At 45.7% G+C, this 60,948-nt stretch overlaps 1 long non-coding RNA gene across 2 annotated transcripts; it reads left to right on the plus strand.

Moving 5' to 3' along the window:
* The first annotated feature begins 20,665 nt into the window (after window positions 1-20,665).
* LOC139233627 (uncharacterized) lies at window positions 20,666-57,206 on the plus strand. Of its 2 annotated transcripts, none has more exons than XR_011588189.1 (3): window positions 20,666-20,800; window positions 48,754-48,900; window positions 56,582-57,206. It is a non-coding gene; the product is annotated as an uncharacterized lncRNA (long non-coding RNA). The 2 variants fall into 2 exon arrangements; XR_011588188.1 differs by lacking the exon at window positions 20,666-20,800 and adding an exon at window positions 25,111-25,242.
* The last annotated feature ends 3,742 nt before the right edge of the window (window positions 57,207-60,948 follow it).

Raw genomic sequence — 60,948 nt, forward strand, 5'->3', positions numbered from 1 at the left:
ATCACGGTCCGGAAGCCAGGGATTTCAAATCATCCGTATAGAATGATCATCATCATCATAGGCAGTCCCTCGAAATCGAGGAAGACTTGCTTCCACTCTAAAAGTGAGTTCTTAGGTGACGGAACAGTCCAATACGGGAATTACAGTCTCTGTCACAGGCGGGACAGACAGTGGTTGAGGGAAGGGGAGGGTGGGACAGGTTTGCCGCATGCTCCTTCCGCTGCCTGCGCTTGGTTTCTGCATGCTCTCGGCGACGAGACTCAAGGTGCTCAGCTCCCTCCCGGATGCAATTCCTCCACTTAGCGCAGTCTTTAGCCAGGGACTCCCAGGTGTCGGTGGGGATGTTGCATTTTATCAAGGAGGCTTTGAAGGTGTCCTTGAAACGTTTCCTCTGCCCACCTGGGGCTCGCTAGCCGTGTAGGAGTTCCGAGTAGAGTGCTTGCTTTGGGAGTCTTGTGTCAGGCATGCAGACAATGTGGCCCGCCAAACGGTGCTGGTCGTGTGTGGTCAGTACTTCGATGCTGGGGATGTTGGCCTGATCGTGAACACTAACGTTGGTGCGTCTGTCCTCCCAGGGGATTTGCAGGATCTTGCGGAGACATCGTTGAAGGAATTTCTCCAGCGCTTTGAGGTGTCTACTGTATATGGTCCACATCTCTGAGCCATACAGGAGGGCGGGTATCACTACAGCCCTGTAGACCATGAGCTTGGTGCCAGATTTGAGGGCCTGATCTTCAGTGTCAAAGGTATAGAATGATACAGCACAGAAGGTGACCATTCGGCCCATCGTGCCTGTGCCGTATTATTTCAGCCTTTCGATTTGCTCTCCGCACAGCTATATTTATGGTGCTTGCAATCAACGTGGAATAATTTGTTAGTTGCTGGAGCTACTTTCCCCAAGTCCTGGGAAACCCGGCTGCCAACCGTTAAATTTAAATCAGGCTCCCAATTGCACTGTGGGAGCCGGATTTAAATATTATAATGAGGTGCCCACCCCGTGAGAGCGGGGCACAGTCACGCCACTCAAACCGCCGCCGTGAAAATGGTGGCAGACGCATACATGTGGGCTGGAGCCGTGTTTCGCTACTTTAAATTATTAACCTCTTCCCCGCCGCCTCCTGACCCTGTCCCGCCCGTTGTGGGTGGGGGAAGGGCACGGTTAACATCGACCCCTGCGACTTTACAGTCAGAGAAATCAACAAGTTTATTTCTAATACACAGGTAGTCACTCTGCTCTCACCCAATATTGGTGCTGCACAGCCAACCTCAAGATTTATAAGTATCAAGGGCATCTTTCTCAGACCAAACCTACTGCAAAGAAGAGGATATTTCAGCAATGTTTTGACTGTACATCTGGAAACTAATCATTGTGCATTATCTCCCAATTACTAGCATGAATTCCTTCCCCATTGCCAGTCATATTTTACCCGCAAGAGTCTACAGAGAATAAATACTGGGAGTTCATTTACGTTCCGTGCTTGGACTAACATTTGTCTTTGCGTCAACTTTGGTCTTTTCTGCCGTTAGCTGAATAATTTCTTCACTATAGCAGCGGAGCCAATATCCGACTGTAAAGCAAACTGTTGTTGATGGATGAGTCGACACTCGATCTTCTAGTATCTCATATGATTGCAGCAGCCACAAAAATGTGGTACAACTCCTATACAGATAGTGTCTGTCTCCTGTACAGACGTATAATGACATCCATTTGATACCCACGTGATTAGTTTATACATTCCAACTATCGTTATGCGCTGGGTCAGCGAAAGTGGTTTGCTTGTCTGATGAATAAAATTGTCATTTTCAACGTGCTTTAAAACACACGAGGCAGTCTTTTATTCTTGATATGATCTACATGATGAGAAAAAGCAGCTGTGTTTGGGCGGAGACGACTTTACAGAATTGCTTAATGTCTGTTTGAGAATCAGTAGATTGTTGAGAGTGTCGGTTCATTGCACATTTCTGTAGGGCGGGGAAACTACTCTGGCCGATACACTGCCTCTCGTTCAGGCCATGCATCTTCTTCAGTGAGGTGATGGAAATAAAGCTGTCTATTGAGTCACAGCTCCTCACAAGCTACACGCCAGGATGAAGTTACTGGGCTATATCATGTTGGACACCTCTCCTCGACTGCACTATGTAACCTGGCCCATTTCAACGGTTTCCACTGTCAAACACAGCAATTTAAATAAAACACTTGTATTGCATAAACATTCAATATCATCATAGGCAGTCCCTCGGAATCGAGGAAGACTTGCTTCCACTCCTGAAGTGAGTTCTTTGGTGGCTGAACAGTCCAATACGAGAGCCACAGACTCTGTCACAGGTGGGACAGATAGTAGTTGAGGGAAAGGGAGGGTGGGACAGGCTAGCCGCACGCTCTTTCCGCTGTCTGCGCTTGATTTCTGCATGCTCTCGGCTTTGGGACTCGAGGTGCTCAGCGCCCTCTCGAATGCACTTCCTCCACTTAGGGCGGTCTTGGGACAGGGACTCCCAGGTATCAGTGGGGATGTTGCACTTTATCAGGGAGGCTTTGAGGGTGTCCTTGACACTACAGCACAGGTTAACACTACAGCACAGGTTAACAACAGGGATACTGCCTTCCTACAGAAGCCACACATTGGTACTGGTATTGGTACACATCCTACAGCCTGATGGCTTAAGCCATCATATGCTCCTGAACCAGTATCAGGGAGAAGACAGGCTTGGGGAATGACAGATTGAAGACAGAAAGAGAAAAAGAGATGAGAGACACAGCCAGAGAGAGCAAGAGAGACAGATAGCAAAACAGAGAGGGAGAGAGGTACACTTACAACCAACCAAATAACAGCCACACTGGATTTACATCCAGAAGACATTACCTACAAATGACAGCACCCACCAAAACCGCGCCCTCTACCACCTAAAAGGACAAGGGCACCAGGCGCATGGGAACACCACCACCTGCAAGTTCCCCTCCGAGTCACACGCCATCCTGACTTGGAAATATATCGCCGTCCCTTCATCGTCGCTGGGTCAAAATCCTGGAGTTCCCTCCCTCACAGCACTGTGGGAGCACCTTCACCACACGAACTGTAGCGGTTCAAGGCGGCGGCTCACCACCACCTTCTCAAGGGCAATTAGGGATGGGCAATAAATGCCGGCTTTGTCAGTGACGCCCATATCCCAAGAACAAATAAATAAAAGCTACCACCTCTCTGTCCAGCCAGCCTAGACTTTGACAGGGAATTACTTCAGTAAGGTGCCTCTCTCTCATTGTTAACCTGATGCACATCACTCTGGTAACTGGCAGAAAAATCAACCCCGTTACAGGAACAGAAAGAACTTGCATTTTTATCGCACCTTTACAGCCAATGAAGTATTTTTCAAGTACTGGCTAACACCAATTTAACCACTGTTGCTCAGGGACACTGATGTAAATTGTAGGGTCTCAAATGTTGCCCTAATTGCACAGATCGGAAATCAAAGCTAGAGCCTTGCAATGCATATGGCTCAATACTGTGTTAAGAAAGACTTGCACTTAGATAGCACCTTTCACGACCAATGGATGTCTCAAGGCACTTTACAGCCGATGAAGTACGTTTTTGAGTATAGTCACTGTTGTAATGTGGTAAATGCGGCAGCCAACTTGCGCACAACAAGCTCCCACAAACAGCAATGTGATAATGAGCAGATAATCTGTTTTTGTTATGTTGATTGAGGGGTAAATATTACCCATTAATAAACCATTGAGGAAGGTCTGATGGCTTCTCTCACCAGGAAAAATCATTGTGAATTCACAAGAACAAATTGGAGGAAAAATAATACCGGTGTTATAGTTTGCAACTTGGGCAGAGAATTATTATATCTGTTTTCAAAAACGCAAATAAGATTTGTCATAAATCCGTTAATGTACCACCCAGGATTTAACCTCACTTGACCTTGATGCTGCCACTCGAGTGACCCAGTTCTGAACCTCCCATGGGCAGTGTGTGGTTGCAGAATCTCAGATCAGCGGCATTAATAACACGAGACGTACATTTATTTTCATGTTTCCGTTCTTGGGAAGAAAGTTCAAGCACTGAAGAAGCATCAGTGCAGCTGCAACATGTTAGTGGCCACTTAATATAAATAAAATCCACTGCCTCTTCAAAACCTTGGCTCCCTCCCACCTCTGCGAGCTATTTCCATTGTAAATTACTGTGTCAGAAAACAGAAATAGTTGCAAAAGTGACAGAGATCACCCCCCATATGCACATACTTTCTGCTACAATTCCAAACATTATAATCAATAACATATCAGCGTATGTGGGACAAGGAAATGCATAAATAAATCTACAACACAAAACGCCTCAAATTCATCATTCTGAGATCTGGGAGATACAGATTGAAGTTAAGAAGAATGTAAACACAACTTGGCAGTGTAACGTGAATTACTGAGCGTGCCCACTGTAATGTATTTGCTTCATGGGTTCTTTGTTTAAGAATTCATAGCAACACAACAACAACTTTTATTTATATAGTGCCTTTAACGTAGTAAATCGTCCCCAGGCGCTTCACAGTGGTGTTACAAGACAAAACAGATAAATTTGACACCGAGCCACAAAAGAAGAAACTAAGGCAGATGACCAAAAGCTTGGTCAAAGAGGTAGGTTTTAGGGAGCGTCTTAAAGGAGGAAAGAGAGATAGAGAGGCGGGGAGGTTTAGGGAGAGAGTTCCAGAGCTTAGGGCCCAAACAGCTGAAGACACGGCCACCGATGGTTGAGCAATTATAATGAGGGATATTTAAGAGGGCAGAATTTGAGGAGCGCAGACATTTTGTGGGGTTGTGAGGCTGAAAAAGAATACAGAGATAGGGAGGGGCGAGGCCATGGAGTGATTTGTAAACAAGGATGAGAATTTTGAAATCGAGGCGTTGTTTAACTGGGAGCCAATGTAGGTCAGAAACACATTGCTATTAAGAACGAGTTGGTTTATTAACAAAGGTTTAACAATCACACTGCACATTACCAGTTCATTCATTAGGGTCACAACTGCATACCTCATCGCGGATGATCTAGACTCAATTGACTGGGGTTTTATTGAGTCTTGTGAACATCACGTGACTGGCTAAGCCTCTACAACTATTTTAAGTTGTGATCAGTAATCAAGTGCCCCCTAATTAAAGGGTGGGGGGGGGCACACTCCAAAAAATGTTCAAGTGCTCCCTTGTTTTTTTTTTGAGGGCACTAAAACACAAATTATACAAGTGTCCCCTGGCTAATATTGGGGGGGGGGGGGGGGGTGGGGCACTAAAACCGGCACAATAAACAAATGAAACTTTAGACAAAAAAAACATCAAATTAAAATTTGGTTGCCGGGGGTGACAATGCACTCCAGTCCCTCCGGTGCCCACCTCTCGCGGAAGGCCGTGAGCGTACCGGTGGACACCGCATACTCCATCTCCAAGGGCACCCTGGCTCGGATGTAACCGCGGAAGCGAGGCAGGCAGTCGAGCTGAACGACCCCCTCGACCGCCCGCTGCCTGGACCGGCTGATGGCCCCCTTGGCCGTACCCAGGAGCAATCCTACGAGGAGGCCTTCTGACCTGCCCGCACCCCTCCACACAGGGTGCTCAAAGATCAGGAGTGTGCAACAGCTCTACAACTCTTTTGTTGTGAACAAAAATAAACAATTAAATCAAGTGTCCCCTGATCTGGGGGACACTCCAAACATTTTTCCAGGCCCTTTTTTTGCTTTTTTTGTAGTTTTTTTGGGGGCACTAAAACCATAATTTACAAGTGCCCCCTATAATAGGGGAGGGGCAACAGCTCTACAAACCTGTGAGCATAATCACATGTGCATTTATTACAGCTGGGAATGGAATATTTGTCCACTTTGTAGCCACCAATAGGATTGGATAAGCCTAAATTTGATTTTTGGTTCTTTACTCCCATTCCTCAAAACATCCCACCCATCATAGGACAATTATTACAAGAACATAAAAAAATCTTTCTCGAGGTGTGGGCGTCACTGGCATTTATAGCCCGTCTCTAGTTCCCATGAGAAGGTGGCGGTGAGCCACCTTCTTGAATCGCTGCAGTCTTATTGCTCATGGTGCTCTTGCAATACTGTTAAGTAGGGAGTTCCAGGTTAGCAGTTTTATCCAACTGAGTGGCTTGCTAGGTCACTTCAGAGGGTATTTTTAACAAATTTATTCCGGAATGTAGACGTCGCTGGCAAAGCCAGCATTTATTGCCCATCTCTATTTGCCCTTGAGAAGGTGGTGGTGAGCTGCCTTCTTGAACAGCTGCAGTGTGTGTGGTGAAGGAACTCCCACAGTGCTGTTAGGGAGGGAGTTCCAGGATTTTGACCCAGCGACGATGAAGGAACGGTGATATATTACCAACTCAGGATGGTATGTCACTTGGAGGGGAACTTGCAGGTGATGGTGCTCCCAAGTCAACCATGTTGGTGTTGCACTGGGTCACATGTATGCCAGCCCAGGTAAGGACGGCAGGTTTTCTTCCTTGAAGGACATTAGTGAACCTGTTGTGTTTTTAACGACAATCCGGCAGCTTCATGGTCACTGTTACACAAGGACATCGAACAAGGTAAGACTTTTCAGGCTTGCACAGTGGCTCAGTGGGTAGATGCATTGCCTGGTAAGGCACTGAGAAGGACTCGTGTTCCATCCCTAAATTGTGCTGAGTCAGCGATGGGGAAGTTGGCCTCAGGACTCAGGCCTGGGAGGGTGAAAAGTCGAGGATTCCTATTTCTGATTGTTACTGAGCCATCGCTCTCAGAAAGTGTACTGAATTGAACCCTGAGCAACGGCAGGACTGACTTCACACTGCACCTCACAGTTGAATCACCAGCTAACAATCACAGTCTGGGCCACTTGGCATCGGAGGGCTGATGGGACCTGTCCGGTCATACCCCAGTATGAATCAGCACCTTCAGGCGAAAAGAAGACAAAATGTAAAATGATCTCAGCCCATTTAGGACTGAGATGAGGAGAAATTTATTCACTCAGAGGATTGTGAATCTTCTGAATACTCTACCTCGGAGGGCTGTGGATATGGAGTTGTTGAGTATATTTAAGACTGAGATCTTGGGCACTCAGGGAATCAAGGGATATGGGGATCGTGAGGGAAGGTGGAGTTGATGCAGATGTTCAACCATGATCTTATTGAATGGCGGAGCAGGCTCGAGGGGCCGTATGGCCTGCTCCTGCTCCGATTTCTTATGTTCCTATGTTCATTCAGCTGATCGTAGCTCTTGTTGTGGCTCTTCTTGTGTTATCCAAACAATGCATTTCAAAATCCAGCTCCAAGCTTAGAGGATTACTCCTGCTATACTTGTAAGACATTTCATCCCTCAAACTCTCCAAGGTAAAGTCATGCCCAATTCAAGGCCATTTTGTTTTTGCACTGGGATCTAGATTGAAATTATCCAAACACCAACCTTTCCATCACAGAAAACAGGCTTTATTCTAACTTGGTTGGTTTCAAACCCAGGTTCTGGAGGTGAAAGGACTGTCTATCAACTTCTTGCCCTGTCTACATCGTTGCATTTGGAATCAACCTGGAGACCATAAGAACAAAAGAACATAAGAATTAGGAGCAGGAGTAGGCCATTCGGCCCCTCGAGCCTGCTCCGCCATTCAATTAGATCACGGCTGAACTTCTACCTGAACTCCACTTTTCTGCACTCTCCTCACATCCCTTTATTCCTTTAATATCCAAGGGGTATTATCTGTTGAGGCTGTTGGTTTTCCTTTGGTGTTCCTGCAGCTGCCTTAGTCCTAAACACCAACAAACGGTGCGGTGACCTGTTGGTGTATCTGCGATCAGTGACATTAATAAAAGCCTCTGCACAGGGTTTATTGTACCCTTACCAAGGAAACTCAACTGGAGCAGGAGTGAAAACTGATACAGCTGGAATATATCACAGCCCATGTTATGTAAATAAAATCTTTGGCCTTTTCTAAACTTGCCTTTTCTCTGTGATAATTATCTGCATTATTAATTGTTGTGTCAGATAAAGAAAATGCCATAAAGATGATAAAGATCACTCACACTTCAATTGAACACAAAAGCTTTCCCAAGAGTTGGCCATTTGTAGAGAGCCAATATGGGAGCTACCATCACAGGTATGAAAGGATGCAGTAATCCAGTGGCTATGGTGCTGGAGCACTAACCTGGATAGTCCAAAGTTCAAATCCTCCCCCTCTCTCCGCCCCCCCCCTCCCCCTCCATGACAAGTAGGGAAACTGAATTCAATAAATCTGCAAAGGCAAGAGTTTTGTTGTTAAAAACCCAACTGCATCATGAACTTCCTTTAAGGGAGAACATCAGCAAATCTCACCTGGTCTGGTTTACGAACATACGAACAATGACGGACACGTAAAACCCCTCTGGTCCATCGATCCTGTCCCACACAATTCTGATACCTTGTGTATCTCAATATATACACTCTCCACCCTACCTAAAACCAGATCCACACTATATGGTTGACTCATAATGCCTTCAGGAGAAACTATGAACAAGCAATAAATGCTGCCTTGCTGGTGTCGCCCACGTTCTTGGAACAAATATTTAAAAAAATCTGTGCTGCATGTTCAATTTTCTTCCTTCCCCCACAGGGCATTGATATTTGATGGGTTTTGTTCCCCAGGTGCCAGCAGCCTTTCAATGTCTCATCTAGCTAACCACTCTTAGCGCCTGAGCCTCATTGGCGTGTGTCAGCAGGGTATTCAATTATGCTATAGGGACACGAGAGCCAAGAGTGATCTTCTCCTGACGTCTACACCAGTGCACATTTCAGTACTGGTTAGCAGTCAGCTGTGGGAATACTGGCTGACTTCTTCCCTCCCTAGCCCAAGGGTATTGCGGCCAGCTGCAGCATTCCCTCCTGCTACTCCGGCTCAGATCAGCAAACTAAGTTCGCGCTGGGGATTAACCCAGGGACCTTCCTGGGCTGTACGAAACAATACCACAACAAGCAGTGTACTTACCCACAAGCAGTTAGTGGAGAATGGCCATTTTTTTTTAAAGAAGGTGGATCATTGCACGTTTCAAACAGTGAGTGCAGAGACTGAGGGCAAGAATTTCCATTCTGCCTACTGGATTACCGCCCGCTTCCCGCTCGTTTTTGCCTGCAATGCAAATTACCGCCAGGCACCGCCCGTTTGCTGCCCGTTTTAGTCCCGAATATCGCCAGCGGTAATTTCGGGCCACGATTATCGCCGGCGTCGCTGCACACCACCCTCCCACGGTTCTCGCCCAAAAATGAAGAAAATTCCCCTCCAGCGCTAATTCCCCTAATTATGCCGTTTTTACCGCCCGCTATCGCTGAGGATATGTACTGCCCATTTTTTAGGTACTTACCATGCCTTGTCCCAGCATTATGCCTCCATTTTGTTTCCTTTTTTCTATTGGGGGGGTGAGGGGAAGGCTGTGTAAAGTTGCCAGCGGGCTGGAATGTATATTTTTTTATGATTTTCATTGATTTAGAGTGATTTCTGGAGTGACTTTAATTCTTTTGTGGACATCTGCACATACTTGTGTGCTTAAAAAGAAATGGGGCCTGTAGTTTCTCAGCCGATATTGCTGACCCTTACAATAATTGTTCCTCATTTTCCAGAAGTGAGTGAGACACAGTGCAAGAATGGTTTAGTTCAATACATTTTTTTTTAATAAAAGTTGTAAGTTGAATTAAACTTTAGCAATGTAATAAAATAAATAAAATAATAACTAATTGTTGCGAATTAAAATTTTACAAAACAAAATTAACAACAACCACCCTGCACCCTCCCACGATTCTACCTGCGGCCACCTTTCCCAATGCCTTTCCTCCCCAATCCCCCCAATCCTTGGCCCTGCCCTCCACCCCTCCTCCCGCTATCAATACCCCTGGCCCTCCCCACGTCGGGACCAGTACATCGTGCACCAGAGCACCTTGACCGTGACTGCTGAAGGGGGCGGGAGGAAACAATGGCAGCGCCAAGTGTAGGGGCTCTGGAGAAGCTGGGGGTGCTGAGGATCCATCTTCAAAGTCGGAAGAAAGTACTTCCTCCTGACGATCAGGTGCTGTCACCATGGGAGGTATGGCACCTTGGGGTGTAGTGCCATATCCCACGACCATCGATTGCCGCATAGCATTGGCACTGGCAGTCTGGGTGTTGTCCCTCACTGCCACAATTAGCTCCGCCATGTCCTTCGATTGACGGGCTGCTAAAGCCACGATGTTTGCAGACAACCCCGCAATGGCCTGGAGGAGCTCTCGGCTCAAGTCGATGCTCATCCTAGACAGTCCCGCCATGTCCGGGTTCACATCTGCCTATCCCGCAGCGTTCCCACTTTGCCGGATCAGCCGCCGCGGATTCAGCACGAGGGTCGGTGTGGGCCGCTGCATGCCGCTTCCTCGGACCGGAATCCAGGAAAGTTGGATTCCGACAAGAAACCGGTGGCCGCAGGTAGAAAGGTCCCTTGAAGCCCCGCTACCCCTCCCTCCTCCTCCACCACCACCGTCACAAAGTTTTGAGGAGTGTTCTCCTCCTGCTCCTCAACCATCTCTTCCACCACCGTCTCTTCGAGCCTCATTCCCCCCAGTGACTCTTCTCTGGGGCCCCACCTGTGCAACTGTAAAAACATAACATTAATGGTTGGCAACAGAGGAGGGGAAAGATCAGAGGTAACATGAGAGCAATTCACTTTACACAGGCTTATGTGGAGAACAAACATATATTACCGAGAATCATTACTTGAAACTATCATAAGCAAAGTAGACAGAAACTACATGACATAACAAAACTTGAGTCCCAAACAGTATGTTGCTTTCCAAGTGGTAGAGTGTGATCAATCAAAAATTCATGTCACAACTAACAACATTTCGTGTTCACAGCATTACATTACAGTCTACATTATATTGACATAACATTGAATTACATGACCGCAGTACAGCCCAGGGATTATGCAGACTTACACTCCGCGATAACCGGTTCAGCACCAACACACGTGGCAGTGCGATCATGTGCTCCCGTCAGGGCTACAGCGCGCTCCTCTAGGTCTGACAGTTCAGCCCTCTTCGGCGGACCTCCGCCGTTTTGCGGGGCTCCGCCCTATTGCCGGGTAATTTTTTTCTGCAAAGGTGACAAAAAATATGTGTAAACTAATTTCACAGCTACTATTACGGAACACACACATATATAGGTAGACATCCCCAATTAACCGTCCTCAGTCCTTTCGTCAACGAGTGCACCACTTAAGTTCTGTTAGCACGCAAGTGTTGCATGATGAATAATGAAAACACAGAGGACTGACACAATGAGATCGATGATGGGTAATAAAAAATAACACCAAGCTTTACAATAAAACATGGCACTACATTAAGAGTAACTAGCCAGTGCACGATAAAAGTTATTACTTGCTCTCGCCGACCCAACGGTGTCATTCCACCGTTTGCGGCACTGGTTCGGCCCCCACACCACGGGCGCGACGACAACACCGCCTCAGCGATCTCTCGCCATAACCTCTGGTACACATTTAGTGCAGGTTTTCCTCACCCAGCCCGTGTTCATTTCTCCCAGCAAGCCTCCAATTCTTGCACTGCTCTCTGCGCATTCGCAGGGTCACCTTTGACCCTGAAATCGCGGGAGAATACCCGCGCATGCGTAGAGACCAAAAAAACGCTCGTTTCTAGGGGGGGGCTGCTTGCCTTTAGTAAGGCAAACAGATCGCTGACTTTCAGGCACTTTGCCACCGCCTGCTCCAGCCCGCTACCGCAGCACACCGCCACCGCCGAGAATCGATCATCAAAAAATCACGGGAGCGCGTAGCAGCGGCATTCCGGCAGTTCAAAAGACGCAACCGCCGGAATACCGCTAAGAACTGGGTGGGAGCGATCCGATGGGAAATTCTAGCCCAGAGAGACCTACGGCCTGATCATTAAAAAAGCATCCCCATTATGTAGCCAGCCATCTCGATTAGTTCCAACAGTGAGTGAATGATTCTGATTGTAACCTGCATTTGAAGGGGTTGACTTTCATCTATGTTATGCCCCAGATACAGACCTACTTGAGGCTTAACCTTTCCCACATTACAACAGTAACGACACTCCAAAAAGTACTTTATTGGCTGCAAAGCGCTTTGAGATATCCGGTGGTTGTGAAAGGTGCTATATAATTCCAAGTCTTTCCTTTTTTCTTAACCAAGCACCAAGCTGCTCACTGCCCACTTGCTCCCCTCTGAGGGTTTGGTTGGGCCGAAGTCCACATGTGAAACAGGGTGGAGTTTCATCGAAATACGGAAAGGAGGGTGAGGACCTCTCGGACATAGTTTCCGGGCATGCAGGTCATCCAGTGTAAATAACATTCAGAAAACTAGGTGTCCAGGGTTGTTAGAGACTGAGAGACCAGGAGCCTTTGCCGCCGAGATTGGGAGCTCCCTCCCTCTCCCGCCCAGTTTGACGGCGTACGTCGCTCGTTTGCCGCCGGCGCAACTTTTAAATTATTTTTCATCAATTTCCCGCTCAACGTGCTGCCTGGTCTCTCGGTGGCCTTTTTTGGCAGCATTTGGCCTTCACCAAGTTCGGCCCCATAGAGTTACTGAATCGAGAAACACAACATCACCCAGAGATTTGCTGCATTCTGTCTCTGAATGGCTTTGGGACACACAAGATTACCGCAGTACTCGGGTAGCGAGGGGATAAGGAACAAAGACCAACTGGAACAGGACAAATCACACCATCAAATCTATAGACGTTGGTGGAAACGGAAGAGCTTATTCTGCTCACCTGCATTACTTGTCTTCATTTGAACTCTGTTAGGCACAGGTCTTTAGTATAGGGCTGGCCTCGCCCCTACATCCTACGCTCAGAATTCGGGAAGGTGCCGAACACAATGGGCTCAATTTTGCCCAAGCCCATTTTTTGGCGTATTGCCAGAGTTCCGCCCGTTTTTCTAGGCCAGAAATGCGGCAAAAATATTTGTCGAAAGTTTCCCCATTGTATTTTTCAAATTTGGCGCCGCGCATCGTATCCAGTCGCCTCAGGGGATGGAGTTTGCCGTCTGCACCGAATAAACAATGCCGCACCTTCTGCGCATGCGCGGGGGGGGGGAAAGTACATTTTTGACATGATCCCAATGGGTGCGCATGCGCAGTACAGCTCCCGGTCTGCAATCGGTCATTTTTAAAGAGCCAGTTGTGTGTCTGAGAATGTTGAGGGCTGTGTGAGAGCATTGGAAAAATTGGAGCTGCAATAGAAGATGCAACGCAGTGCAAGGACCAAGAATTTATTACAGGATGAAGTGGAGGCACTAGTTTCTGTGATTGAGGCCAGATGGCAGTTGCTGGACACCACCAGAGGTCATATAAAAGTTCCACCCAAAGAAATGAAGAAACGCTAGACCAAGTTGCAGAAGATTACTGTGTAATAGTGACCACCATGAGATCTGGAGGCCAGTGTAAAAATAAATGGCAGGACCTTGGTCAAGTAGTTAGTGTAAATAATATTTTCATTTATTCAATGAAATTGCAATTGTAAATGTGACCAGCTGTATATGTCCCACCCATCTGAAAGACACCCTCTCTAAAAAGTTGCATTTCCATCTTTGCAGAGGAAGGTGGCACATAATAAAAGGGAAAGAACTCAAACAGGAGGAGGCCTGGCAAATCTGCGCCCACTGACACCCTTGGAAGAGAGGGTCGCTGCTTTGATGGGTCCTGCCTGGAGAAAAGCAACCACCACTGCACAAACTGGGCCCACACTCGAGGGAAAGGGTAAGTCCTGCAAATTCCACCATCTGGCTTTGCTAAATGTTAAGTACTGCGTGGGCTAACCATTGTTCGGTTCATGGGGATGTCTCCGTCAGCTACACTTCAGTTGATGCAATGTGCTATCATTCATCGTGGTCCTTCAAATGAGCCTGCTGCCTGCGCTGTGTGAGCCTACTCATGCCACCCACCCTGCCCCCTCCTCTGCTGCTAAGGATTTGTCAGTGTTCTGTTATATTTTGCAGAACTTGAGGCCAATGCAGAAGAAGATACAGATGAGGACGAGCCTGAAGAGGAGAACATCTTCCAATCACCCTCCAGACCAAGAGCATGGGGGTGAGGGAGAGGGGTTGGAGATGAATGAAGCCCCCACTGTTTTACTGACTTTGGAGAAGGTGCAGGTGCCGCCCATTGAGGTGCCAGCCCCTTCCGTGACTCGTGGTTTGAATGTTGGTGGGACATTCCATGGTTTCCTACCGTCCGAGGCTGCGGGTCCTAGTGGTGTGTTTTGCAGCCGAGCCCCAAGCTCCTGTGACCGGGCACGGGGCCGATTCTGCTGGCCGACGCTCAGACCCTCCAGCCCTGTTTGAAGACGTTCGGTGGTGGCGCGTGAGTAAAAAAAAATGAAAACTTCAGAATTCCATCAAACTTCCATGTACTGCGTTGAAAACTGTCATCTTTAGTTATGGATATTTAAAGTGTTCTTGACTTCTTCCCAAACACTTTAATGAGAAACAATGGAGTCTATCTGCGCTGATTTCTCAACGTTCGCTGCTTTCTGTTAACTCACCAAAAGATTTTTCAGGCGTATCCAGATACGCCAACCTAGCAGAAATTTTTTGGGGGCAAATTGTGAAAAATGATCAAAACTGGGGTAGACATGAGGGAACGAGGCTCCTATGACGTCAAGAAAACCCAACGTAAAAAAAAATCGTAACTAACTCAGTTACGCCGGTGCAGATTCCTGAGGGAAACTTTGATTTAAATACTTACGCCAAAAAAAACAGCACGCGCCAAAAAAACGGCGCAAATGACCCAAGAAAATTGAGCCCTTTGAGTCACTTTGTCGGGAGCATGTGGGTGTACAGACAGCGGAAGGAGTGTACGACAACCCAAGCCCCCCACCCACCCGTCCCTTCAACCACCGTCTGCCCCACCTGTGACAGAGACTGTAGATCCCACATTGGACTCATCAGCCACCTTAGAACTCATGTTTGTGCGGAAGCAAGTCATCCTCGACTCTGAGGGACTGCCTAAGCAGAAGCAGACTCTCAGAAGATTTCACACAGTCTGGATAGTGCAGAGATCCTGAGCCTGACCAGATACAACGAAAGATAAATGCAAAATGAAAAGCAAACTCTGGATCAAACACGTATCTCACAGAAGCATAATTCTGCTACAGGCACAGAGTTCCATGGGACCAAACCCACTTCCATTATGCAAAATTCCATGAGACGAAACCACTTCCAGTTCCCTCCCATTATACAGAATTCCCTAAGGATCAAACCACTTCCTATTAATTTCTGACCCGCACATAAAATTTAAATGCCTTGACATCAAAATAAAATGCTCTTGTTGTTTCAGCAGCCAGTCAGCTTTCACTCACTAACAGCCACTTCCAAAACAAATTATTTTTGTGTAAGATGTTTAATTTAGATTAGTCAAAATGTGAGCGTTTAAAGTGCAAAAATTATGATTTTTACAAAGCACATCTAGAAATTCTGATCTGAGTGTGATTCTGATCCAGGCATCATTTTCAGCAAACAAGATTACATCGGATTACACAAGATCACAGAAATACTTCATTTGAGCCTCCTCCTGTCTTTCCTTATCTAAATCTATCAGCATAACCCTCTATTCCCTTCTCCCTCATATGCTTGTCTAGCCTCCCCTTAAAGGCATAGAAACATAGAAACATAGAAAATAGGTGTAGGAGTAGGCTATTCGGCCCTTCGAGCCTGCACCACCATTCAATAAGATCATGGCTGATCATTCACCTCAGTACCCCATTCCTGCTTTCTCTCCATACCCCTTGATCTCTTTAGCCGTAAGGGCCACATCTAACTCCCTCTTGAATATATCCAATGAACTGGCATCAACAACTCTCTGCGGTAAGGAATTCCACAGGTTAACAACTCTCTGAGTGAAGAAGTTTCTCCTCATCTCAGTCCTAAATGGCTTACCCCTTATCCTTAGACTGTATCCCCTGGTTCTGGACTTCCCCAACATCGGGAACATTCTTCCTGCATCTAACCTGTCCCGTCCCGTCAGAATTTTATATGTTTCTATGAGATCCCCTCTCATTCTTCTAAACTCCAATAGATACAGGCCCAGTCGATCCAGTCTCTCCTCATATGTCAGTCCTGCCATCCCGGGAATCAGTCTGGTGAACCTTCGCTGCACTCCCTCAATAGCAAGAACGTCCTTCCTCAGATTAGGAGACCAAAACTGAACACAATTTGCATCAACTACTCCCTGTGGTAGCGAATTCCACATTCTCACCACTCTTTGGGTAAAGAATGTTCTTCTGAATACCCTATTTGATTTCTTGGTGATGATCTTATATTGATGGTCTTTAGTTTTGCTCTTCCCCACAAGTGGAAACATTCTCTCTGTATCTACTCTATCAAAACCTTTCATCATTTTAAAGACCTCTATTAGGTCAACCCCTCAACCTTCTCTTTTCAAGAGAAAAGAGACCCAGCACATTCATCCTTTCCTGATAGGTGTACCCTCGCATTTCTGGTATCATCCTTGTAAATCTTCTCTGCACCCTCTCCAGTGCCTCTATATCCTTTTTATAATATGGTGACTGGAATTATACGCAGTACTCCAAGGGCTGGATTTTCGGCTCACTTTTGCCTCAGTTAGTGCCCTAGCGGGGCGCTAAATGCTGTTTTCCGGCGTTATGCCGGGCGTCCAGGATTTACCGCCCGGGCGGAAACTTCAGCTATTGATTTGTGCCTGCGTAAAAACTTACCGCCCCGCCCTCCATTTTTAGCGTGATGCTGGTGTCAATCGCCGTGCAACGCTGTGCTGGTGCCCCGGATGTAATATTCGGCCTTAACGCCCGCCCCAGGAAACGCCTGAAAAAAACCAGGCGATCCCAGGGTGCGGCAGGCGGTATTGGCAGCGTATTTAAATGGAGGGATGAGGATCCTACATCGCAGGTCATATTGACTTCAACGGTTGCGCCCATCACGCTGTGTGACACACCAACTTGCAAACTTCACTTTTACCTGCCATTACAGTGCCCTTACAAATTCAGTGAGAGAATTTAATGGGGGCATTACTAGTTCGCCAGTGTATCATGCTCCATGCTATTGCCAGGTGGCGTCAAGCTAGAGGAACGACTCTTGGCCATGTCGACCCAAGGATGATGAGAGGCCGAAGATGTCCGGGGAGGAGGGCTTACCTCCCACGGGTTTACAGGCACCAATGCTCAGACCTCCAGCTCTCTGAGGAGCAGTGTGTGAGAAGGCTGCGCTTCTGAAAGGTAGTGCTGACAGAGATATGCCATCTCCTACAGGCAGACCGATACCTGGCCCGCTCTAGAGGCAGCCTTCAGTACTCCCTTCAACAATTAAACTCTACCTTTCCCCAGTGCCGAGTGACTGAGAGTTTATTGTGGTGTGCTGCATGTTGCACAGCTTGGCCATCATGAGGGGCCAGGCCTTGCCAGTGGGGATTGCAGGCCCCCCTCAGGAGGAGGATGATGATGAAGAGGAGCCTGGCGAGGCCCCCATTGGATAGCCACCCCATCCACGGGGGAGGCAGCGTGGAGCTGCTGCCGGACTAACTCTCGCACATCACCAGCTCGTAATGGACCGGCTCCTAAATGGAAGAAACTGAGGGATGGAGCTAATACTGGACACGCTATGTGCCCCCATAAAGCCACATCTCCGGTGAACGTTGGAATGATGCACAAGGCACCAATGGCAAATGATAAGTCATAAATGTTACTGCAACAAAGTCACAAAAACACCCCCCACCAAAATAAAACCATACAATATACAACATGTTGCAGGGCACTAAACAACAATGAAACTTCTTTACCACCGCAAAGTCCATTGTATGTCGCCTGACTTAACGCCAACTTACATTTTTGTCGAAACTTGTAGTCGTAGGCGCAAACTATTTTCAGGCGCTAACTTTAACACCCTGCCGCAATTAACGCCCCGAAATCCAAAAAACCCAAAATCCAGCCCCACGTGTGGTCTAACCAAGGTGCGATGCATGGTTAGAATAATTTCACTACTTTCCAATTCTGTCCCTCTTAAAATAAACCCTAGTGCCTGGTTTGGTGAGGTGATTAATCAGGATTTATCGGGATTACCACCGAGGCAGATTCAAAAATGTAGATATCCAGAATTAAGCTCTCACACTGGGAGCAATTTTGTATTTCAGGAGAAACCTTTCATCAACTCGCATCAAGCTTAGGAAACCAGGTTCTAACAGAAGGTCATCAGCCCAAAACATTAACTCCGTCTCTCTCTCCACAGATGTATTTACAGCATTTTCCGTTTTTATTTCAGATTTCCAGCATCCGCAGTATATCGCTTTTGTATTGAACTATTCTGGTGCAGCCCCCTGATCTGTTGTATGGCTCTACCAAAGTTTTTATTTACAGATGGTTTAGCCCACCATTGATCCCAAAGAGGACAAACATAGTTTTTTCAGCTGCCTAGGCCCCAAGCTCTGGAACTTCCTCCCTAAACCTCTCCGCCTCGCTACCTTTCTTTCCTCCTTTAAGAAGCTCCTTAAAACCTACCTCTTTGACCAAGCTTTTGGTCACATGCCGTAATCTCCCCTAACATGGCTGGGTGTTAAATTTATCTGTTTTGTCTTGTAACACAGCTGTGAAGCGCCTTGGGACGTTTTACTACGTGGAAGGCGCTATATAAATAAAAGCTGTTGTTGTTGTAAGTGTCCGCCCTCCATTTGTGAGCTTGCGCAGTGATTGTTGGCAAACTATTCAACTATGGGGGCATCAAAGCTCTACCACAAACACACACTGTCGATGAAGGAGACTGGGGCTGCAATCAGATAACTTGGTGCAAATAATAGTTTGACTCGGGACGATTATGGTCGACATATAACTCGGTGCCAACCCACACATTGCATTGACCAGTGAGAAATATGAAACATTCATCATTTTAAATCTACAGATTGCAATTCCTTGGTACATTTTGACCGATGCCAAACAAAAGAAGCCACCACACCAGTGGTGATGCCTTGTAGGGAGTTCGCACATTATTGTCAAGGTCCTGAGTGCAATGCCGCATGGTGTAAGTGTGGCCGAATATCTGCGGCCCAAATGGCGGTCCTGGTGCTGCAGTCCGTGCTCAGGGGGTGGAAATTCTGGCGAGACCCATGGAGGGAGAGGTTTCCGCTCAGAATCCCACTGCAGCCCAATTTGTGCAGGGGGCTGCGTGGGCGGGGCTTCCCTCCACTCCAGTGGTCTCTGACGACAGAGGGGGGCAAGTTCGAGGAAAGGGAATTCGCACGGTGAGAATTTAATTGGCCCCGGTTTCCTCCACTGCCCATTGGAATGGCCGCCGGGTCCTTTGTGCAGCACAAGTGGGACCCTTGTGGATGCCCAGTTATCACCCGCCCCCTCAGTCAGACAGCTGGCAGCAAGTAATATTGTCCCTCATAATTGATTGATTGAGTACAGGAAAGAAATTGTGAGCCAGTGGATGGCACTGGTCGCCAGTGCTGCTTTCCCTGCCGACCTACCCCCCACAATGCCCTTTTTGGCATGGATGCACGCCGACGCCATTTAAATTTAGAGATCTTACCGCTATTTCCAGTAACCTCCAGCCTCACATCTCCCCCTGAGATGTCTGCGCTCCTCTAATTCTGCCCTCTTGAGCATCCCTGATTATAATCGCTCAACCATTGGTGACCGTGCCTTCTGTTGCCGAGGCCCCAAGCTCTGGAACTCCCTCCTTAAACCTCTCCGCCTCTCTACCTCTCTTTCCTCCTTCAAGACGCTCCTCAAAACCTACCTCTTTGACCAAGCTTTTGGTCACCTGCGCTAATTTCTCCTTATGCAGCTCGATGTCAAAATTTTTGTCTTATTATACTCCTGTGAAGCGCCATGGGACGTTTCACTATGTTAAAGGTGCTATATAAATACAGGTTGTTGTTATTGTTGCTGTAGCGTCAGAAGTAGATCCTTGGCACCCACTCCATGAAACTTCCATGGACAGAGTGGAGCCCAGGTTTTCAGCCCCAGTACCTCTCCGCCATTGTCATGGTGGCTGGTTCTGCTCGTTACCAAGGACTCATTTCTGAACACATCGGAACGTGTGGACCACTATGCCTATAATGAACATTATGGAAGATACTTGAATATCCATGATTACCATTAACAGACAGTCATTTTAGGAGCAGAGGCTTTTACCATCCATTGATACTCATCATCATCATCATAGGCAGTCCCTCGAAATCGAGGAAGACTTGCTTCCACTCCAAAAGTGAGTTCTTAAGTGACTGAACAGTCCAATACGGTAATTACAGTCTCTGTCACAGGTGGGACAGACAGTGGTTGAAGGAAAGGGTGGGTGGGGGAGTCTGGTTTGCCGCACGCTTTTTCCGCTGCCTGCGCTTGTTTTCTGCACGCTCTCGGCGTTGAGACTCGCGGTGCTCAGCGCCCTCCCGGATGCACTTCCTCCACTTAGGGCGGTCTTTGGCCAGGCACTCCCAGGTGTCGGTGGGGATTTTGCAATTTATCAGGGAGGCTTTGAGGGTGTCCTTGTAATGTTTCCTCTGCTTACCTGGGGAAGCTGTGTCGGGGTTCCGAGTATTCCATTGTTACTTACACTCCACCTCACTTCTTCAACAATCGGCCGCCCTAATAAGTGATGACTGAAATTATAAATGATTTTGATTTTCAACAGTTAATGATCACGTTTAAAGTTCTGATCACCGAAACACAAAAGAGACAGTTATGTCTGAAAGGCAATCCGGGGACGAGCCCCGCGACAGACCCCTTGTGTCAGAGGATTGAGGCATGACTTGGGACTGGTTAAAGTTTCACTTCTCTGCCTTGAAAAGAGGTGAGCAAGAGCTGACATTATGGAAGTCGAAAAGAAAGAAAGACTTGCATTTATGTAGTACCTTTCACGACCACCGGACATCTCACAGCGCTTTACAGCCAATGAAGTACTTTTGGAGTGTAGTCACTGTTGTAGTGTGGGTCCCAGCAGCCAACTTGCACACAGCAAGCTCCCTCATCATCATAGGCAATCCCTCGGAATCGAGGAAGACTTGCTTCCACTCCTAAAGTGAGTTCTGTGGTGGCTGAACAGTCCAATACGAGAGCCACAGACCCTGTTACAGGTGGGACATTCATCGAGGGAAGGGGTGGGTGGGACTGGTTTGCCGTACACTCCTTCCACTGCCTGCGCTTGACTTCTTCATGTTTTCGGCGTTGAGATTCGAAGAGCTCAACGCCCTCCCGGATGCACTTTCTCCACCTAGGGCGGTCTTTGGCCAGGATATCCCAGGTGTCACTGGTGATGTCGCACGTTACCAGGGAGGCTTTGAGGGTGTCCTTGTAACGTTTCCGCTGCCCACCTTTGGCTCATTGCCATGGCGTCTCCCACAACAACAGTGAGATACATATCCAGATCATCTGTTAGTAATGCTGGTTGAGGGAGAATTATTGGCAAGAACACCGGGGATAACTCCCCCTGCTCTTATTCTCAATAGTGCCACAGGATCTTTTACGCCCATCTGAGAGAGCAGACGGAGCCTCGGTTTAACGTTTCATCCGAAAGACGGCACCTCCGACAGTGCAGCACTCCCTCAGCACTGCGCTGGAATGTCAGCCTAGATTTATTGGCTCAAGTCTCTGGAGTGGGACTTGAACCCACAACCTTCTAACCCAGAGGCGAGTGCGTTACCCACTGTGCCACAGCTGATACTGATAAGATCGTAAATGGTGTAGAAAAGCTAGATTCGGAGCAATACTCAAAAACTAAACCATGAGGGGAGGGCAAAAATGACATGGGTTCAAACGAGTAAAAGGCAAAGTTAGGAAGTTCGTCACACAAGCAGTGATCAGCATAGAATGACCCAACAGTGGGACAGCAGAGGTGAAAACCCTGAAATCATGAATGTTGTGATTTGGGGATAGTAGGGTAAGTTAAATGTTCTGTCTCATTCAAAATTATCACATGATATCACCGTGTGGATTGTGGTTCATTCATATCTTGTATTTTTACTACAACCCAGAACCAAATCATCTTCATATTCTGAGACTAGAATTGCTCTACTGACGTGATTTTGTAAGCCAAAAGTCAGTCTTTAGCCATCACTAAGAAGTTGAAGAGCAAGAACTAATTTGAAACAGGTTACTTTTGTTTCATCGTAAACTTTCATTTCAAATTGCTCGCAATGATGCACAGATGGGTTTTCTGCAAATAAAATGAAGCCCGATTATGTAAACAGAATAATTTAAAGCCAAGCTGTCAATGCTGGCTGCAATTCCCACCTCCCTGGAGAGCATCACTGGCTCCAGGCTATTAACAGTGCCTGGAGGTAACAGTCTCATAGATCTGCTGGTGAAGCTCCTTTATTTAATTAGGACTTCGCAATTCAGCAAGTAAATATACGAATTAAAGTAACAGGTTCAACCTTGGGGCAGAGAAACACACCAACATTATTTTCACTAAACGCAATGGAAAGTTTTCAAGTGAAAGATTAGCATTGAAGACCGCTACCCTTCTCTGTATTCGCTGTGTATTTTATTGCATGTTGGCTGTAGAGGTTGGGCAGTGAGGGAAGGGAGGAAGTTCTGTTGATGTAACTGGACCACTCCTTTTTTTACACTGCTGAAACTTTCACCTTCCCCTTCCGCTGTTAGATGGGACAGTCCGGAAGTGTAGTGGTTATGTTACTGGACGAGTAATCCAGAGGCCTGGACTAATGATCGAGGGACATGAGTTCAAATCCCACTGCAGCTGGGGAATTTAAATTCGGTTAATTAAGGAAGAAGAACATAAGAAATAGGAGCAGGAGTCGGCCATTCAGCCCCTCGAGCCTGCTCCGCCATTTAATAAGATCATGGCTGATCTGATCATGGACTCAGCTCCACTTCCCGGCCCGCTCCCCATAACCCTTTACTCCCTTATCTGTCAAAAATCAAAAATCTGTCTATCTCCGCCTTAAATATATACAATGACCCAGCCTCCACAGCTCTCTGGGGCAGAGAATGCCACAGATTTACAACCCTCTGAGAGAAGAAATTCCTCCTCATCTCAGTTTTAAATGGGCGTCCCCTTATTCTGAGACTATGTCCCCTTGTTTTAGTTTCCCCTATGGGTGGAAATATCCTCTCTGCATCCACCTTGTCGAGCCCCCTCATTATCAATAAGATCACCTCTCATTCTTCTGAACTCCAATGTGTATAGGCCCCAACCTACCCAACCTATCTTCATAAGTCAACCCCCTCATCTCCGGAATCAACCGAGTGAACCTTCTCTGAGCAGCCTCCAATGCAAGTAGATCCTTCCTTAAATACGGAGACCAAAACTGTACGCAGTAATCCAGTTGTAGCAGGACTTCTCTGCTTTTATACTCTATCCCCTTGCAATAAAGGCCAACATTCCATTTGCCTTCCTAATTACTTGCTGTAAAAAAGGAATAAAAAGCTAGTATCAGTAATCGTGACCATGAATTTACCGGGTGGTCTTTAGGGATGGAAATCTGCTGTGCCTTGCCAGGTGTGCCCTATGTGTGACTCAGACTCACACCGATGTGGTTGACTCTTAATTGCCCTCTGAAATGGCCTAGCAAGCCAATCAGTTGTATGACGGCTCACCGCTACCTTCTCAAGGGAAATTTGGGATGGGCATTAAATGCTGCACTTGCCAGCATCCCATCAACGAATAAAAAAAAAAGTTCTGATGATGTAATTTGATTTTTCAACCTACACCACCATGTCTTTTGTTTCCATGAACGTTTCCCGTCACCCACCACTGGAGCTTCTGACAGAGCAAATCAACAGCTGTGTTTTAAAAAAAATGTCATTCTCGGGATGTGGGCAATGGTGACATATATTGCCCATCCCTAGTTGACCTGAGAAGGTGGTGATCCCACGGAGATACCACTCCAGAAGTTATGCGTCAACCACGTTGGTGTGGGACTTGAGTCACATATAGGCCCAGACCGGGTAATCCTGGCCAAAGACCGCCCAAAGTGGAGGAAGTGCATCCGGAAGGGCGCTGAGCACCTCGAGTCTCATTGCCGAGAGCACGCAGAAATCAGGCGCAGGCAGCGGAAGGAGCGTGCGGCAAACCAGACTCCCCACCCCTCCTTTCCTTCAACCACTGTCTGTCCCACCTGTGACAGAGACTGTAATTCCCATATTGGACTGTGCAGTCACCTCAGAACTCACTTTTAGAGTGGAAGCAAGTCTTCCTCGATTTCGAGAGACTGCCTTTGATGATGATAGGCCAGACCAGGTAAAGACGGCAGGTTTCATTCTCTAAAGGGCAATAGTGGGGTCAGTTGGTTATTTGCGACACTCCAACAGCTTCATGGTCACTTTTACTGAAAGCAGTTTCTTAAGCTTTTCAGATTTTTAAAAACTGAAATCAAATTCTCAAACTGAGATGGTGGGATTCAAACCCATGTTCTCATTATTATTTACCAGGTTCTCTAGATTACGAGCCCAGTAACATACCAATGTTGAATTGAAACTACATATTGTAGGCCATGCAGATTCTAATTACTGTGGCATACCTTGGCATTCCCAGTGCACAACGGGCTGCGTGGCTCCTTCAAAAATCTGCGCATGCGCGTTTTTTTCAATTTGAAAGCCAGCTAACCGGCTGCACAGGACCCCTGGAGCACGCGGTCACAATCCAGAGACCTGGTCTAATAATACAGAGAACAAGACTTCAAATCCCACCATCTCAATTTGAGAATTTGAAGTCAGTTTTTTTTTAAATCTGGAAATCTTAAAAGAACTGCTTTCAGTAAAAGTGATCATGAAGCTGTCGGATTGTCGTAAAGGTGCAGCTTAAAGGGAAGACTGGTCAGAGGTGTGGTCTGCCACGTGAGACGTTAAACCGAGGCTCCGTCTGCTCTCTCAGGTGGACGAAAAAGATCCCATGGCCCTATTTTGAAGAAGAGCAGGATATGGTGTTCTGACCAATATTCGTCGCTCAAACAACATCATTAGACAGATTGCTGTTTGTGGGAGCTTGCTGTGCACAAATTGGTTGCCGTCTTTCCTACATTACAACAGTGGCTACACTTCAAAGGTACTTACTTGGTTGTAAAGCGCCTTCAGACGTTCTGAAGTGAAAGATGCTACATAATGAAAGTCTCCTTCCCTATTCAAACATCAAACAGAATAATTTGTTTGCTCTGTCACACAGATTCACATTCGGAAAGCTTCACATTTTTCTCAATTGTAACAAATACGCTGCAAATTGGGTTTAATATAACACGGAGAATGAGACCAGACATTCCAGGAGGAACCTTCCAGGTATACATTACCTCTTCCATTATTATTTACTTCGAATGACTTACGATGTCTCTAACTAATTTCTAGTATGGTGGGAATAGGTCCTGTAGCTTGTCTTTTTGCAGGCAGGAAATGAAGAAAGCTGTTCAAACCATATCAACGTAACAGAAACAGATTATCTGGTCATTATCACATTGCTGTTTGTGGGAGCTTGCTGTGCGCAAATTGGCTGCCGCGTTTCCTACATTACAACAGTGTCTAACTCCAAAAGTACTTAATTGGCTGTAAAGCATTTTGCGACGTCTAGTGGTCGTGAAAGGCGCTATATAAATGCAAGTCTTTCTTTTTTCTATCAGATTACATGCTATTTAAAAGCCAAATTTACCAACTGCATCATCTCATAGAGGAGACATTCTCTATTTAACCAAATCAATATTTTCTCCAATATCCATCAAGAACTAAAAAGAAACTCCACTAAAATAAATTTTAAACATGTATTATTTCAATCACGCAATTAATCTTCTGTCATTTTAAATACTAAATCTATCTGAACATCTCCACCTCCGCCACACTGGAAATGGACATTTTCTGAGTAATTGGGTTATGACTTTTTTCGTGATGATATAAGAACATAAGAAATAGGAACAGGAGTAGGCCATACGGCCCCTCAAGCCTGCTCTGCCACTCAATAAGATCATGGCTGATCTGATCATGGACTCAGCTCCACTTCCCCACCCACTCCCCATAACCCCTTATCCCTTTATCATTTAAGAAACTGCCTATTTCTGTCTTAAATTTATTCAATATCCCAGCTCCCATAGCTCTCTGAGGCAGCGAATTCCACAGATTTACAACCCCCTGAGAGAAGAAATTTCTCCTTATCTCTGTTTTAAATGTATTCTAAAACTATGCCCTCTAGTTCTAGTCTCCCCCATCAGTGGAAACATCCTCTCTGCATTCACCTTGTCAAGCCCCCTCATAATCTTATGCGTTTCGATAAGATCACCTCTCAATCTTCTGAACTCCACAATGAGTAGAAGCCCAACCTACTCAACCTTTCCTCATAAGTCAACTCCCTCATCCCCAGAATCAACCTAATGAACCTTCTCTAAACTGCCTCCAAAGCAAGTATATAATTTCATAAATATGGAAACCAAAACTGCACGCAGTATTCCAAGTGTGGCCTTACCAATACCTTATATAGCTGTAGCAAGACTTCCCTGCTTTTATACTCCATCCCCTTTGCAATAAAGGCCAAGATACCGTTGGCCTTCCTGGTCACTTGCTGTACCTGCATACGATCCTTTTGTGTTTCATGCACAAGTGCCCCCAGGTCCCGCTGTACTGCGGCACTTTGCAATCTCTCTCCATTTAAATAATAACTTGCTCTTTGATTTTTTTTTGCCAAAGTATCACTGAGTTAGGCCAAGTGGTTGTATATCAGTTCCCAACAATCCAATGATATCATCTCAATCTACTGGGAAGTTTTGTTGTTAAAGTCTGTCTCTTGGGTTTTGGGAAAGTGCGCATGGAGCACCTTTCATGGGCACCGGACGTCCCAAGGCGCTTTACAGCCAATGAAGCAGTTTTGGAGTGTAGTCACTTCAGTAACGAAGGAAATGCGGCAGCCAATTTGCGCACAGCAAGCTCCCAAAAACATAAGTGATCTGTTTTAGTGATGTTGATTGAGGGATAAATATTGTGCAGGACACCAGGGATAACTCCCCTGCTCTGCTTTGAAATAATGACATGAGATCTTTTACGTCCACCTGAGAGCACAGACGGTGCCTCGGTTTAGCACCTCATCTGAAAGACTGCACTTCTGACAGTGCAGCGCTCCCTCAGTACTGCACTGGAGTGTCAGTCTAGATTTTTGTTCTCAAGTCTCTGGAGTGGGACTTGAATCCACAGCCTTCTGATTCAGACATGAGAGTGCTGCCCACTGAGACACGGTGTTACCTGTAAGACAGGTAACAATTGCATTGGCTTACCAACAGGCATATCATAGATTTCCTATTGATCCAATGCATGCTCTGAAAACCCTGTTTCAGCAATAGATGGTTAACTCTGCATTTACATAAAACTTACAACATAAAAACAGGTTCAAGCCATCCCTATTGGTGTTTATCCTCCTCTTAACGAGTAGTCCTAATCCCATTGGTCCACCCCTTTATTCCCTTTTCCTGCAACGACCGATCTAACCTATTCTTGTTGACGTGCTCTCTGCTTCAATCACTAATTCTGGTAGTGCCACCCACAGCTTCACAATCCTCCGAACGTACATACAAGAGTTAGCGTTGCGGGCAACAACAGTGTCTGGGACAGAGTTACACAGGTAGGTGTGGAGTTTGAAGCATTGCTGCAAGAATTGTGTGTGGGATTCTTTAGATTGATAGGCAATAGGGAGAAATCAGTGAGAATGGAATTGGGTTAGGATGAGGGTTAGAGTTACGTTTTGGGTTAGGGTGAGGGTTTGGGTGAGGGTTAGGGTTCGGTTTATGGTTAGGGTGAGGGTTAGGGTGAAGGTTAGGTTTAGGGTTAGGATGAGGGTTAGAGTGAGGTTGAGGGTTGAGCTTAGGGTGAGGGTTAGGGTGAAGGTTAGGTTTAGGGTTAGGATGAGGGTTAGAGTGAGGTTGAGGGTTGAGCTTAGGGTGAGGGTGAGGGTTAGGGTGAAGGTTAGGTTTAGGGTGAGGGTTAGGGTGAGGTTTAGGGTTAGGGTGAGGTTGAGGGTTGAGCTTAGGGTGAGGGTGAGGGTTAGGGTTAGGTTTAGGGCTTGGGTGAGGGTTAGGGTTCGGTTTATGGTTAGGGTGAGGGTTAGGGTGAAGGTTAGGTTTAGGGTTAGGATGAGGGTTAGAGTGAGGTTGAGGGTTGAGCTTAGGGTGAGGGTGAGGGTTAGGGTGAAGGTTAGGTTTAGGGTGAGGGTTAGGGTGAGGTTTAGGGTTAGGGTGAGGTTGAGGGTTGAGCTTAGGGTGAGGGTGAGGGTTAGGGTTAGGTTTAGGGTTTGGGTGAGGGTTAGGGTGAAGGTTAGGTTTAGGGTTAGGATGAGGGTTAGGGTGAAGGTTAGGTTTAGGGTTAGGATGAGGGTGAGGGTTAGAGTGAAGGTTAGGTTTAGGGTTAGGGTGAGGGTGAGGGTTAGGGTGAGATTGAGGGTTGAGCTTAGGGTGAGGGTGAGGGTTGAGCTTAGGGTGAGGGTGAGGGTTAGGGTTACGTTTTGGGTTAGGGTTAGGGTTCGGTTTATGGTTAGGATGAGGGTGAGGGTTTGGGTGAGGGTTAGGGTGAAGGTTAGGTTTAGGGTTAGGGTGAGGTTGAGGGTTGAGCTTAGGGTGAGGGTTAGGGTTAGGTTTCGGGTTCGAGTTAGCTTTAGGGTGAGGGTTATGGTTAGGGTGAGGGTGATTGTCAGGGTGAGAGTCAGGTTCAAGGCAGGTGAGCTATGCTCCACTGGGTTACTGTTTGGAAGGGAGAGAGCCATGCATCATCAGCAACATCGTGACATCACTTGCAAGAAATGCAACACTACATTTAAAGGCAAATTGCATCAGTGTTGTGAGATTGCAAGCATATGAAAAAAATACTGGCCAAACATGAAGAAGGTGCAACATTAAGTTGGTAAAAATAAGAAAAATAGCAAAATATTAAGTAAAGCAAAATGAGATTGGCCGGGTTAGACTTTCCCTCACTACGATTTTCAACTGACCGATATGTTAGCTGTAAGTGTCAGCCGTGGCTCAGTGCGTAGCACTCTCTCGCCTCTGAGGCAGAAGGTTGTGGGTTCAAGTCCCACTCCAGGAACTTGAGCACAAAAAAAATCTTGGCTGACCCTCCAGTGCAGTGCTGAGGGAGTGCTGTACTGTTGGAGGTGCCATCTTTCAGATGAGACGTTAAACTGAGGCCCTGTCTGCTCTCTCAGGTGGACATAAAAGATCCCATGGCACTATTTTGAAGAAGAGCAGGGGAGTTATACCCAGTGTCCTGACCAATATTTGTCCCTCAATCAAAGAAACAGATTATTTGGTCATTATCACCTTGCTGTTTCTGAGAGTTTGCTTGTGTGCAAATTGGCTGCTGTGTTTCCCACACTACAACAGTGACTACATTCCAAAAGTACTTCATTGGCTGTAAAGAATTTTGAGACATCTGGTGGTCGTGAAAGGCGCTGTGTAAATGCAAGTCTTTCTTTTTATATTTCTGCCGCTCGTGCAGCTTCAGTATCCATCCGGTGAGCTCTTGGACAGCGATGTAGGTCTCTTTACACCGCCTATCCGACCATTATAGACTGAGGAAATGTCCTCCCGCATTTGATGCCCTGGTTAACCTTACATTATTTACAAACTGCTCAAGTGGGAATGTGAAATCGCCATTGGAAATGTGTCCCTCAAGGACTGATTTCATACTCTTAAAATCCTCTCTGCATTTCCTCTCAGTGACTTGACGCTTAGAAATTGAAATGTTATTTCTCGGCTGAATGGTCACATTCTAAAATCTTTTTTTTTTTAATTCCCCTTTTTGTTTTAGCTTCCTTCTGGGTTATTTAGTTATGATCAAGGCCACCGATTCGCAATTTCCATGGAAAAGTTGAGGGAGGTGATCCTCAGAAGTCCAGTATAAATCCCAGTACACACCACGATCTCACTTCAGCGAAACTGAACGGGCCTAATTCACTCAGCAGAAACCCATTGACCCAGGTTGTAATGTAAGGTTAGAAGTTAGGTAGCCTGTAATACAAGAAAGGGCCTAGGAGAGGAATGGTTGAATGGGTGCAAATAAGTGTAGGCCAGTGGGAATTTGTCAGGGACAGAATACAGGAGGCTGGTAACATATCAGGTTCTGGGGGGGGGGGATTGACAGGTTAGACGCTGAGAGGTTGTTTCCCCTGGCTGGGGAGTCTAGAACTAGATGTCATAGACTCAGGATAAGGGGTCGGCCATTTAAGACTGAGATGAGGAGGAATTTCTTCACTCAGAGGGCAGTGAATCTTTGGAATTCTCTACCCCAAAGGGCTGTGTATGCTGAATCGTTGAGTATATTCAAGACTGAGATAAATAGATTTTTAGACTCCAAGGGAATCAAGAGAGATGGAGATAGTGCAGGAAAGTGGAGTTGAGGTCGAAGATCAGCCATGATGTTTTTGAATGGCGGAGCAGGCTCGGGGGGTCGTATGGGCTACTCCTGCTCCTAATTCTTATGTTCTTATGGAAGATGGATGAAAACTGTAAGAGAAGCTGTCAAAATAAAGGCCGATAGAAAGAAAGCTAGAAAGAAAGAAAGAGAGAAAGACTTGGATTTATATAGCGCCTTTCATGACCACCGGATGTCTCAAAGCGCTTTACAGCCAATGAAGTACTTTTTGGAGTGTAGTCACTGCTGTATTCTTGCTGCAAACACTGACAAGCATTGCACAGAGGTGCACGGCTGCACCCAGACTCTCCCGAGCCGCTGTCAATCATTTCTATTTTGACAGCTGACCCGCCTCCGATCCCGCTCCCTCAGTGCCGGTAAAATTCCGGCCCATGTGTCTGGATTCCCCTACTAAGAATGGTCACTTGAGTGAAGTATGGGAGGGCAGTCAGAGCCTGTGAAACCCGTACCCAAGGCTACAAGCACGGTCCCTTCAGGGGAGAAGAGGAGAGGCGAAAATTGCAGAACGGAAAAAAAACAGCCCCTCAAGCCTGTTCCACCATTCAATTAGATCATGGCTTATCTGTATCTAAACACCATCTACCCAGCTAGGTTCCCTAACCCTTAATACCGTTGCCTAACAGAAATCTATTAATCTCAGTTTTGACATTTTCAGTTGAGCCTTAGCTTTTTCGGGGAGAGAGTTCTAATTTTCCTCTACCCTTTGTGTGAAAAAGTGTTTCCTGGCATCACCCCTGAACAGCCTGGCTCTAATTTTAACTCCTTTACCTTCAGTCAGGATAACCTCTCTTACAATATGTAGCTTTGAAAATTCTGCAGAAAGTAACTTTTGTTTCGAATTATTACGCAATGGGAAGTTGAACAAATCCTGCAAACTCCAACCTGTGATACAACATTGCCGCTTCCAGTTTCAACCCTTCACAGAATAGCAAACCCTTTCAACTGCTTTTATAAAGTTTGAGAGGTCAGAGGTTAAAGCAGAGGTGGCTCACTTTGCGTCATGTGCGAGCCTGCACTTACTGGAACGCCTCAGAGTCGGGGAACAAAAATATCTCGGAGTCATTCGCGTAATCTTACTCTGTAATCTGAGCTGAAGTGGAGGGGCCTGGCTGGACTGGCTTTCCATTCGATAATGGCCCAGCAGATTGACAGATCAGCAAGACTTGGTAAGCTGACATTTAGAGCGAGCTGGGACCCAGAGTTTGGGGGCTGGAAAAAAGAACAATGGTGAAATGAAATGGTGACCGATAGTGTTTGTAATGCCAGAAAATGCATTCATTTATACGCAAACCTATCCAGAAAACATCTATTGTATCCAGAAACACTGACACAAAAACCAAAGCAGAATCACTTCTCCCTGGCCTCAAATTTTTCCAAAATATTTTAAAAGAACTTACATTTATATAGCGCCTTTCACAACCTGTGGACGACCCAAAGCGCTTTACAGCCGATGAAGTACTTTTGGAATGTAGTCACTGTTGCAATGTAGGAAACGCGTGCACAGCAAGCTCCCACAAACTGCAATTTAGTCTGCGATTTATTCTTCACCTGCCACACTGACAATACTGGGCATGATCAGGCCCTGGGTTCCAGTCTGTAATGCAATTTCTTTCTTCTGGTGTTGGGAAGCGAAAAGATATAGGGGAAGAAATTCATTATCGCCCCGTTTGGGGGGTGGTACCTTTTGAAAGCTGGGAAACTTAGCCCCAGATGCTAATGCTTCCCCGCTCTCAAAAAATTGGCTTTGGCATTGCAGGAAGGAAGTGGTGCGCTAAATCAAGCACTCCACTTCCTTCTTGGAGCGCTAACGGCAGCAGGCGGGAAGGTGACCTCAGCAGCGATGCACACTGGGCCGCGCAGCGCTGCTGCGTTCAAAGGGCGCTTCCCTCCCTTAAAGGGAAAGGCCATCGCTGCAGGCTCTGCAAATGAAAATGGACCGACCTGGACTACCAGAGGGAGCGATGTACCCACACGATCAGCCCGGCGCTCAAGCAGAGTGGCGGCACTGAATGATCCCCGCGCAGAAAACAGGCATCAACAAAGGTAAGTTATTTTTAAACTTACCACGACCACCTCGCCTTTAATCATCGCCCTGGTAGCGGCTGGCCGCCAGATCTATGCCTCCTGCAGCTGCCGGTGTTTTCGCCCAACACTGCTGCAGGGAGCGGAAGTCAATCTCGGGTCCGGGCGCTAACGCGGCTGAGAATAGAACTTGGGAAGATAAAATGGTCAACAATATTGGCAAACAATGATGTAGAACAACAATGGGAAACAATTAAAACGGTGTTCAACAGAGTGCAGGAAAAATATATTCCACTAACAGGAAAGAACAAACTAAACACAAATGAGAGTTCATGGATAAAGACATAAGGGAACAACTGAGGGTAAGGAAAGAGGCATACATTAAGTACATGGACAGCAGGGGAATGCATGAAAAGAGATAATATAAAAGGATTAGGAGAGAAATCAAAAAGACAATTAGGAAGGCAAAGAGGAACTATGAAATTAAATTATCAAGGAACATAAAACAAAATAGTAAAATATTTTAAGGCACATCAATAAAAAAAAGGAATGTTGGGATAGGAAGAGGACCATTAAGGGATAGACAGAATAATATCACAGGTAACGATAGAGAGATGGCAGAAATATTAAATCATTATTTCGCTCCAGTATTTACCAGGGAGATAGAACAGGTGGACGTGATATTGGATGATGAAATGAGTAATGAGATAAGTACATTTAAAATTTAAAAAGGGGATATATTAAACAATAATACAAAAGCAAAATACTGTAGATGCTGGAATCTGGAATAAAAACTGGATAAAATTCCTGGTCCGGATGCTTTGCATCCACACATTTTAAAATAATTTAGGGAAGAGATAACAGAGGCATTACTACATATATTTAATAATTCATTCAAAAAAGGTGTAGTGCCAGAGGACTGGTGGATGGCTAACATAATACCTATATTTAAGAAGGGGGATAGAACATGTCCAGGGAATTATAGACCAGTCAGCTTCACATCGGTGGTAGGAAAAATAATGGAATCCTTAGTAAAGGAGAGAATAGAAGAACATCCAGAAATGGAAAGTGTAATAATGAATAGTCAGCATGGATTTCAAAAGGGAAAGTCTTGTTTGAACAATCTCATTGAATTTTTTGAAGAGGTAACAGAGAGCGTAGACAATGGTAATGCAGTAGATATAATTTATCTAGATTTTCAAAAGGGCTTCAATAAGGTACCCCATAATAGACTGAGGTCCGAGAATGCAGAGTCAGGGGACAAGTAGCAATGGATCGCTAACCGGCTTCAAGACAAAAAGCAGAGTGGGAGTAAAGGGTAGCTATTCACAGTGACAGAAGGTTGGCAGTGGTGTTTCACAAGGATCAATGCTAGGACCACTGCTGTTCATAATTTACATTAACGATTTAGACTTTGGAATCAAAAACACAATTTCTAAATTTGCGGATGACACCAAATTGGGGAGAGGAGTGGGGGGGAGTGGATATTCAATACTGAGGAGGACTGCAACAAATTACAGAGGGTTGAAACATAGAAACATAGAAAATAGGTGCAGGAGTAGGCCATTCGGCCCTTCGAGCCTGCACCGCCATTCAATGAGTTCATGGTTGAACATGCAACTTCAGTACCCCATTCCTGCTTTCTCGCCATACCCCTTGATCCCCCTAGTAGTAAGGACTACATCTAACTCCTTTTTGAATATATTTAGTGAATTGGCCTCAACAACTTTCTGTGGTAGAGAATTCCACAGGTTCACCACTCTCTGGGTGAAGAAGTTTCTCCTCATCTCGGTCCTAAATGGCTTACCCCTTATCCTTAGACTGTGACCCCTGGTTCTGGACTTCGCCAACATTGGGAACATTCTTCCTACATCTAACCTGTCTAAACCTGTCAGAATTTTAAACGTTTCTATGAGATCCCCTCTCATTCTTCTGAACTCCAGTGAATACAAGCCCAGTTGATATGTCCTTGATATGTCAGTCCCGCCATCCCGGGAATCAGTCTGGTCATTATAAACTTGCAGAATAGGCAAATAATTGGCAAATGAAGTTCAACACAGATAAATGTGAGGGAGCATATTTTGGGAGGAAGAATAGTGAAGTCACTTTTAACTTGGAAGGTGTGAGTCTGGGTGGGGTAGAGGAACAAAGGGATCTCGGAAAACAAATACACCAATCACTAAAAGTTGAGCCACAGGTTAGCATGGCCATAAAAAAAGCAAACCAAGCACTAGGATTTATTTCTGGAGGGATAGAATTGAAAAGTAGGGAAGTTATGCTAAACCTTGGTTCGACCACACTTAGAGCATTGCGTGCCGTTCTGTTCGCCATATTATTGAGCACTGCCCCCCAGTCATCAAGATCCACGGCGCGTCCCTGGACACCATGGACCACTTCCCATATCTCAGGAGCCTCCTATCAATAAGAGCAGGCATCAACGACGAGATCCAACACTGCCTCCAGTGCGCCAGTGCAGCTTTTGGCCGCCTGAGGAAAAGAGTGTTTGAAGACCAGGCCCTCAAAACTGTCACCAAGCTCATGGTCTACAGGGCTGTAGTAATACCCGCCCTCCTGTATGGCTCAGAGACATGGACCATGTACAGCAGGAACCTCAAGTTGCTGTAGAAATATCACCAACGATGTCTGCGCAAGATCCTACAAATCCCCTGCGAGGACAGGTGCACCAACATCAGTGTCCTCATCCAGGCTAATATCCCCAGCATTGAAGCACTGACCACACTCGATCAGCTCCACTGGGCAGGCCACATAGTTCGCATGCCAGACACGAGACTCCCAAAGCAAGTGCTCTACTCGGAGCTCCTTCACGGCAAATGAGCCAAAGGTGGGCAGCAGAAATGGTACAAGGACACCCTCAAAGCCTCCCTGATAAAATGCGACATCCCCACTGACACCTGGGGGTCCCTGGCCCAAGACCACCCTAAGTGGGGGAAGTGCATCCAAGAGGGCGCTGAGCAACTCGAGTCTCAACGCCAAGAGCATGCAGCAGAAAGACCGTGCGGCAAACCAGTCCCACCCACCCCTTTCCTCAACGACTATCTGTCCCACCTGTGACAGAGTCTGTGGCTCTCGTATTGGACTGATCAGTCACCAAAGAACTCACTTCAGGATTGGAAGCAAGTCTTCCTCGATTCCGCGGGACTGCCTATAATGATATCGAGGCACTGGAGAGGGTGCAGAGAAGATTTAAAAGGATAATATCAGAAATGCAAGGGCATACATATCAGGATAGGATGAACAGGCTGGGTATCTGTTCTCGTGAAAAAAGGCTGAGGGGTGACCAAATAGAGATCTTTAAAATTATGAAAGGCTTTGATAGAGTGGATACAGAGAGAATGTTTCCACTTGTGGGGAAGAGCATAACTAGAGGCCATCAATATAAGATAGTCACCAAGAAAACCAATAGGGAATTCAGAAGAAACTTTACCCAGAGAGTAAAGTGGTGAGAATGTGGAACTCGCTACCACAGGGAGTGGTTGAAGCGAATAGTATCGATGCATTTAAGGGGAGGCGAGAAAGGCATATGAGGGAGAAGGGAATAGAGGGTTATGCTGATAGATTTAGATGAGGAAAGATGAGAGGAGGCTCGAATGGAGCATAAACGCCGGCATGGACTGGTTGGGCCGAATGGCCTGTTTCTGTGCTGTATATCCTATGTAATGTAATCCTATGCAATCAGGGCGATGTACACAGAGGTGACGTCATTATCAGCGGGTGCAGGAGATCAGGGCGCAACGCTATAGCATTGCTGATAATGACGGGAATTGATGTTAATACCGCGCCCGGTCACAAGGCATTTGCACCCCATTAGCGGCCCCAGGTTTGCTAACAGGAGGTGCAAATGCACTCAATTTCAAGCCCATAGTAACTCACCTTTATTTCCTACAGGTGACCTTTAGGGTTGGTTTCCCCGCGTGCAGCGCTGGCTGCCTCAGGGCGAACCAATGTTGCAGCAGGGAGCTGAAGCAAGCATTAGGCCCCTTATTTGCATATGCAAAGGGCCTAATGCCAGTTACAGGCATAAATGAGGGACGCCTCTTGTTTGTCCTTCCCAGGATGGTGGACGGCACGGTTGGAAGTGTACGAGTTTCCTGGCCGCCATTTTGGGCATTTAGGAGGCCGTGTACCCGATTTCAAGCCATGGTGATCAAACTCAGATACGAAGGCCAAAGTCATGTATCCTTGGCAAGCGTTTTAGGAGCTGCACATGACAGGGAAAGCAGGAATGTGCCCATCTAAAGACAAAGCATTCCTCCCATGTCTCTCTTATTTAACAAATCTGTAAAGGAATAGGGTTTCTATGGCAACAATCCTTAAACATGTAACACCTTAAAAGGCCATTACGTTGGCTGTGTAACAAATATATCTCCCCATGTACACAGTTAAGATAATGGTTCCCTGAAGTATGAACTTGCATATAAGGTAAATAGGATTTGGAGGAAGTTTAATGTCCAAGTGAAGGATTCTACGCAGGAACCCAGGCCCGGTTCATTGCTTCATACCCAACTTTTCATCTGTTCCCAAAATTGGAGTCACAGCAGTTGGTGCCAAGTAATTTAGCTCCCCTTTTCCCGGGCCTCATTCCGAAGGAGACCACAATGTGACAGGCTACTGACCTCTCAGTAAGGATTTATGATTGAGGATATGCTACACACAAGGACCAAATGTAAGATTGTTCCTCCGGCTATTGACCAGGGATATAAATCCATTCAAATCTTGGTTTGGAATTTACTTAAAAAATAACAATCTTTTAGGTGCGATTTATTTCTGTTTACTAATAAAAGTGTGGGATTAAACAAACCTTTTCACCACAGAGAAAGACTATGGGCAGCACTGTTTTGTTTTGTGAATTTTTTAACAGTAGGTACAGAATCAATTCAGGAATATCTTTGTATTATTACTGACAATGTGTTCTTTCACATTCCAGTTCATTGTGCTCGGGCAAGGGTAATTAGTGTGTTTTTTTGGTTAGCCATATCAGTTCATGAATGAAGTTTTGTTCAAATAATCTTTTCAGAATAAGTTTAACCCCATGAGCACTACCTTCTGTTTCTGTTTAATTTTATTTTATATTCGTTCACAGGATGTGGGCATCACTGGCAAGGCCGGCATTTATTGCCCATCCCTAATTGCCCTTGAGAAGGTGGTGGTGAGCCGCCTTCTTGAACTGCTGCAGTCCGTGTGGTGAAGGTACTCCCACAGTGCTGTTAGGGAGGGAGTGCCAGGATTTTGACCCAGTGACGATGAAGGAAAGGCAATATATTTCTAAGTCAGGATGGCGTGTGACTTGGAGGGGAACTTGGAGGTGATGGTGTTCCCATGCACCTGCTGCCCTTATCCTTCTAGGTAGTAGAGGTCGTGGGTTTGGGAGGTGCTGCCGAAGAAGCCTTGGCGAGTTGCTGCAGTGCATCTTGTAGATGGTGCACACTGCAGCCACGGTGCACCGATGGTGGAGGGAGTGAATGTTTAAGGTGGTGGATGGGGTGCCAATCATGCGGGCTGCTTTGTCCTGGATAGTGTCAAGCTTCTTGAGTGTTGTTGGAGCCAAGTGGTGATTATTTCATAACACTCCTGGCCTGTGCTTTGCAGATGGTGGAAAGGCTTTGGGAAGTCAGGAGGTGAGACACTTGCCGTAGAATACCCAGCCCCTGACCTGCTCTTGTAGCCACAGTATTTATATGGCTGGTCCAGTTAGGTTTCTGGTCTGGTACCATCCCTGACCAGAAACTTAACTGGAATTGCCTCATAAATACTGTCCACAATTCTGATTTTTCATACACGCCATTTAATTTCAACAGTTCTGTTGTTCAAGATTGCGGACAAATTATAGACTGTTCGGTACTGCACCTCTATCTGCTGCAACTGGATTGAGATTACTCAAGGTTGTGTTCACTTGAACTACTTATAGCCACAGGTGAGTGACAGGCAGACGAAATGATAGAAAACTCACTCCGTCAGTCTGGGTTGGATTTAAACTCAAGTTCAAGAGATTTATCTTTCGAATGAGACGTTAAACCGAGGCCCCGTCTGCCCTCTCAGGTGGATGTAAAAGATCCCATGGCACTATTTCGAAGAAGAGCAGGGAAGTTATCCCCGGTGTCCTGGGGCCAATATTTATCCCTCAATCAACATCACTAAAGCAGATTATCTGGTCATTATCACATTGCTGTTTGTGGGAGCTTGCTGTGCACAAACTGGCTGCTGCTGGTTTCCTACAGCACAATAATGACTACACTTCAAAAAGTACTTCATTGGCTGTAAAGCACTTTGGGACTTCCTGGGGTCGTGAAAGGTGCTATATAAATGCAAGTTTTTCTTCTTTTTTTATAGATATAAATTTAACGTGAGAAAACTGCTAAACAGACACTGCCAAGGACAAGAAGGGCATTATATAGATTTAAAGGTAATGTCAAATTGCCTTCCCTTCACACGTATAACTTTGATCCATCAAACCCCTATTTTTCTGCCAATATTGGATTTTTAAAATGGCTATTTATGGCAAATCTTAATCTTAGTTTATTTCTCAAACATCCTTGTTTCATTACAAAGAAGAATTTAAGTGCCTCTCTTTGTAACGCTACGATAGACATACAAATAAGCGAGCCACAAACATGCACTGTGGGCAATGGGACCAGCTCCCAGACCAGGGCCGCACGACTCGCTGTCCTTTGAAGTTACGCTGCCAAAGGCCACAGCAAGTGGACTGTGACGTTCATTTGAATAACAGAATGAAAGGGCTCTTTTCCCATTAACTAAAGAAAACACCACAAAACCCAGAGGGTAGATATCCACCAGCACAGATCAGCTTTCACTTGCAATTCATTTAATTAATTTTGGTTTTACTTGCTTCCTCTCCACTTTGCTTGCTATTACCTTATTGCCCATTCCCACAGGGATGACATGAGCAGTGTTGATAGATTGAGGAATTCTGCTTGTGTTCTACACCCAGGAAGAACTATCGGAAATTGGTCTCATGGACTGATCCAGTAACAGTAAATTTCTACCCATGACACAATGTCCCATAAAAAGTCATTAGCAGGGCAACTAAAAGTCTACATTTAAGTAAGAACTTACTCAACTTACATGCTGACCTGTGATGTGCATAGCTTGTATTTTTAAAAGTGCCAAATAAATTCCATATTCTCTGTTGCGGGAAACAATTTCTGTTCTGGGTATAATAACGAGGGTGATTTTTGGCTTCAAATCGCACATTTATTATTATTTCTCACATTACAACAGTGACTGCACTCCAAAAGTACTTCACAGGGAATCTAGAACTAGGGGGCTTAGTTTAAGAATAAGGGGCCACCAATTAAAACTGAGATGAGGAGGAATTTATTTTCTCAGAGGGTTGTAAATCTATGGAATTCTCTGCCCCAGAGAGCTGTGGAGGCTGGGTCATTGAATATATTTAAGGTGGAGATAGACAGATTTTTGAGCGATAAGGGAGTGAAGGGTAATGGGGAGCGGGCAGGGAAGTGGAGCTGAGCCCAGGATCAGATCAGCCATGATCTTATTAAATGGCGGAGCAGGCTAGAGGGGCCAAATAGCCAACTCCTGCTCTTATTTCTTTTTGTGATTGTATTCATTGAACTCGCCAAGCACTCCTAAACTGCAGTGCTCTTATAAACATGAGTTTACTTTGCTCATTTTTGTTACTGTACAAAATGCCTGATTCCTGCCCTGAAGTGGTAACTCACAATAAATGTATACGAGGCAGAGAAAAATCAATTCTGCACTTAACAGGAGCATGTTACATAGTGAATGCCTTCTGTAAAATATCTATTAAATGAGTTAATCAATCAGGATCAGATAGACTGAGTGACAGTAATGTTGCTCAGTAGAGTAATAATAATAACAACAACTTGTATTTATATAGCGCCTTTAACGCAGTGAAGCATCCCAAGGCGCTTCACAGGAGCATTATGAGATTAAAACTTTGTCACTAAGCCGCATAAAGAGAAATTAGGGCAGGTGACCAAAAGCTTGGTCAAAGAGGTAGGCTTTAACGAGCATCTTGAAGGAGGAAAGAGAGATAGAGAGGTAGAGAGGTTTAGGCAGGGAGTTCCAGAGCTTGGGGCCGAAGCAACAGAAGGCACAGCCACCACTGGTTGAGCGATTATAATCAGGGATGTTCAAGAGGGCAGAAGTAGAAGAGCACAGACATCTCTGAGGGTTATGGGGTTGGAGGAGATTGCAGAGACAGGGAGGGGCGAGGCCATGGAGGAATTTGAAAAAAAAGATGAGAATTTTGAAATCGAGGCGTTGCTTAACCGGGAGCCAATATAGGTCAGCGAGCACAGGGGTGATGGGTGAATGGGACTTGGTGCGAGTTAGAGCACGGGCAACCGAGCTTTGGATCACCTCTAGTTTACGTAGGGTATAATGTGGAAGGCCAGCCAGGAGTGCTTTGGAATAGTCAAGTCTAGAGGTATCAAAGGCATGGATGAGGGTTTCAGCAGTGGATGAGTTGAGGCAAGGGTGGACACGGGCGATGTTATGGAGGTGGAAATTGGCGGTCTTAGTTATGCTGCGGATATGTGGTCGAAAGCTCACTCAGGGTCAAATATGACACCAAGGTTGCGAACAGTCTGGTTCAACCTCAGACAGAAGTTGGGGAGAGGGATGGAGTCAGTGGCTAGGGAATGGACTTTGTGGCGGGGACCGAATAAAATGGCTTCGATCTTCCCAATATTCAATCGGAGAAAATTTCTGCACATCCAGAACTGGATGTCGGACAAGAAGTCTGACAATTTAGAAACCGTGGAGGGGTCGAGAGAAATGGTAGTGAGGTAGAGTGGTAATAGGTAAAGATACTCAATACTTCAATCCTGTGTTCACCAACCATCGTTGTGATTAACAAAAAAAAACATTGTCCTATCGGGAATACACTTTATCAAAGCCAGTGTGGATGATCTCATTGCTGGAGGGAGGACAGAGTGGAAAGTAGAAGCCAGGTCCAGAGTGATACTACTTTCTTTAAGTGTGACCATTACTGCCTCACATTTTGTGACCGTCATTGGCATCACTGGATCACATGTTCTTTATTCGCTTTGTCCAAATCACAAAATAGATGCAGATGAGGGAGTTCATTCAGCACATCTTAGCCCATCCATCCATAATTAATAAAAAGCATTCCTCCATTATATCTTCTCTTCAATGAATCTAAGGTTTTTTGCCTCTGTAATGTATGCACCTGTGAGTATGCTCACAGGTTTGTAGAGCTGTTGCGTTGTTAGTGACTTAGTCAGTCACGTGTTGTTCACAAGACTCAATAAAACCCCAGTCAGTTGGGTCTAGGTCATCCACGATGAGGTAGGCAGTTGTGAGCCTAGTGGATGAACTGGTAATGTGTAGTGTGATTGTTAAACCTTTGTTAATAAACCAACTAGTTTTTAATAGCAATGTGTTGCTATGAATTCTTATGCAAAGAACTCATGAAGCAAATACATTACAGCTTCCATTACCCTACCTGGAAAGTCTTTTCAAGTGTTTACCACTCTGTGCGTGAAGAGATTCTTCCTGACATCTGTCCTAAATTGACCTCTCATCAATTTGAGCCTATTCCCCCTTGTTTGAGTGTCCTGACATGCCTTGAAGTCGTGCTCCAAATGTACTTTAATTATGTAGTTTAATAACTAGACCACCTAAATTGTCCCCCCACAGTCCCGTCCCTTCACGGAGAAATAGTCCCAGTTTCTTCAGGCTTTTCTTATAACGCCATCGTCTGATCAGAGAATAGAATCATAGCAGCATAGAATAATGCAGCATAGAAGGATGCCATCCGGCCATCATGCCTCTGCTGGCTCTTTGGTAGAGCTACCCAATTAATTCCACTTCCTCGCTCTTCCCCATAGCTCTGTAATGTTTTTTCCCTTCATGTATTTGATGCCAGGGAACAGCCTCATTGACTTGATGTAAAACCTGGTGTTTTTCGATAATCTTACTGTCACATGCAGACTGCTTAACTTTCACCAAGTCGAAAAGCCTTATCTAATAGTACTGCCGTTTGCCTCATCAGTTAGTTAGTACTTTAGAATGACAGGGGTTGCACGAGGTAATACATGATCCATTAGTTCTAAATTCATTTTATTTTCAAATTGAGCTTATCCCCTTTGCTTGTTCTGATAGACTGTTTTTTGGTATTCATTACAAATTAGAAGTTCACCACTTCCTGTTTTATGTCTCTGTGACTTCCCATAAAGTTCTGTCTAAGGTCTTTGAGAATGTTAACTAAAGAAAACAAACAAAGAAGCCAAGGGAAACAGTGTTGGGATTGTGAAGATCAGTCATTTTTTGGGTTCATTTAGCCTGTATAAGAAAGAGCATTTCACAACCCCAGGAAGCAAGAACATAAAAATGTTACATAAGGCCATGGGGATTGGGTGGTGCAATGAATTAGTAATCTATTCTAAAGAAGCTGTCCTTACAGTTCTGGCTTTAGGGATTAAATCCAGCTCAGCCTGTGGAATGAGACTTCCTACTGCTCTAATGGTGATTAAGGGTCAAAAACGAAATTAGTTCTGATAGCCTCAATCCATTTCCCAGTAGACAGGGAGATCTATAGTAGGAATATGTCATGCATGCCTTACTGAGCCCCAAGACAGGAAATTTCACACTGACAAGGGTTGCAGAGTTCCTGCTGTAGCCCGCTCCGAGGCACATGCATATCACTTTGTCTCATGTAAATAGTTCAGCTCTCAAGGTTTAAGACCCTTAACTGATTAGCTACTGGAGTCACTAAGAAAGGGCTTCTAACTGCATCAGACTTCTCAAGAATCGTCTGACTTTAATGCAATAGCTAGCAGTGATCAGTACCTTTTTCAAATGATACTAATTCAGATACGCTATTATTCATTCACACTAGATGTCAACTGCCATTAACTCACACAGAGATTCCATCTTCACTGATAATGATTAACAGTTATAGTCAACATCTGTAGAAAACACCCTGTTTTATATAGTCAGAAATAATTAACTGGCTCATCCAGTAATCTGAATGCAACAATTTCAATGTTGTTCCACCCAACATTGTTTGATGGCTTAATGTATACTAACTTTGACCTGGAAGTGCTAATACGATCATTGGGTATTTCACAGAACATCACCAATCCCCCAAAAAGAATTTTGAAGTCAAAGGAATTGCGGCTGCTTGCTATCAGATTTCCCTCCAAAGAATGATAGGGGCTTCTGTTACGTTTGATAAAAAGAAAAACTTGCATTTATATAGCACCTTTCACAACCTCAGGATGTCCCAAAGTGCTTTGCAGCCAATTAAATACTTTTGAATTATTGTCACTGTTATAACCTAGGAAAATGGCAGCCAAATTGCGCACAGCAAGCTCCCACAAACAGCAATGTGATACTGACCAGATAATGTTTTATTTTTAAGTGGTGTTGATTGAGGGATAAATATTGGCCAGGGCACTGAAAATAACTTTCCTGATCTTTTTCAAAATTGTGCCATGGGAATGTTTATATCCACCTCATCACTAACTCCATTCCCCTTCCCGTCCACTATCTCAGGCTGAACTCGACTGCTCACAACCTTAGCATCTTATTTGACTGCAAGGTGAGCTTCCGATCTCATCTCCTCCATCCCAAGGACTTCTTGGTAATGTCTCCTGCTTCTGCCCCATCCCAGTTCATATATCACTGCAACCCTTATCTATACTTTTCTTACCTCCAAACTATTCCAATGCTCCCCTGGGAAGCATCCCATCTTCTACGCCTTGTGAACTTAAGCTCATTCGAAACCCTGCTTCCCGTATTCAATCCCGCACCAAGTTCCACTCATCCAGTACTGATCCTCAAATTTTAAATTCTCATGGCATAGCCCCTTTCTACCGCTTTAACTTTCTCCACAGCCTTCCTCCTGAACTCTTCATTACTCTGACCCGGGGTCCAGAAGAGGCGAGGGCCCAGGGGCAGCACGGGCTTCTTTCACCCCACCATTGGCAGTGGTGCCATCAATCACCTTAGCCTCACACTCTGGGGAGTGGAAGGAGAGGCGTGGCAGCATACCACTCCATGGAGCAGCACATGCTGTAGCAGGAGAGTGACAGCAGTGAAGCGGCCGATGGATTGGACATCGCCAAGATCCAGGTCGATGACTGGAGCGTAGGCAGGTTCAGCAGGAATGGCGAGGTTGGGGCGGAGCGGCGAGAGAATGTAGAGGGACATGATCGGGGCCCGGGAGAGGCGCGAGTTCGGGGCCCAGAAGAGGCGAGGGCCCAGGGGCAGCACGGGCCAGCCCACACTGCGATATGTGTACGTACTAGGCCCGTGCAGCAGAGCTGGTCTCCAGTCGTCTTGGTTAATCCTTGCCACTGGACCAAGACCTAGCTCTGTCAAGCCCGTGTGGTGGCTGGTGTGCAACGGCCACCACACGTTAAAAAAATCCACGCACAGGCAACTTCCACCCTTCAACATGTAGTTCGGAATCTGGGATATCAGGTCCTTCATTGAAACATCGGTGAACTTTTTGGCATGGAGGCAAGTCATCCTTGATTCAAGGGACTACCTATGATGACGATAACACTCTGTAATTCCCTCCCTAAATCCTTCTGGCTCACCATCTCCATGTCCTCCCTTAAGACTCTCTTATTTGGCCACGCTTTTTGTCACTCTCCTAATACCTTTGTTCATTTTTTCCTCACGCCTATGAAGCGCCTTCGGACATTTTTCGACATTAAAGCCATTATGTAATTGCAAGTTTTTGTTGTTATCGTGTGGGCTTTGCTGTGATAGAGTTCATGCTTGAAAAATCTTCTGAAACTCATAAAAATGGGGCGGATTATTGGGTCTTCTGCACTCCGTTTTTCGTTGCGGAGCAACGCCAAGGGCGGCGGTGAGGTCTTCGGGCTGGCGATCAGCCTCCAGCGCCCCGTGGGGATCCTCTGGTCCGGGTCTGGAGCAGCACCACCCGGGAAGAGCTGCGCTGGGGTGCAACACGCCTGGTTGCGACACCGCTGCGAAGTTTGACTTCAGCCTGACCAGTCCACCCCGCAGCGCCCCCTGCAGTGAACGCCTGGGAAATCGGGTGGTCCAACGATCCCGACAGCGCAGCGGTAAGTAATGGACTCCTAAGGTAAGTGTGATGATTTATTCTTTTAATATTTTTTGCGATTTGTGTTGTGGTGGTATGGGCAATATTTTGCGAATGTTTTTGTACAGTTTCCCTCCCCCCCCCCCAGGCGTCTCTCGGAGCACTCCCGGCCTGGCTCTTTAGCTCGGAAGTTGCCCATGCTAACGCCTAAGAGAGGTGTACAACGCCTCCCTTAGCGCTGCGCCCCCTGACTCAGGGCCCGGCTGCCCAATTTTACTTACTGAGGTGCAAACTGTTCCCAGGCGCAAACTTTACCGCCCCACCGCCATTACCGCCACAAAATCATCAAAACCGAAATTCCAGCCCATTGACTGGGTTCAAAGATATAAATGCACCCTTAGCCGAGCTACTGAAAAGTCGCCATTCTCCTGAGAACTGGACTTAAATACCTTCACGGAAGGAGTAGTAAGAAGAGAAACCTGAAATGAGTTGGAGGAACCCATCCCCCCTGTGCTCGCTGACCTACATTGGCTCACAGTTAAGCAACGCCTCGATTTCAAAATTCTCATCCTTATTTTCAAATCCCTCCATGGCTTCGCCCCTCCCTATCTCTGCAATCTCCTCCAGCCCCACAACCCCCCGAGATGTCTGCGCTCCTCTAATTCTGCCCTCTTGAGCATCCCGGATTATAATCGCTCAACCACCGGTGGCCGTGCCTTCTGTTGCCTGGGCCCCAAGCTCTGGAACTCCCTGCCTAAACCTCTCTGCCTCTCTACCTCTCTTTCCTCCTTCAAGATGCTCCTTAAAACCTCCCTCTTTGACCAAGCTTTTGGTCACCTGCCCTAATTTCTACTTATGCGACTTGGTGTCAAATTTCTTCATCTCATAATCACTCCTGTGAAGTGCCTTGGGACGTTTCACAACATTAAAGGTGCTATATAAATACAGGTTGTTGTTGAGCAAAGAAAAAATACATACAGCTGGTAGAAAAGTCGATGCCCTTTGCTGAACAATTTATACAATATACTTTGCCATATACAGCACATTCAAGAACACCATAGGGGGTGGATTTTGCTATGAAGTGATTCAGCAGATTTCTTTCCCCAACAATCTAACATTGTTGTCTCAACAAGGTGTTCACTGTTAGGCCAATATGCTGACTATTACATTTGGCATTGATCAATATAACACACACAACAGAGACTATTGTCTTCAGGTCACAGAAATACTATGATTGATTAGTGGGAAGGACCATTGCGTTCTCAACGATGGCACAGTGAACACAGGATTCAACGGGAGGAGAGAAGGTGAAGCGGCACTGTGGGTCGTGTTTGACACACGCGGTGAGAGTATAATCATACTCTACACCAAGTCCTGCTCACCCATCACCCCTGTGCCCGGCGATCTACATTGGCAACGCCTCGATTTCAAAATTCTCATCCATATTTACAAATCCCTCCATGGCCTCCCCTCTCCCTATCTCTGTAATCTCCTCCAGCCCCACAACCCCCCCCCCCCCCCCCCGAAATGTCTGCACTCCTCAAATTCTGCCCTCTTGAGCATCCCTGATTATAACTGCTCAACCATTGGTGGCTGTGCCTTCAGCTGCCTGGGCCCCAAGCTCGGGAACTCCCTCCCTAAACCTCTCCGCCTCTCTACCTCTCTTAAGGATGCTCCTTAAAACCTACCTCTTTGATCAAGTCATCTGCCGTCATTTCTTCTTATGTGGCTCGGTGTTAAATTTATTTGTTTTGTCTTATAACACTCCTGTGAAGCGCCTTGAGACGTTTTACTAAGTTAAAGGCGCTATATAAATACAAGTTGTTGTTGTTATATTTTGCTCTAGAAAATAGAGAACCTGTGGCTGAAATTCAGACCCGCCAGAAACCTGGGGCAGTTACCGTTTTTTAATTGTTTTCACAACCGGTTAGGATGAGGTCGACTCCTGATCGATACTCAATTCGTCCTTTTTTTTGCAGCGGGCCGGAAGTTGGTCATAAAGGGGGCGGAGTCTCCGCCGCTGTCAGTCAGCAGGGGAGCGGAGATGACGTCACGACACGTGTGTGTCACCACACTCTCCGCCTCACTTAAAGGAGAGAGCACTTCGGCATTCAGAAACTTCGGTCCACTGGACTACCAGGAAGGGTTTTGGCCGGGCCAGCAGCATGGCGCCCAAGAGGGGGTGCCAGGCTGCCTGTTGGCGGCCCGGCCGAACCCGGGGGGCATCATTGTCGGGCCAACCTGGCAGTCGGCCGTCAAAAAAAAGATAGCTGTCTCAGCGGTGTGCCCTCCCCCGTGAAGAGCCACAATGCTACCGTGGCTCACACACTGAAAGCAAGGTGCACCGACAGAAAAAGCTGTCGGGAGCACCGCGCGGCAGAGCGTGGATGTTTGCAGCTAAATTTTGCGGGAGGTGCGATGGAGGTGCAGGAGATCGGCAGTGCGCCCTTTGATGACGCACTTAGGGCAGTCGGCAGCAGCGGGGCAGAAATGGAGACTGCCAGAAAAACACCCCGAGCTGAATTTCGATCGTGGTGGCCATTGGACCGGAAGTCGGCGGACTCGCGACTCCACCACCGGGCCACCGCTTTCTGGCGGTAACGGGCCTTTTTGGGGACCTGAATTTCGGCGCCCCCCCGAATCGTGATCACTGTTCTGGGATGAACAATTTTCTATCTCGATCAATGATTGTCATCCTGACAAGAATTGTTACGAGTAAAGTGTTTCCAAGTCATTCTTCCTCGAAGTCTAACTCTAAAAGCAGGGACTGAGTGTGTAAATGGCGTTAATGCTTCGAGGTGTAGAACGTAATTATACGTTTGCTGACTCTAACGAACAAAAAGCCAGAGCATAAATCTTTGAGAATATCCCAATTTCGTACATCGAATGATTATAACGTTAGAGAGATGATGGCTAGGCTGAAGGCATTGAAGGACGACAAGTCCACTTGCTCTGCCTCATACCAGGTCCAGACAAATGCAACCCTTGAGTACATGAAAAGTAGCTAATGAAACTGGGTATGCTGTAACGGGTATCTTTTGAAAATCGTTGGAAACTGGAAGTGTGTCTGAGGATTGGGGAATAGAATGCAAGGCATCAATCCATAAAAAGGGGCAAATGGATAATCTAGAGAACTATAGGCTGGCATCCGCTGAATGGAAAGTAATCAGGGTCATCCTGAGGGGACAGCTAATCAAGCACATAAGAGGGAGTCATCTTGGCTTAATGGGAGATAAATCATGTCTGACAAATTTCTGAGAGAACAAACCTTTTAAATGGGGGAAAACTCAGTGATGTTGTTTATTTAGATTTCAGCAAAGCTTTTGATACAGTGCCACATAGGAGATTGGTCCGCAAGTTTGGAAGACACAGCATCGGTGAAGCACTTATGAAATGGATTGAAAACTGGCTGAAACACAGGAAGAAAAAGGACATGGGACTACATCACCATCGAGGTAGGTGACTCGTAGGTGACTCAGGGATCAATGAAATTTTAAAAGCGCCATCCATTTCCTTAGGACGTCCCAAGGCTCTGTACAGCCAATGAATTACTTTTGAGCTGTAGTCATCGTTGTAATGTAGGAAACGCGGCAGCACATTGGTGCAAAGCAACATCCCATAAACACCAATGGGATAAATGTCTGGAGAAAATGTTTCTTTTGTTTTTATTGATGTTGGTTGAGGGATAACTATTGGCAAGGACACTGGGGACAATTCCTCAGCTATTTTGCGAATATTATCATGGGATCTTTTATGTGCACCTTTAAGGGGACGGGGTTTAATTTCACATCTGAAAAATGGCACCTCTGACAGTGCAGAGCTCCCTGAGTACTGTACTAAAGAGTTCGCCTAGATTGTGTGCTCAAGTCTCTGGAGTGGGGCTTGAACCCACAACCTTCCCTTGGGGACAATCCCTAGCAATTGGGAGGGGCAGGAGGGAGGCCACGATCAGAATGGCTGGGGAGGGGAAGAGTTTAACAATCGGGATGTCTGGGGGTGGGGGGTGTGGGGGTGGGGCAGACGTGATCGGGGAGAGGGATGGGGGAGAGAGGCCACGATCAGGAAGGCTAGGGGAAGACCAAAGGCTTCCTGGAGAAGCCGGGGGTAAGCTCCCCCGCTCCTCCTGGCCCACAAGGATTGCCAGCAGCTCCCGCCTCCCATTCACCGCCGGGTTTCCCGACCCCTGGGAAACCCACACAACAAAACCAATGTTAAATCGGACTCCCAATTGCACCGCGGTAGAAATAAAGGCGGCCAGTGCATGCGCGGTAGTTTGGAGATGCCTTCCCTGTATGTAACTCTTTAACCCAGCCCCACCGGCCCCAGTCCTCCCCCGTCCATTGTGAGGAGATTAATATTGAGGCCAGACTCTCTGGGGGTGAAATTCATTATCACCCTGTTTGGGACAGTAACAGTTGGGAGGTGCGAGACTAACGCTGAAGTCTTGCCCCTCTCAAAAATTTCGGGTTAACGCCCCCAGAAGGAAGCGCAGCGCTAAATCAAGCATTCCACTTCCTTCCTGCGGCACTAACGGGCCGGACGCCCCAACAGAGCTGCACACTGGGCCATGCAGCGCTGCCGCATCTGAGCGGCCCTTCCCTCTCTAAAACGGAAGGCCCCACGCTGCTGACCCTGCAAATGAAAACGGGACGTACCTGGACCACCATGGAGCGGGGTTGTTGCACGATCAGCCCAGCACTCAAGCAGAACAATCGTGGCCAGGAACCGGCGAAGAAAATGGAGCAGCAGCAAGAAACACAAGGTAAGATTTTTTTTTGTCCATTTCCCTCGGCCACCTCCCCTTTAATTTTCACCTCCTGCAGATGTCGGTACTTTCGCCGCGCCCGGGCGGTAAGGCATTAGCACCCCGCTAGCGCCTCTGGGGGGGCGCTAACCGGGAGGCGCAAATGCTGCGAATTTCTAGCCCAGAGTCTAAGTTTGTAAATGATACCAAACTGGGGGAAACTGAAAACAACAGGGTGCAGGCTGATCAAAGTCAGAAGAAACTGATAGCGTGGGGATTTGGGTTGACGAGTAGATGTTGTTTAATCTGGCTAAAGTTATAAGTGGTACCTCACCCGGAACACTTTGTACAACTGTGGTCAGTGTACTGTGAGAAAGACATCCATCAACTGGGCAAGGTGCAGCATCGGCCAAGAGATGGATGTTTGGGATTAGACACGAAGTTGCAGAAGCCGAGAGTGCTTACACTGGAGAAGCAAGTGTTCAGGGGTGATCCAGTTGAAGTATTCAACATCCTAAAGGGTGGAGACAGATAAATGCCAGTATGTTTAACATAATCGCAAATTTTGCGTGTATCGTTAGACTTAGAAAGTGGTGGGTGAATGCATGGAATGGACTTCCAAGGGAGGCAGATGGAGTTAATATTATCAGCAACTTCAAGACAGAACTGGATAAGTACTTGGCAAAATATCTGATGGTGAGGTATGAGTTTTAGAACATAAGAGCATAAAAATTAGGAGCTGGAGTAGGCTATTTGAACCTGCTCCGCCATTCAATGAGATCATGGCTGGTCTTCTATCTCAACTATATTTTCCTGCACTGTCCCCATATCCCTTGATTCCCTTAATATCCAATATTTTTGATCTCTGTCTTGAATATACTCAGCGACTGAGCCTCCACAGCCCTCTGGGGCAGAGAATTCCAAAGATTCACCACCCTCTGAGTGAAGAAATTTCTCCTCATCTTAGTCCTAAATGGCCGACCTCTTATTCACTCCAGGGACTTGAACACAAAAATCTAGACTGCCACTCCAATGCAGTCCTGAGGGAGTGCTGCAATGTCGGAGGTGCAGTTTTTGAATTAAACTGAGCCCCCATCTGCTCTCTCAGGTGGATATAAAAGATCCCTATTTTGCTGAAGAGCAGGGGAGTTATCCCCGGTGTCCTGGCCAATATTTATCCCTCAATCAACATCACAAGAACAGATTATCTGGTCATTATCACATTGCTGTCTGTGGGAGCTTGCTGTGCGCAATTGGCTGCCGGGTTTCATACATTATAACAATGACTGCATTTCAAAAAGTAAATAATTGGCTGTAAAGCACTTTGGGATGTCCGGTGGTTGTGAAAGGCGGTATATAAATGCAAGTCTTTCTTGAGTTGGCCAAGATAGATTGCCCAAACTACTGGGCCAGATAGAGCTGTAGTTTGGAAGCCCCCGAGGAACATGAAACAGCTGGTGAACACAGCTTAAGAAACAAAAACAGTAAAATGGAGAGAGGAATTGTGTAACAATGTACAGTCTCCAAAAGAACGAGCATTCAAGGCTTTTGTCTGTCAAGGCACCATTATAAATTCGAATGCATACCAGGATGGACCACTGGAGGGCAGACATTGTTCTTTTACATTTTATATACAGATGAGTTGTGAATCCTTTTACATCCGATGTCCTAATGCAGCTCAGAACCCCTATCAGAACTGTAATCATGGGCAATTTTGTTGAGATTTCATCAATTAAAAACCCTCATGGAAGATACATGATTACTCTTCGAGCTTTGACTAATCTCATCCAAAGAGCAGCAATGAAAACGCTTGATGGTTCTCTCAGAGTAAATCTCATCTATGTTCGGCGATTCAATGCAAGTGTCAAATGTTATATGGGTGCCTGCGGGGTTCAAGTTGATAGTTTCGGGGCTTTGTTTGAGAAAGCCGTGGTCTCGACAGGTCCTATAAAAATGCAGGCCTTTCTTTTCTTCAAGAATGCTTAAAGTCGCTCCAAAATGATTCAGTGGCAGCTGTGTCTCAGTGGGCAGCACCAGCACTGTCCAAGTCAGAAGGTTGTGGGTTCAAGTCCCACTCCAGAGACTTGGGCACAAAAATTTAGGCTGACCCTGCAGTGCTGAGGGAGTGCTACACTGTCAGAGGTGCAGTCTTTCAGATGAGTCATTGAACTGAGACCCTGTCTGCTCTCTCAAAATGAATGTAGGGATATAAAAGATCCCTATTTTGTAGAAGAACAGAGGAGTTATCCCCAGTGCCCTGGCTAATATTTATCTCTCAATCAACATCACTAAAACTGATTATCAGGTTATTATCACATTGCTGTTTGTGGGAGCTTGCTGTGCACAATTTGGCTGCCGCGTTTCCTACATTACAACCGTGACTATACTTCAAAAAGTTTTTCATTGGCAGTAAAGCGCTTTGGGATGTCCGGTGGCCATGAAAGGCACTACATAAATGCAAATCTTTCTTTTCTTTAAGAATATTCCAAGGCGATCCAAATTGATGTCGATTGAATTGCAGACCTGTCTATGGGACGTGTGTCTATTTAGTTCCAGATTTTAGTCAAATTCTCCTTTTAGACACTGGAAATGACTTTTCCCCTACAGGCATCTGTAATATATGCACCTGTGAGTAAGCTCGCAGGTTTGTAGAGCTGTTGTTACGTTCGCGCCAAGGTGTCCCTGGAGATGGAGCACGCGGCCGTCCGTGAGAGGTGGGCACCGGAGGGACTGGAGTGCATGATTTCAACAGGGAAAAACATTTTAATTTAATTTGATTTGTCAAGGTTCCCTTTAATGTTTATTAATTAATTTGTGGATTTTTGTGCCCTTACAAAAGGAGGATCTTGATTTAAAGTAATACCAAAATAGTTGTAAAGCTGTTGCATTGTGAGTGGCTTAGCCAGTCACGTGATGTTCACAAGACTCAATAAAACCCCAGCCAGTTGGGTCTAGGTCATCCACGATGAGGCATGTGGTTGTGAGCCCAGTGGATGAACGGGCAATGCGTAGTGTGATTATTAAACCTTTGTTAATAAACCAACTTGTTCTTAATAGCATCGTGTTGCTATAAATTCTTAAGCAAAGAACCCTTGAAGCAAATACATTACAGCCTCCATGATTTGACATGGAATTGGATAACTTCAGATTTCCTCTATTCCTGAAGCAGCAGATTTGATCTTATGTTAAGGAGAACCAGTTCAGTCTGATCCAGGTTCACTCTGTGATGCTTCAAGTGGTGCTCAGGGGATATGGAGCTAAGGGATAATGGAGCTGAGGTACGGATTAGCCGTGAGCTAACTGAATGGCAGAGCAGACCTGAGGGGCTGAACGGCCTCCTCCCGTCCCTCTGTTCCAACTTGTGTTTTTAATCAGGAACTATCCCTTTTTGGCGTGGAAGCAAGTCATCCTCGCTTCAAGGGACTGCGAATGATGATGATGATCCTCAAAACATCCTCTGTTCAGTTTTAATGCAAAAAAGAATAAAGAAAACTGTGGAGCTAAAAATTGATTTAAAAAAAAATGTCAGCCTTCCTTGTCTAACCTGAATAAAACATTCCATTGGAGTACAAGGGCACGGCTGCAGCCATCAAACAGTTAATTGGAAAGGTTAGCCTTGCACTTTTCAGAGCATACATTAAAAATACATAATTGTCTGGTAAATCGAGCAAAAATGAGACAGTACTGAGAAGGTGAGCTGGCTTTTGGGAATTGGAGCTGAATGGAGAAGGCACTGAACTGAATGCAGATGGAAACTGTGCAACTTCGCAACAACGCTGATCTTATTATAATTATAATTATGATTTGTTCCGAGAATATAGAATATGTTTAAGGCGCGGAGTGCTGAATTATTTATCATATGGTGCCTGTATGTATTTCAACTTGCTGAAATTAGCATATGGGCGTTGCAGTCCATCAATCTAGCACTGGCCCCATCCTGCAATTGTCTTAACAAGTGTTCATTATTATAGGTTTAGTACTGATACTGTCAATCACCCCGCAGCTAACAATGCACAGAACACAACTGCTGCCCACAGGGTGATGGGTATGATGTTGTTCTGTTGCTGTTTACAGCTTAAATATATTCGCTGAGACAGGACATTTCAAACTTGAACAAAATTATATCGTAAAAGCTCTCGGGGGGAAAAAATGTGCGGCCTGCAGCAGTGAAAGGCGAAAGGACCAGTGATGGAGACAGGCAATAATTCATCGATTAAAGTAATCCTGTTTGAATAATTGCCACAATAGACGCCGCCTTGTGCTACCCGTTAGGGAGCAGTACTGCTGGACCCATTCGGTGCTGAAGGGAGGGTCCCAACAGAATTAGAATGTAATAAAATTACGCAGGAGGGGCAAAATGACCAATGTCCCACAGTTCCCCAAATCCATATTGTAACATTCAACAATGTGCAGAAAAATAATGGCTTCTGTCGCCGAGGAGCCTTTAATTAAAATATATTCTAAACCATAGTTTAGACACTGTTACTTATTTTGTGCTTATTTAAAGAATGAAAGACTTGCATTTATATAGCACCTTTCACAACCACTGGATGTCCCAAAGTACTTTACAGCCAATTAAGTACCTTTTGAAGTGTAGTAATGTAGGAAAGGTGGCAGCCAATTTGCGCACAGCAAGTTCCCACCAACAGCAATGTGATAATGACCAGATAATCTCTTTTAGTGATGTTGATTCAGGGCTAAATATTGGCCAGGAATCAGAGATAACTCCTCTGCTCTTCTTCAAAATAGTGTTATGGGATCTTTTACATCCATTTGAGAGAGCAGATGGGGCCTCGGTTTAACGTCTCATCCAAAAGACGACACCTCCTACAATGCAGCACTCCCCTGGAGTGTCAGCCTAGATTTATGTGCTCAAGTCTCTGGAGTGGGACTCTGAACCTACAACCTTCTGGCTCAGAGGTGCAAGTGCTACTCACTGAGCCATGGCTGTCACGATATATGTGCATTTGTGTCTGTGTACTCTACGTCTTTTGTGTCTGTGTGTACTCAGAAGTGTTTTGTTTATGTGTGTGTGCATATACAGGTGCAACGTCCTGAACCCGGAACTCTGAAAACTGGAATTGTCTGAAAAATGGATATTTTGCCCATAGCTGAAGGAGTCGTCCGGAACCCGGAATTATTGTCCGAAAACTGGACATTTTTGAGGCAAAACCCAAAATCCGGCACGGATTCAGTCAAGGATTCTGGATTTCAGACAAGAAAATCAAGTCTGAAATCTGGAATCCTCGACTTAATCTGTGCTGGGTTTCGGGTTTTGCCAGATTTCAGATCTCGCCGCTCAAAACCCGACACGCTTTCGGTCAAGGATTCCAGGTTTAAGACTATTGCTTTTCTTGTCTGAAATCCGGAAAAACCCAAAAACCGGTCCTGAGGAGTACGGATTTCGGACGTTGTACCTTTACTATACATGTATTTGGGTCTGTGTACTGTACTTGTGTTTCGTGCATGTGCGTCTGTGTGTAGTGCCCGTGTGTTTGTGTGTCGTGCATGTGTATCTGTGTGTCGTGCATGTGTGTCTGTGTTGTGCATGTGTGTCTGTATGTCGTGCATGTGTGTCATGTATAGTACTCGTGTGTCTGTGTGTGCGTGCCTGTGTATTTTTGCCTCAGTGTGTGTCTGTGTTTGTACGTACTACATAATGTATTTGTGAACTGATTTGTGTTTACATGACAGCACAAGATTAGAACAATTTCAAATTACACAGAAAGATATATATCAGCACTGAGATGACCTAATAAGATTGGACGAGCTTTCATTATGAGGTAAATGTTGTGAGTTGGTGCTCTCAGTGTGGAGTTTTGTTGGAAAGGAGATCAGCCCGATTCCCAGCCCTCACAATTCTTTTGGTTATTAACAGTATGAAAATTGGGAGGGTCACACACCAGGCATCTGATCTCCAGCTCTGATTGTTCGATGTGCCCTCCCATCCAATGGGACTCCACACTAGGAACGTTAACTCGGAAAATTCTATGGGACATGTTCATATTTTTAAAAGTTACAACACTCGAGAATAAGAATTTTAAAGAAGGGCAGTTAAAGTTCTACTGAGAGTGGGAAACATTTAGAGAGAAGACTATGAGTGAAACGAAAGAAAGACTTGGATTTATATAGCGCCTGTCACGACCACTGGACATCTCATTACTGCCAATTAAGAACTTTTGGAGTGTAGTCACTGTTGTAATGTAGAATGTTCAATAGTTTGAGAGAGAATTTAATCAGCCAGAGAGTGTTATTGTGGCGGGGGGCGGGGGGCGGGGGCGGTGGGGGGGGGGTGGGGGTGGTGATCACACACACTTACACCACGATCGGCAAACTTGTTTTAAATTATGGCAGAAGGTTCTTATGCTACTCATCTGATTGCTCTCTGATAGGTGACAGCCATGACGCAGTTGGGAGCATTCTCACCTCTTGAATCATGAGGACTTTGGATTCATGTCCCGCTTGTGGAACAAAATCCAGCCTGGCACTTCAGTGCTGTACTGACGGAAGTGCTACCCTGTTGGAGGTGCTGTCCTTTGGATTAGATGTTAAATCGAGGCCCTGTCTGCCCTCTTGTGCAGATGTAAAAGATCCCACCGCACTATTTTGATCGTTCTCCCTGGTATCCTGGCTAATATTTCTCCCTCAACCAACATCACTAAAACCAATACCTGGTCATTATCATATTGCTGTTTGTGATCAGTGTCTCCCTGACAACGGAGGCAGCTCAAGCCTGGAGCAGCTGAAGGGAGATTTAAACATCAGCGTCTCCCTGACAACGGAGGCAGCTTGAGCCTGGAGCAGCTGGAGGGAGATTTTAAACATCAGCGTCTCCCTGACAACGAACGCAGCTCGAGCCTGGTGCTATTACAGGTCCTGCCAAGAAGACAAAATGAGAAATAAAAAGTAACAAAACTATGACATCAAAAGTATGGAGGATGGTGATTGGTTCTTCCAGATTTATTGAATCACTGGACAGGGAATGAATCTTAAAGACAGCTACTAACTGATTTAATTTGCTTCAATTGCTGATTTTCTAATTTTAAGTTAATTTATAATTATGGTATATATTATTTAATTTTGTTTAATTATAATTAATCTTTATTAAACTGATTTTACTATTGTGTACTCCTTATTGTATTATTTACAATGTAATTTGAATTTTTTTTAAAGTTTTTTTGCCTGTGTCTATGTGCGTGCACATTTTGGCTGCCGCTTCGGACCCGAGCCTTTAACCTCTTTTTACACTTCTTTCTCACGCTTTTTCTCTCTTTCCCTCAATGGTCAATATCTAACGTGTTATAAAATTGTTGTGAAGTGCCTTGGGATATTTTATTACGTTAAAGGCGCTATATAAATAAAGATTATTATTATTATCTTGCTGTGCATTAATTACAACAGTGACTACATTGAGCTGCCAAGTGCTTTGGGTTGCCTGAGGTCATTAAAGGTGCTATATAAATGCAAGTCTTTCTTTTTCTCTCCTAAATCCGCTACTACTCAGTCCATCTGAGACAGTACAGGTATCTCTAACTTGCAGAAGTCTAATGTAATTTTTAGAGTACTTTGACAAGCCGTTCCCTCTTGGAATGATCTTCCCACACTTCCCAGGAGCAAACGATGGACCCGATGGACCAGAAGCCGCACCATATTTCCACCCTGGCATGAATCGTGTACCTTTCAGGGTGAGGATAACTCTGGATTGCCAATGCACACTGAATCTTATTGCTCTCCAAGCTGCTCCAGAAGACTATTATCAACACCCCGCACTCAAGCCGGCCTCAGATTCAGAATTAACCAACTTGATTTAATTGCAGAAATGAGGCAAGTCGGAAACTGAGTGAACAGCACAAGCTAACTTACAATGACAGCAGTATATGTTCTAATTCTTTCAAACTCCTGATGACATTGAATAGATTACCAGTTTCTTTATCGACAGTCAATAACACATTTCAGCTCTTGCGTTCAGTTCCATTTCATCTCAGGCTACCCTAGTTCCTACACCTGCATGTTTCAATCCGTTACTCTCTCCTTGTGTCTTGTATCCAGAAGCTTAAATGTTCCTGGAATGCAGGCTGATTCTAGGTCGACCTACTCAACATGCATATTAATGGCAAGGGGATGGCCATTTAAAACTGAGATGAGGGTTGTGAATCTTTGGAGTTCTCTGCCCCAGGGGGCTGTAGATGCTCAGTCATTGAGTAAATTCAAGGCTGAGATAGAGAGATTTTTGTACTCTAGGGGAATCGAGGGATATGGGGATCGGGTGAGAAAGTGGAGTTGAGGTCGAAGATCAGCACAACCTTATTGAATGGCGGAGCAGGCCCAAGGGGCCATATGGCCTACTCCTGCTCCTAATTCTTAAGTTCCTATGTAATGTTTCCTCCAGCGCTTCCATCTCCAGGCTGAATGATGCACAAAGTCTTTTTGGCATCATTAACATATTAATACTGTTTGAAAACTGAAGACAGAAGCTGTTTCTCTGAAGATAGACATGGAGCCAGGTGTCCGTAGCTTTAAATTTATGCAGCTTTAAATTGGCACAAAATGACTTTTGCTTCTATCTACCTAACTACAGTGAGAATACCATGAAATGTGCCATATTCCTCCCATCTGCCTTCTAAATCAAATACCACTTAGTCTACATCTTTCTTAAACCCGCTACTACTCATTCTGCCTTTCTCCTATCGGGAGTACTTTGTGACATTCTATTAGGTTAATAATATTAGGTGATACAATTGTAAGCTACTGCATTATACTGAGGCTCGATGGTAGCACTCTCGCCTCTGAGTCAGAAGGTTGTGGGTTGAAGTCCCACTCCAGAGACGTGAGCATAAAAGTTTAGGCTGACACTCCAGTGCAGTGTTGAGGGAGTGTTGCACTGTTGAAGGTGTTGTCTTTGGGATGAGACATTAAACTGAGGCCCCGTCTGCTCAATCATGTGGTCATAAAAGATCCCATGGCACTATTTCCCTACCGCAGAATTGTTGATGCCAGTTCATTGGATATATTCAAGAGGGAGTTAAATATGGCCCTTATGGCTAAAGGGACCAAGGGATATGGAGAGAAAGCAGGAAAGGGGTACTGAGATGAATGAGCAGCCATGATTTTATTGAATGGTGGTGTAGGCTCAAAGGGCCGAATGGCCTACTCCTGCACCTATTTTCTATGTTTCTATGTTTCTAAGAGCAGGGGCGTTATTCCCGGTGTCCTGGCCAATATTTATCCCTCAAATCAACATCACTAAAAAATAGATTATCTGGTCATTATTATATTGATGTTTGTGGGAGCTTGCTGTGTGTAAATTGGCTGCTACGTTTCCTACATTCCAACAGTGACTACACTTCAAAAAGTAAGTAAGTTCCTTCCTTCCTTCCCTCCTTCCCTCCCAGGGGAAACATTGTGTGTGAAGGACCGTAGGGCAGGGTTGACAATGAAATGAATAGGTTGTATAAATAATCTTCAAAGAGCTTGTGATAAGCTTACATAAGATAAAATATTGAGAGCGTGAAGGGTGATTTTACCTAGTAAAATCTAGTATCTTAATTGAAACAAATGTGGAATGTAAAATTTCTACCTACTCTAATCTTTTATAATTTACCTACTCTGGGTGGGGGAAGGGTTTTTGGGTTGCACAGCTTGAGGGACAATAATAATTAGTGACACAAGATCAACTTGCTTGCTGCACTAATTTAGATCTTCCTTAATCACTTAGGCCCATTTTCTGGTGATTTGGCCAGTACAAAGGCTCAGTTATACCAAGCAATTACAAGCATCCAGCATGTGGCTTATATCATGGACCAGATTCAGAAGTGTAGATGTTTCAAGGCACTGCAAAGCTTTACTCAAATCCGGAGACAGTACCTCTCAGTTTGGATCACACAGCCAGGGTTAAAACCTACCCCAGAGAATATCGGATTAACCTGCCTATAACCGTAATCGTAACCTCCGATTATGGCTCAATTAATAAATTAGGTGACATACCAAGTACTGTGGATTCCTCTTATCAGCTTATTGTTTAAAAGTTAGCCTTTGTCTGATATTGAAAATGATGTTCAGATGATATTTTGAGCAGAATACTAGAAACAATTTGGCTTCATATCATAAAGGAAGCTGGGATCAGTCCTATCAACTGAATTTCCTGACTATCTCACTGGTAGAGCAGAAGCAGTATTAGAGGTATGAAGAAGATCAGGTCAGAAGATCATGGCAACAAGAGCAGGTCAGAAGCTGGGTATTCTGTGGTGGGTGTCTCACCTCCTGACTCCCCAAAGCCTTTCCACCATCTACAAGGCACAAGTCAGGAGTGTGATGGAATACTCTCCACTTGCCTGGATGAGTGCAGCTCCAACAACACTCAAGAAGCTCAACACCATCCAGGACAAAGCAGCCCGCTTGATCGGCACCCCATCCACCACCTTAAACATTCACTCCCTCCATCATCGGCGCACCGTGGCTGCAGTGTATACCATCTACAAGATACACTGCAGAAACTCGTCAAGGCTTCTTTGGCAGCACCTCCCAAACCCACGACCTCTACCACCTAGAAGGACAAGGGCAGCAGGCGCATAGGAACACCACCACCTCAAAGTTCCCCTCCAACTCACACACCATTCAGCCTTGGAAATATATTGCCGTTCCTTCATCGTCACTGGGTCACAATCCTGGAACTCCCTCCCTAACAGCACTGTGGGAGCACCTTCACCACACGGACTGCAGCGGTTCAAGAAGGTGGCTCACCACAACCTTCTCAAGGGCA

Source organism: Pristiophorus japonicus, chromosome 21 (genome assembly GCF_044704955.1).
Source record: "Pristiophorus japonicus isolate sPriJap1 chromosome 21, sPriJap1.hap1, whole genome shotgun sequence".
NCBI classification, from domain to species: domain Eukaryota; kingdom Metazoa; phylum Chordata; class Chondrichthyes; family Pristiophoridae; genus Pristiophorus; species Pristiophorus japonicus.